This window comes from Mauremys reevesii, linkage group 17 (assembly GCF_016161935.1).
Source record: "Mauremys reevesii isolate NIE-2019 linkage group 17, ASM1616193v1, whole genome shotgun sequence".
Lineage (NCBI taxonomy): Eukaryota > Metazoa > Chordata > Testudines > Geoemydidae > Mauremys > Mauremys reevesii.
In genome coordinates this window covers 11,800,679-11,856,923 of record NC_052639.1, presented here as the reverse complement: position 1 = coordinate 11,856,923, position 56,245 = coordinate 11,800,679, and the positions used below count along the sequence as shown (strand labels likewise).

Here is a 56,245-nt window from a genome sequence, read left to right as displayed (position 1 = left end):
CCTTTCTCTCATCAGCTTCAGGCCCCAAGGTTACAAATGCACAAACCAGTTGGGAGTCTCCCCTGAGCTCAGGGGATGGGGCTACTCTGAGGGGATGGACTTGCACACTTGGGATACTAGTGCAAAGATACAATTTCAATTTCTCATAGAGAAAACTGAGGGCAAATTATATTTGGTAAAAATCTTATTTAGTGAAAGGAAAGCTGCAGTGACAGCCTGGTTACTGGGATGCAAAACACTTTCCTCCTGGGAGAAACAAGAAGTTAGAATTAGACATTTACATTGTTTGTTCCAGTGTTGGCAAAGGTTTAATTTTGCTTCTGTGTAGGTTTGTTTCAGGCTGTGACCGTTTTGGTTTATTGGGTTGTTTTGTCTTTTTTAGTTGGAATGGAGCTTTTAATTGACATTTGCTGGCTTCGAATGGCTGACCTGCAACACCAGTTTTGACATAATTCTACATATTTTATACAGATTTGGCCAGTATTCAAGGATTCAATTCCTTTATAGGAGGCTTTAGTGGTCAGGCTTATTTATTTTATGTTATTTTCTCATCCTGCAGTAGCACACCTTTTTGATAAAATGTTGAAATTATTAATTTATGGCATTTGTTAGTTTTTGTTTTTAAAAACAAAGTTTTTTCTTAATGTTTGGGTTTTAAATTAAACATTGTTTATTTCAATTTTTCATTTAGGTTTTGATTATTGATGGGATCTTTAAGAACTTTGGATTTAATACTAAAATTAGGACAGATTTAGATTATTTAAAGTAAACCCTGTTTACTATTTTATTTTAATAAAGGTTGTATTGCTCTAAACCCTGGCCGAGGGGAGGGAGTGGACAGCTGGAGTAGTTCATGGGAGGGCTGGTGGAGCGGAGCAGAGCTGTTCATGGTGACGGCTGCAGCAGATCTCCATGGAGAGGCAGGGCAGTTAGCCTCAGCCCACATAAAATGCCCCTTTACACCCTGTGTGCCCCCCCCCCATTTCCACCCAGGCTGGGGGGGGTAAAACTGCAAATGAACTTTTGAACTCTAGGGTGGCACTGACCAGGGACAGAGACTTTTGGGGTTGTTGGACTTTGGGGTGATTTGGACTTAAGACCCTGAGGGGAAAAGGACATTGCCAAATGTACTTGGAGATGGGTCTTTTGCTCATGATTTGTGTTATAATCCTGTTTGTGGTGTTTCCCCCACATGATGCCACATTGTTTCCCTCCTTTATTAAAAGGATTTTGCTACACTCAGACTCTGTGCTTGCGAGTGGGGAAGTATTGCCTCCTAGAGGCGCCCGGGGGGGGGGGTAGATAATTGTCCCAGGTCACTGGGTGGGGGCTCGAGCCGGTTTTGCATTGTTATTGAAACGGAACCCCTGGATACTGAACCCGGCGCTTGTTGCTGCCAACTCGGAGGGGCAGAAGGGTTCCACCAGCAAACTATTAGCAGACATTTAACAGCTATTTTCTTCACCAGTTTAGCCTTTTTTTCTGCTTTGTTTCTACATCAAATACATTACTCACAAAACCCCATGCTTACAATGCTTAGGGTATGGCTACACTTACGGTTTGCAGCGCTGGTAGTTTGCAGCGCTGGTCATCCAGCTGTGTAGGAGCAGCGCTGGTGTGTGGCCACACTCACAGCTACCAGCGCTGATGTGTGGCCACATTTGGAGCATTTGCAGCGCTGTTGGGAGTGCTGCATTATGGGCAGCTATCCCAGCATTCAAGTGCACCAAAGTGCTTTTCAAAAGAGGGGGGTGGAGGGTGGTGTACTGTGACAGGGAGCGGGGAAGATAGAGAGTGGATTTTTGGAGCCAACACTGTGTGTTAGCTTCCTGGATTGGAAAAATCACAAAATGTTCATGAGCCCTTAGTCTTAACTCTAATTGCAAACAGCCTGCCTCCAACACGGACTCCCCCCTGTTTCACTCACTCCCTGTGGTGTACTGTGACAGGGAGCGGGGAAGAGAGAGACTGGAAAAATCACAAAATGTTTGCGAACCCTAACAGCCTGCATCCAACACTGTTTCCCCTGCCTCTCATTTGATCGTTCACAGCCAGGTACAGATAGCTCCTGTTTGCTGTGATCAGTGTTTGTTTTTATAGATAAGCAGTTCAAACGGAGCTCTCCGATCAGCTCCGTTCTGTTTCATTCACTCTGCCTGCCTGCCTCTCATTTGATTGTTTACAGCCAGGTACAGAACGGAGCTCCGATCGGAGCTCGTTCACAACAAAACAAAGAGAGGCTGCATAACAAAACAAAAGAGAGTAATTTATAAAAGCATTCTGGGATACACCTTATTCCCTGGAGGCCAATCACAGCGCTGGTGTGTGGCCACACTTGATGACCAGTGCTGCAGCACCAGCGCTGGAATCCTTATTCCCCACGCTGAGTGAGGTGTACGGCCAGCGCTGCAGCCAGGGAGTTGCAGCGCTGGAAGTGCCCTGCAGGTGTGGCCACTTACTAATTGCAGCGCTGGTGGAGGCTTTCCAGCGCTGCAAATCGCCAGTGTAGCCATAGCCTTAGATATCTTGCTGTTCTTTAGCTGTTCTAAACCTCCTCCATGTTCCTGAATGTATTTTCTGGCAAGGTTTTCTAAAGCCATGCTATGGGCAATTCCAACGGACTCTACTCTTGCCCTTACTCCACTCACCTTAACCCAACATAGAACTCATTTGAATTCTAACACTTCACTAGCTTATGTAATAAACTAGAATGAACGTTCTGTTGCTTTATTCTGTAACTGAAGGCATCCTTTCACAGAAGGAGGAAACAATACCCCAAACTGGTTTTCTACCTAGTTCAATAAGTCCCAAGTAAAAGATGGGGGGGGGGGCATGTTCCCCTCTCTTCCCTTGATGGCTCATAGCTGATTGAAAGGTCTTTTCCCCTCTGTCGGGACCTGCCAAACAACTGGGGATACTGAGGCAGATGGATCAGAGGTGCACCCTGGGAGAGTTGTGGGGACTGAAGAACTATACAAGTTCTGAGTTATTGCAGTCTCTTGGTGGCAATTAATAAATCCATGTATTAACTGCCCCACCACCACTCAGTGTGGGTCAGCGGGCCCGGTGCTACTGCTTATATTTTTAATCGGTACCATTCGTTACAACTTCAACCTCCAGCAAAGCCCCTTAAACACATTTAACAACATCACTACTACTTTATCTTGCAAGATAAGGTTCAAAACTGATACATCAAAACTAAGTTAAACCACAAAACAATGGAAATACTGGTCTTGCTGCCAAACTGCAGCCACAGGAAATCAGGTTCCTGTGTTCTTAACAGTGAGTTAGCAAGACACACAACTCTTGCTCTCTAACTCCTTGTAACTTTAACTCTTTACTTATGTCTCAGGTGAGATTTTCAGGGGGTCTAAGGATGCCTGGAATCCCTGTCACACACTCCTTGAGACTCCTGGCTGGCTCACCAGCCTGTAGCCGGATTTAAGGTGTACTAATATATAGTTGGATAATATGGGAATTTAGTTTATTAATGTAATTTTATTTGATCTTAATAATTAAGTATGGGTGTAGGCTCACCAATCTGTTTGATCAGAAGATCAAAGTTTTGTCCTGAATCAGTCTGCACAGAATTTATAAAGGACCCTCAGGGGTATGACAGGAAACTCACACTGAGACAGATATAGCTTTAAAGACTTTTTATTAAAATCAATATTAGTAAGTAAATGGTAAAATACTCAAAAGTTACAAAGTTACAATTGCATTACTGCTATTTAAAAAGTTACATATGAGAATATAGTATTATATGCAACAAAGTTTTGGTTAATGTACTCACACCCTTCCTTGATAACCTGGTGGTTAGAGACACAGGACCAGCCTTGCAGTTCAGGTTTCTCAATTCTTAAGTGAGGGATGCAGTGCTTAGAAAATGCTAAGAGCTGTTAAAGCTGACTAGGGTTTTACTTGGCTAACTTAAATCAAAACCTAATACACAAAATAAGAATAAAACTTAAGGAAACCAAGTTTAGCCTAATTCCCTTGAAACTTAAAGTTTAAGATTTCATTCCTCACCCACAGAAATATTAGAGTACAGTTAATCCATAGGTGCACGTGTGTGCACACACTGATGACAGGTATGTACGCATATCACTCTCTTGTGGTGTAATTAATCTGTGGGAAGACCCCTATGCCATTCGTTATTGTGCATCAGGCTACATAAAAGTTCGTAGACATAGGTGTGGGACACACACACACATACCCCTCTAATAAAGTGCAATCGTGTTCACCTTCCCATCCCTGTGCACATGTTCAAGGATTTAGAATGCCTAAAATGCCCAGAAACAATTTATATAGCAGCTCAAATGGAGTTTTCTTCAACTGCTTCGATGCTAAGAAATAGCTGTTGTCAGCAGGGGCGGCTTTAGACATTTTGCCACCCCAAGCACAGCGGCATGCCTGCGGGAGGTCCACTGAAGCCGCGGGACCCACGGACCCTCTGCCGGCACGCCTGTAGGAGGTCCATGGGAGCCGCGGGACCAGCGGCAGAGTGCCCCCCACACCCGCTTGGTGTGCTGGGGCCTGGAGCCGCCCCTGGGTGTCAGATGCCACCAGTGTGGTACTCTGCTCTGTTCAATGTTCAGATCAGTTGGCTGCATGCATGTTCCCTCTGTGTGCTACCCTGGCTCTGCAGAGAGCTGACAGCAGACCCTGAGAGAACTTCCAAGGACCGCAGATTCTAATAAGGCACCCGGCCAGGTTTATTGTCAAACGAAGCACAGTAATAGTTTCCAGCAGACTCTACAGGACATACTACAAATATGTGCCCCAACAATGGACCGGCTCAGTCAGTGGCAGGACACTCCACTGCCCCAGGGATGCATTCTTATCCCCAGGTACAAACAAGTTATACATCAGTCCTGACGTATTGAGGTACAACCCCTCTGCGTAGCAAGGTGCCGCCTCTCACCTTGTACACATGTTGGTATGAACAAAACAACTCTATCCATCATATTACCCCTTTGCCCATCTTCAGGATGGGTCAGCCTCTTCCTTGTTATCTGTGTGGAATGGGCAAGTATTGGAACGGTCTGATACCTGGTGTCCAGGACCTTTTAGGTCTGTATCTTGCTCTTTCCTTGCCAGCTTCTGTGAGCAGGGCCTGCCTCTGGCTCACAGCTTAACTTTGCTTTACATTAGTAAAGTCTTGACCATTACTTTAGTCCAGGCTTTGGGCTTCATACTGGGCCTCTAATACAAGGCTTTGTTTCAGGGCCTCCTCTTATTACAATAGCCAGCTGTGGAAGGTTGCTTCCTGTGCATTTAATCCACCTCCTCAAGGTCCAGATGAGGCCCCTCCAGATCGGGCAGCTCCAACCACCAGGGAATGCAACAGGCATGCCACCAGGCATCCCTCCTGCACTCTGCTACAGCTTGGTGATGATGGGGTTGCAGACCTTCGCCAGCTCCTTCTGTTGATGTTCAAACTCTTCTCTCTCAGCAGCCTGGAACATATAGAGAACAATTTGTACACTCACTGCAAGTGCGCCCCTGGAAAGCCAGCTCAAGAACCAACCTACTGCTTATATTTTCCCATTTACCTTGGGTCAGGGTTAAGATGGCAGCTTAAGCCACAGTGTACTTTATGCAAACCCCATGTGGGGTGGGGGAGGCTTGCACTATTAGTCAATTTCCGCTTGCCTGGGTGACAAGGATAGGTGGGGGAGAGTAGTATGCCAAGCTAGGCATTTGACAAGCTACATAGAGGAATTCAGAATCTAGAACAAAGTGTAAATATGGACAAAAAATTAAGCAGGAAAGCTACAGATTAACAGTAACCACTGCTAAAGAGCTTGGAACCTATGTAATCTACAGCGTTAACATCTTATAGGCCAGTCAAAGAGACAGTCAGAGCAGTTTTGGCAAGGAATTGCTTTTTAATTCAATTCATGAGTGCAAGATGTCCACTCAGGAAAGGAAATATTCAGGAATCCCTTTCTTTTAGCTGAGTTGGTAACTAGAATCTGATCTGACATTGTATCTTGTACCACCAGGAGAAATCCATTTATTAAGGCAAGTCTTTTAGAAAGATTTTATGGTCACTCAGACATCCAAGAAAGGTACTTTAAGCCAACACAAGTCTTTCGACTGCTGGTGGAAACTACGAATGGCTTTGGTGTCACTCTCGTCATAGCGACCATTAGCTATCTCCTGTCACTCAATCTAGGCCAATAGCTACAGCCTGCCCATAGAAACTAGGATCCCACCTTGGATTTTGGTACTGCTGCCTTCTGTAAGCCATTACAATACAAAAAGACACTAGTTAAGATTACAATGGCAGGAGACTTGCCCATCTGTTGCTGCACACTTCGATAAGTGTGTTCCTTGTCAGGTTAAAATGAGTCAGGAAGCTTTGTTGGAGCTTTTAATTCCAGTTTTTGGATGATGAAAATTCTTCTCATGGAGCTATAATTTTCACATACCTGATTGTTATCCACCCAGTTGATAATTTCATTGCATTTGTCTAGGATTTTCTGTTTGTCCTCATCACTGATCTTGCCCTGGAGCTTCTCATCTTCAACAGTGGCCTTCATATTGAAAGCATAGGATTCTAGAGAATTCTTGGAAGACACCTTATCAAGCTGTTTCTTATCTTCTGCTTTGTATTTCTCTGCTTCCTGGACCATGCGTTCAATGTCTTTCTTGCTTAAGCGACCTGTAAGATACGGTAAGTCAGTTGGATTAAGTTTGTAGGCCACATTACTATAAGAAATATTGTACTCATGGAATGAGATTTTTAGGCTTCAAACTATCTACATCAACCCATACTTCCTTTTTGGAGTGTACAGTATGGAGAACCACTGTATCCCTGAAGATGAGAGGAACAAATACAAAACAAAAAACAAGCCAATGTTAAGGTTTTATCAGACTGTAATGCCTGTGTAATTTGCAACATGGTTTTAACATTCCTCATCAGCATGAATGGGTGACCAGGCAGCTGCTTTAGCTTGGGGTACACCCCAGCAAGGTGGTGGTTGTTCTGGGAAAGGAGCTGGAGTTGGTGGTTCCAGTACCCCTAGAGCAATAAGATTGGCCTTCCATTCTACGAATCACTGGTATATGCACTCACCCACCCACTTCAGGTGACATTATGCAGTCCTACAAACTACTGCAGCCCTCTTGCATCCCCTCCCCCACCCCACCTGGACTATGCACTGCCTACCTTTGTCATTGGTAATTGTGATCTTGTTCTCCTTGCCAGTACTCTTGTCCACAGCAGACACATTAAGGAGGCCATTGGCATCAATATCAAATGTTACTTCAAGTTGAGGTACACCCCTTGGAGCTGGACGGATGCCAGTCAGCTCAAGCTTGCCCAGCAAGTTGTTGTCTTTTGTCATGGTTCTCTCCCCTTCATAGACCTGGCCGGGGGTGGGGGCAGGGCGGAGAAGAAACAAGGGCCAGCAAGATGAGTGTAAGTATTTTGCTATATGAAGTTTAATCTGTGTTACTTGCAAACTAGTATTTTCCTGAGGATCAGGAAGTCAAGTGAAGTATGTGTTATGGTCGCTCAGACATCCAAGGAAGGTACTTTGAGCCAACATGGGTTTTTCAACCTCTAGTAGAAGCTACAAATGATTTTTGGAATGTTATCATAGCAGCCGTAAGTTACTCCTTCACAAATCAACTCTCAAACAGGGAAGGGATTCTTCAAAACCTACCATGCCTTAAGAGAGAGTCTACTCACCGAGATTGACCTGCGCACTCATCAGCAGATAACTTCCATTACAAGTACAGTACTTCCTTACAAGAGGAGTTTGAAGTTTAAACTGGAGGTTCTCAGTACCTGAGACCAGATTATGCTAGTTTTGTTGCAGTACAGAGACTGAAGGGAATTGAGTAGCAGCCCTTAACCATTTGAAGAATATTACTCCAGCCCAGATACATACTTGAATCAGAAAACTAGGCTGGTTGTCAGAGTAAGTGGAGAATGTCTGAGTCTGCTCGATGGGGATTCTAGTGTTTCGCTTGATCAGGACCGTCATGACACGTCCAGCTGTTTCGATACCAAGAGACAGAGGAGTGACATCCACCAGCAGCAGGTCTGCTACATTCTCAGACTTGTCGCCACACAAGATGGCAGCCTGAACAGCTGGAAAAAAAAAAAAGAAGCTGTGTGAAGACACTACAAAGTAAAATACTGTCACTGGAAAGACAGGTTTCTTTTAACTCGCTCGGACATTCACGGAAGATTTTAACTATCAGTCCACTTCTGGTGGAAAGTATGGATGAATTTGGAACCAAATTCATCAACGCAAGTGAACTGGAAAGATGCTATCCAATAGGATTTAAGAAATATGCACAGTATTCAACTAAGTGTAAGTGATTTCTCACTGATGCCATTGTGATCCACAGGTCACCAACATTTAAGTGTAAACCTGGGAGACGATCGCTTACTAGCCATGGCTTGAGTGCTGTGTTAGTCTTTTGCAGACTTTACATACATCTATACCCATGATCAAACCTGGCATTACAAGCCAAAAAAGTTATTGGGGGAATGAGTTACCTGCACCGTAAGCCACAGCTTCATCAGGATTGATGCTCTTGTTCAACTCTTTGCCACTGAAGAAATCCTGGAGCAGTTGCTGAATCTTGGGGACTTGGGTGGACCCACCAACCAGTACAATATCATGGATCTGTGATTTGTCTAGTCTGGCATCCTGCAGGGCCTTCTCCACAGGATCCAGAGTGCCACGGAACAGATCAGCATTTAACTCTTCAAAACGAGCTCTGGTAATCGAGGTGTAAAAATCAATGTCCTCATAGAGAGTGTCAATCTCAATACTAGCCCGAGTGCTAGAGGAGAGGGTACGCTTTGCATGTTCACAAGCTGTGCGGAGACGGCGAACTGCTCTCTTGTTCTCGGTAATATCCTTCTTGTGCTTGTGCTTGAATTCAGCAATGAAATGATTGACCATGCGGTTATCAAAGTCCTCCCCACCCAAGTGGTTATTACCTGCAGTTGACTTTACTTCAAAGAGGCCATCCTCAATAGTGAGGATTGAAACATTAAAAGTGCCACCACCAAGATCAAAGATCAGGACATTCCTTTCAGCTCCAACCTGTAAGGAATAGAGAGTTTTGTTACTGATGTTACATCTCACCAATATTGAACTGATTAACAACAATCTACTATGCTGTTTAGCTGTGTTATAGTACAGCTTGTTCACCTTCTTGTCCAAAGCATAAGCAATAGCAGCAGCTGTCGGTTCATTGATGATCCGGAGCACAATGAGACCTGCAATGGTTCCAGCATCTTTGTGTGGCCTGGCGCTGGGAGTCATTAAAGCTGGCTGGTACTGTGACCACAGCATTGGTAACAGTCTATGGGCAGGAGAAAGAAGTCAGAATCATCTGAGACTTTCATCTACATGGTAGATGAAATCAAGCTCAAGCTAGGTTTGAAACTATTAACCCCTTAAATTCTAGGAGAGTTAGCTGAGTAAACTCAGCTCTTAATCTCACCTTCCCAAGGTATGCTTCTGCAATCTCCTTCATCTTAGTCAATACCATGGAAGATATTTCCTCTGGGTAGAAGCTTTTGGTCTTCCCTTTGTAGTTGACCTGGACTTTTGGCCTGCCAGCATCATTCACAACAGTGAAAGGCCAATGTTTCATGTCAGACTGGACAACAGCATCATCAAATCTACGACCAATCAGCCGCTTTGCACCTGAAAAGGGTTAACTATTATCAGTAACAACTCCAATTCATCATTCTACAAACACATGCTGTCATTAGCATTTCAGTTATGTCCTGTGTCTAAGTTAACATGAGGCAACTCCCACAATAACTCCGCTCCCCAAATATCTAGCTATTTTGGTCACTGGAATTATGGAGACTTAACTCCTGCCATGGTATGAGCACATTTAAGCCATCCTATCTACTAGTATCAGGACAACAGCAAAAATCTCCACTTTATAGGGTAAACGGAGGTTGCATGATTTAGAGCAGTAGTTTTCAACCTTGGATGTGCAGACTGCTCTGGATATCTTAGGCAGTCTGCAGATTACAGGTTGAAAACCACTGATTTAAAGTCCAACTGTATACTAATTAAAATGGAACAGCTGAACTCAATGAAAGCTGAAAATAATAATTAACTAGGATCATTTTAGCTTAAGGACTATGAATCAAACTTGGAGTCTAAATAACTTATGCCTCATGCCAATTTGAGCACCAACCTGCACAACAGGATGTGCTGTAAAAAAGATGGCATTTGTTCCTCCATTCCCAGAATGTGTTCATCGAAAGCAAATACACTGCTACCTAAACTGATGCCAAAATGGAAACAATGGAGAAGCGAGGCCTCTAACTTCCATCTACATCCAAATTAGAGAGCCCAATTCTGCATGATGCTATACCCTGTAACATGCTGAAGAGCTATACACTTTATGCTAGCTAAGCAATGATACAGCAACTTTATTCAGTTTAATGGTTACACGATTGAAGTACTCTGATCTCAGTTTTAAAGTCTCATTTCATTTTTCTTACCAAAGACTGTGTTAGTAGGATTCCTTGAAGCTTGGTTTTTTGCAGCATCGCCAATCAGCCTCTCTGTATCTGTGAAGGCAACATAACTTGGCGTGGTCCTGTTACCCTGATCATTGGTAAGGATTTCCACCTTGCCATGTTGGAAGACACCAAGACAGGAATACGTGGTGCCAAGATCAATTCCAACTGCTGGCCCCTTAGACATTTTGCCTGTAATAAGAAGCTTGTTTACTACACATGCAAACACTTCAGTTTGTTAGCCCATGTTTAAAAATGACCTACATCAGGTACAAGATAGAAGTTAGTGGAACTAATGTTTTCCTTTTTAAAAAAAACTAAAAACATTAGCAACAGTAGCAAGATTTAAACTTCATGAGTTTAGTAGCTCATGTTTCTATTTGCTTACGTGCAAAGTATCAATAATTAACGTGGAGTTGAGTTGCAGAGTAGCTACTAGAACAAAGGCACACAACATGCACAGGATACCATGTGGCCTCAGAGGGAACCAAAAAAGCTTATCTGATAGGACAAAGTCCCTTACAAGTTTTTTTTTTTTTTTGGGGATGTGGCGCTGCAGGAGGGGGAAGGAGGGGGGATGAAGGGGAGGGGGGTCTATGCTCTGGGAGGAGGCAGGATGTCACATTGCCAGTAGCTAAATGACTCATGAAGTCTACATTTACAGCTCAACCTTAAGGTCACATGGCCTTTTAGTCCGGTAGACAAGCCACAGTCCATGCCTAGGGTACAGAATCCTGTATTACATGTTGTAATTTGAGCCATTTGGCCAACAAAAGATGACGGGATGGAAAAAACGTAGCTGGAATTGAATCCTGCTCTGCAGAGCGAACCTCCCGGCAGGCAGCAGCAGGTCATTCCAGCCCCATGGGATAAGGGGGCACAGTGCATGCTGGGAAGCGAAGTCTCCATACTGCCCCAAAGCAGCAGCCAGGAATCAAAGCGGGGGTGTGAAGACCCCAGCATGCATCACTTCACACAGACCACAGGTGGGCCAGGCCCTTGGACTACATGTCCCAGCATCCCCCACCGCATCACATGGCAGGGAAGCCCGGCGCTCTAGCGCTTGCGCTCTCGCCACCCCCTGCGTCGGGCCCCGCTCCCGCCCCAGGTGGTGCCCCCCCCCCGGGCAGCACTGACCCGCGACCGCCCCCCCCCGAGAGCCCGGCCGGGCCGCGGCCGCTCGCGGGTACCCGCCAGACAAGGCCCCGCTCCTACCCGGCCAGCGCCAGCGGCTCCGGCAGGCGGAGAAAGCGAAAGCGAAGCTGCAGCCTAGAGAGCGGCCCCCGGCCCCGCCTCACTTTATATACCACGCCCCTTCCCGCCCGCCGGCCAATCCTGCCGCGCCTCCCCCGGCAGGAGCCAATCGCGGCGAGCGGAGCACGCCCCCTCAGTGACGCACACAGGAAGGAGGCGGGCCGGCCGGCCGCGTTCCCCAACCTTCATGCCGGGGCCCGGCGGCCGGACGGGGTGGAGCGGAGGGAGGGCGGGCTCCAATCAGAGCTCCAGGATGCCGCTGTATTTGCATAAAGGGAACTTGACGCCGGCGGGTGGGCCGGTAATTTAACCAATCGTATCACAGCGTGGCTGTATTTGCATATTCCGAACCGGGGAGGGAGGGAGGGAGGCGAGAGTCCGACCCGATCGCGGAGCTGGCCGCGCTCGTTGCCTAGGCGGGAGCCGCGGCCGCGGGGGGAGCGCGGGGCAGGGAAACAAAACGGCGGCTTAGCTGTGGGCGGGGCCGGGAGTCCAAGGGGCCCAATGAGAGACGCGCGGCCCAGGCCGGGGCTTCAGGACCCCAGTGGCGCTACAGCCACGCCCCGGAGCCCTCCGCCCGTCCCGTGGTGCCCCTCTCCCTGCCCCCTCCCCGCTGCCTGGGGCTGATGCCAAGGCCCTGCTCCCCCTCACCCCCCAGTCCCTGCAGCGTGTCGCTGGGCGCCGGTGGTGTAGACGCTGCGGCGGCCAGAGGGGTCCTTCAGTCGCTGTAGTCAGCCATCCTCACCCATAGGTGCTGGAACTGCGGGGGGGGGGGGCTGCAGCACCCTGACTTGCAGTGGTTCCATTATAGACGGGATTTACAGTTTGGTTCAGTGGCTCTCAGCACCCCACCATAAACATTGTTCCGCACCCCATAACCCCACCCCAGGCAGGCAGCTGGGAAGAATTCTTCAATCACAGAGCCCTGTCTACACCAGGGCATAGGTTGGCATAGCCACGGCATGGGGGGAAGAGGGACCAAACGTCTCACTTCCCTGAGTGATGTAGCTAGGTCGGCCTGAGTTTATTGTATATAAGAGCTATGTATTATTAATTATTAAAGGCAAAAAAAAAAGCCCCTCTCCCACTGCCTGCTCGTCCGTACTCTTCAAGGTCAAGTGTTCTCGGTCAACCTTTGAAAACAAGTACAGGCACAGATTAAATATATTACCATTGGTTTGTTTTTGTTTGTTTATTTTACTTTTCAATAGTAAATGTCTGGGGAATAGTCACAAAACAATTTCGCGTTGAATAAGGAGTTGCTAATGTGAAGAGATTGAGTAACACTGCTTCCCAGAAAAGTGTAATGCACCCCACCTCTCCATCATCACATACTTCACCCACCATGCCAGACTAGAAGTACTGACAGTGGATCAGCCACTGACGCATCTAACCTAGTATCCTGTCTTCACCAGTGGCCAGGACACAGCTGTTTAATTCCTATGTATCCTACTGTGCAATATCATACCATAGGCTTCTCCATAAAGGGATAAATCAGTTGTTTAAGTAGTGTGGGTTCATTTCCAACAATGGCTAATACATGATATTTTAATGGCGATCATGCACTGTTTGCATCTCACTGTGTAATACCAAACCATACGGGAGGCAGTGTGGTTAGTGGTTAGAGCACTAGACTGGGACTCAGAAGACCTGGTTTGTCTCACGGGCCTACCATGGTGACCGCGGACAAGTCACGGCATCTCATGCCTCAGTTCCCCTATCTATAAAATGGGGAAAATGATACTGACCTCTTCTGTAAAGCACTCAGCAATCTAATGAAAAGCACTGTAGATAATCTACCAATCATTATTACCACTGTTAGACAAAAGGGCCAGATATATGCTTAAGCCAAATAAGGCCAGATATATGCTTAAGCCAAATAAGGCCAGATATATGCTTAAGCCAAATATATCCTCAGGCATTTGTCATTTTCCCCGCTTGTTTTTCCATTTGCTACCCCCGTCCAAAATTACATGGACACAAGATATATATGTATTGTATACCAAAAATGGGAATGAGTTAAACAAATGTGCCTGCCCATGGGAGAGGATGTTAAGAAAGGGGGGAGGCGAACAGGTGGTCCCTAATTTCTACCAAGACACAAATGTAAAGAATGCATGGGTTAGCAGAATTTGACATGCTAAGTCGTTTGTTCGTAGGTATAAAAGAACATGCTTCGTGCCTGTATAGTGTGCTCCTTCTCAGGCACGAGCCGAGAAAGACACCCGCTCAGCTGACCGAATAAAGAATCTGGTAACCGTCCCCCTGTCTCTCCGTGCCTCCTTGGGGTAATTGGGAACGCTCCAGGGGGAACGAGCCTATTTGGCTAACAATGGCGACCACGAAGGGACTTCTCTCCCTGTAGGGGGCGCTTGACCGGCGGCTGAGGACGACCTAGGAGAGTGGCCACCTCGGGCTGTGGTTTGCTCGAGCTCCAGGTCGCCTCAATCGGCCGGGACGGCTGCGCCCCCTCTATAGAGAACTCCACAGGTCACGGAAGCAGGGCGGACGAAGCAGAGGGGAGTCCAACTGCCGGACGCGGCCACTCCAGGCGGTAAGTGCGTTTGCCTGTCGGGTTTGAGGTATAATACCTAACAGGAGCGCCCCTGCAGTGTAGGTTGGACACGGGAACCCTCTAGGTAGCACGTGCATGGGATAGTGGACTGCAGTATGCTATGTTGTTATATCAAATGTGTAATGTTCCTTGTTAAATGATTACTTGCCAATGACTAACTCCACCAGTTCGTGGGCTGTTCTGGGCAATTACTGGGACTTGGAACAACCCCAGGGATTGATCCTGTTTTTGACAACAGTTTTCTTGTTCTTTCTATTAATGTTTTGTTGGAAACCGAAATTATAATCATTTGAGTAGGCAGTTAGGGAACCTGTGTGTGTATGAAAGGAGTGAATGCCGCTGACCAGGTCTGGGACTTAAGCTGATCCTAGCCGCCCCAAGATTTCTGCGAGAGGAAACTCGATGACCAGAAAATCTTGATCGCAAGGGGGGTCAGCCGAACCTCGTGACCCAGTGGAACCCTGAATGAATGATACTCCTCTTCTTCTTTCCCTCTAATAGATCAGGTCAAAATATAATGGGGTCCTCTCAAAGCACCTTTCTTGGGACACCCCTAGGGTGTATGTTGAATAATTGGAAAGCGTTTAGACGCCAGGCTGATTATGGCATTGTATTATGTAAGGACAATCTTATAAAGTTCTGTACTCTGGAATGGGCATCACTCGGGGTGGAATGGCCCGAGGGGGGAACACTCAAACCAGAGATCGTACAAGCTGTGCATAGCACTGTGACCCGGAATGGCAATTGGGATCAATATCCTTATATAGATATTTGGCAGGATCTCGTGGCCAACCCTCCCCCATGGTTGCAAAAATGTAGAACACAAAATCTTAAAACTCTGATGGCCCGTGCCCCCGTTAAAAAGCCCGGTCCCCCCGTTAAGAAATCTTGTCCGCCAACTATAATTCCTTCTGCCCCTGATTATATGCCTCCTCCCCCTTTGTATCCTGGCCTCCCGGTCATAGCAGACAGCCCACCCCCTGCGAGTAATTCCCTAGACACAGGAGAGGATACCAACTCTGATCAGGACTTTTCCGATCAGGAGCCCTCCCCAATTGCCAGCCGCCTTAGGAACAAGCCTAAGAGTGGAGCTGACTCTGGAGAAATCCAGGTGAAGAGGGACGGGAGCTCAGCTCCCGATTGTAACCCTGAAAACAAGGTGACGGTTTACCCTGGTCCCACAATGACCCCCAAAAAGAGGGTGCGGAAAATGGCACCCAATTATACACCTGGGGACACTCAAGTAACCCTTACTCGCTCGTACACGATGCCCTTAAGGGAGACTTTGACCTCAAACGGTCAACTTACTATGCTTTATGTCCCCTTCACTAGCAGTGATTTATATAATTGGAAGCACCAGAATCCCCCGTTTTCGGAGGATCCAGCCCCGCTAACAACAGTATTCGAGACCTTGATCTCAGCCCATAATCCTACCTGGGGCGATATGAGTAGCTCTAAATACCCTACTCACTGCCGAGGAAAGGCGTTTAGTCTTCTTAAAAGCCCGTGAACAGCTAGAAGAGACAGAAAAAAACGCAGCCAAGCTGGCAGAACTATTGCCAGAAAGCCCTCCTGATTGGGGGCATGGTAGCAGTGACTTAGATAAGCACCGCAACTATGCCGCCGCTGTAGTACAGGGCATGAAGCGCTGTATTAGAAAAACACCAAATTGGGCTAAGCTGTATAATGTTCGACAGGAAAAGAGTGAGAATCCAGCTGCCTTTTATGAACGTCTGTGTAACACTTGTAAGAAATACACAGACATTGATCCGGACAGTGCTAATGGAAAGCAGGTGTTGATTCCCCTCTTCATTGGACAATCTTATGAGGACCTCAGGAAAAAGTTGCAAAAATTGGAGGGCATCGGGTAAAAATATAAGGGAGCTTTTAGAGATTGCAATAAAGGTTTATGATCGCAGAGACGATGAGGAACGAAAGAAAGGGGCCCGCGTTTTGGCACTGGCCCTAAGGGAGGGAAATGAGGAGAAGGGGGGCAAGGCTAAAGGACGACCGGGGCCACCGAGTAAGAGTAGGGGAAAGGGTCCCCGTTTAGGGCGAAATCAATGTGCTATCTGTAAGGAGGAGGGACATTGGAAAAACGAATGCCCCCGGCGACATGCCAAAGGAAAAGAGTACACGGACAGGGTTTTTCCCTCCCCCGTTTACTACAACGGTACAGAACTTTCAGGAGAGAGATCTTCCCCATAGGGGGGCCGGGGGACCCAGCGGCCCCTCCTGGCAGCACAAGCTGCCAGCTTGGATCCCACGGTAAAAATTAAAGTGGAGGGGGGCCGCCCAATTGAAGCCCTAATCGATACTGGGGCTACCCTTAGTCTACTCCCCCTCAATAAGGCTCCCCGGGGTAGAACACAGGGAAGTGCAATTGTTCAAGGGATTGAGGGGCAGATCACAGTTTTGGAAAAAACTCTCCCTCTCCTAGTAAAAGTCGGGGATCAACAAATCTCTCACCAGTTTGTTTGCAGTCCCTCTTGCCCCATAGCATTGCTCGGACGAGACATCCTCACTAAATTACAGGCGGAGATCTCGTTCGAGAACGGGAAAATGGAAGTTAGAATCCCGAAGCAACAAACCTCTAACTACCAGATGGCTCTCATAAGTGCTGGAAATCACTCCTCGGAATGTCAGGAGAGTGGCGAGAGCCAGCTGCCGGGGGTTAACTCTGAGGTTTGGGCGGAGGAGGGAGGGACTGCCCGAGCTAAGAATGCTGCACCAGTGCGAATCTCCCTTAAGGCGGGAAGTAGCCCGGCCCGAATTCGACAATACCCCCTTAAGTTAACCATTCGAATCGGGCTGAAACCTCTGATTCAAAAATTCCTGCAGTGTGGATGGCTAAGAGAAGGCACATCCCCATACAACAGTCCGATAATGGGAGTGCCTAAGCCTAATGGACAGTATCGATTGGTCCAGGACCTGAGACAGATTAACAAACTAATAGAAGCCCCCTACCCAGTTGTCCCAAATCCCCATACGATTTTAGGCCAAGTACCTAAAGACCACGGCTGGTTCTCGGTAATAGATTTAAAAGACGCCTTCTTTTCCATTCCCCTTGATTTAGAATCTCAAAAGTTGTTTGCTTTTGAATGGGAGGATCCGGACACCCACTACAAGGCCCAATATCTCTGGACCGTTGTCCCACAGGGGCTTACCTGTGGCCTGAGATTTTTGGCAGCCAGCTAAAAAGGGACCTGGCCCCATTCCTAGCTAACCACCCTGCATGTAACATAGTTCAATATTGTGATGATCTACTCTTAAGTACTGAAACAGAGGCAGCATGTAAAGAACACACAATAGAGCTCCTTAATTACCTTGGGGAACAAGGATATAAAGTTTCACGGGAGAAAGCTCAATTAGTTAAGCAACAGGTCACCTTCCTCGGGTATCACCTCTGCCAAGGGAGTCGCAGTTTGGGGAAAGAAAGAATTCAGGTTATACTCGACAGCCCTCAGCCCCGGAACCCCCGAGAATTAAGAGCATTTCTGGGACTGACCGGCTTTTGTCGACTCTGGATTCCTGACTATGGGGGAAAAGCTAAACCATTATATGAGTCCCTAACTAAGGAAGGTTTGCTTCACTGGGTATGGACCAAGGAAATGGAAAAAGCATTTCGAGAGCTTAAAGAAGCCTTGGTTCAGCCTCCTGCTCTGGCTCTCCCAGATTCCCGAAAGCCATTCACCCTATACGTTCATGAAAGGAGAGGGGTGGCAGCTGGAGTCCTGTGCCAGAGGTCAGGGCCAACCTGGCGACCCATTGGGTACTATTCAAAAGTCTTGGACCCCGTCGCCAAGGGATGGCCTGCCTGTTTACGGGCCGTAGCGGCAACCGCCCTCCTCGTACAGGAAGCCGAAAAATTAACCCTGGGTGGAGATACTGAAGTTGTGGTCCCCCACGGGGTGCCTCAGATACTGGGAACTGGTGCTGGGGAAAAGCATCTAAACCCCAGTCGACATACTAGATATGAAGTGGGGCTCCTGTTGGCCCCCAAACTGACCTTTAAGACAGTCAGTTCCCTTAACCCGGCCACTCTACTGCCCGACCCTCAGGCCTCCTCTGAGGCCGGTCCTATTCATGACTGTATTGAAGTCTTACAACAAGAGACCAAACCCCGATCTGATCTCTCAGACCTGCCCTGGCCCAACCCCGATGTTGAGGGATATGTTGACGGGTCTAGTTATGTGGTAAATGGCAAGCGATTTACTGGGGCGGCAGTAGTGATTAAGGATAAAGGGATACACAAATTTAAACTCAGCCCCAACTTATCTGCTCAGGCAGCAGAACTAGTGGCTCTCATTGAAGATCTCCGCTTGGGAGCCGGGAAAACCCTTAACTTGTATACTGACAGTCGGTATGCCTATATGGTAGTGCATGCACATGGGACCCTGTGGAGAGAAAGAGGATTCATTACGGCCTCAGGCCAAAAGATTGCACATGGGAGCCTCATTAAAATGTTGCTCGAGGCCCTAATGCTCCCTCTCCAGGTTGCCGTGATACATGTGCGTGCCCATGGGAAAGCCCCAGAGGCCGAACAACGGAGGTATAACCAGCTAGCTGATCAGGCCGCGAAGGAGGCCGCCCGAGACGGGGCCTTATGGCTTCTCATGGTTCAGGATACCGAGGCTAAAACCCCTCCTCCCCAATACACGGCCGAGGAGATAGGTCAAGCCCAGGCTGCGGGAGGCCGGCAGGTTTCCTCTGGATGGTGGAGACTGCCTGGGGGAGAGGTTTTTGTCCCCAGGCCAGTACTCCAGGAAATCTTCCGGCTCTTGCATAAAGAGGGACATTTGGGGTCTGGGGCAATGGTTGATTTAGCCGCCAGATCCCTCAAGGGGCTGGGTATGCACATGGAGGCCCAGAGAATTGTTAATAACTGTGCCGTCTGTCAGCAAACAAACCAGAAGGGATGTGGCCCTCCTGCCCCGATGGGAGGCCGACCATGGGCTATGTTCCCTTTTCAAAGGTGGCAAGTTGACTTCGCTGAGGTGCCCCTTGCAGGGGCTATAAATACCTGCTTGTATTTGTTGATCAACTTACCGGATGGGTGGAATGTTACCCCACCCGGCATTGTCAGGCCCGGCTGTCACCAAGGCCCTGGTACAAGAAATACTTCCTCGTTTCCATCTCCCCGAAGTAATTGAGTCTGATAGGGGAAGCCACTTTGTTTCACAAGTGGTCCAGCAGGTGTCCCAGGCTCTCGGCATACAGTGGAAACTACATACACCCTGGAGGCCGCAGAGCTCGGGTCAAGTGGAAAGGATGAATAGAACTCTCAAAGATACTCTTACTAAAATATGCACAGAATCTAACTTAAAGTGGCTCGATGCTTTGCCACTCGCCCTCACCCGCATTCGGAGGGCCCCGCGAAAGGGTCTTAAACTTTCACCCTTTGAGCTGGTCTTTGGGTTTCCTCCCCGAGTACTCATCCCAGGGTTCCGGGAGGACGTAACCTGGGAAGTGGGAAATGACTTACTATGGAAACAGGTTTCCGGGTTGCAATCTGTTTTGTTACAGCTGCATCGATACGCGGCGCCTTTCCAGGCCCTTCCCTTGGACCAGACCGTGCATCCATTCCGGATCGGTGACCAGGTCCTTATCAAAAAGTGGAAGCGTGACCCTCTCACGCCGAGGTGGGACGGTCCACACACTGTTTCGCTCATCAGCCAAGCCGCGGTTAAAGTCCTCGGGAGCGACAAATGGACACACCACACACGGGTTAAGCGGTTCCTGAACCCAAACCTGGAAACCGACTCAACAGAAGAGGACATCAGCCCTCTGTCCGCCCCGGCTCCGGAGGCCCGGGGTGGCACGGGCGAAGACACCGTCTGGGAATATCAAGGACTAGATGGACTAAAAGGATTGTTTAAGAGAAAACGAGAATGCATTTACTATTGATACTATTGTTTGTATATTCGCACTGTTACTCTGATTGGGAAAATAGGTTTGTGCAACTAGGGGAGACAATAGCTAATTCCTTTAATCTTAGCAGCTGCTGGGTTTGTGGGGGTCCAGGGGATTGGAATGAGTGGCCTTGGGTAGCCCAGCCGGTACAAGCTAAATGGTGGATCAGTAACTTGAGTATAGTCCATGATGGAATGGGACATTGGACTGAGGATAGCAGTCCTTGGCGCCTCTATTCTTCTGGAACAGGGATCCTCTGTCTCAATCGTACTCGACAAGAGGGAGTGTATGTGGGAGAAAGCCAATGTGACTGGACCTTATCTCTAGGGTTTGACTGCCACGATCACCCTAGTTGCCACACGTATGACTGTTCTAAATATCAAGGGCGATGGAACGACACCCACGTACAACTCACTAATCATAGCTGGGTACAATGTTCCTACCAACAGCATACTGGCGAGGGTTGTAAGGCCGTAGGACTGGATGGGTTCTTTGATGCCCTCTTTATAAGTTGCCAGCGCGACAACACCATCAGTAAGGACCATGTGGTACGCTGGTACCAGTGGGCATGGCAACACTCTAATGGAACTCGGGTAACCCATTTTAACCATTTCTGGTCTACAACCAATAGCCCTAAATTCGGTTGTAATTGTGGTTGGAGGGAAGGGGCTGGGGCGTGGAAATGTGAATATTGCAATCCCGAAGGTACGTCCATCGTACTAGGGGGTCCCCTAGAGATGGGTAACTCTTTATACTATGAAGAGCCGGGCCCCGAGGACTACCCCGAGACTTGGGAGGGCCCCTTTGCAAAAGGAAATTGGGCCCTAAAGGGTCACTATTGGATATGTGGGCAATACGCTTATCGAAGACTGCCCCCAAATTGGTCAGGAATATGTTACGTCGGCTACATTAGGCCCTTGTTCTTCCTGCTACCCCAGGTACAGGGAGGCAAATTGGGAGTCAAGGTGTACGATGATCTGATTAGGGAGAGGCGGTCTGTGGATTCCTCATTGACCGTTGGAAGCTCCCAAACGTGGGGAGCTCAGGAATGGCCCCCTGAGAGAATTATAAAACATTATGGGCCAGCTACATGGAATCCAAATGAATGGATCGCAGGGGCAAGAGAGCCCATTTACAACTTAAATCGGATAATCAGGCTGCAAGCTATCTTGGAAATAATAACTAATCAGACGGCTGAGGCTCTTGATCTCTTAGCCGATCAGTCCACTCAGATGAGAAATGTGATCTATCAGCATCATCTAGCTCTTGATTATTTGTTGGCAGAGGAAGGAGGAATCTGTGCAAAGTTAAACGAGTCTAACTGCTGCTTACAAATAGATGACAATGGAAAAGCAGTAAAACAAATAACAAAGGAATTGAGGAAGTTAGCCCACGTCCCGGTCCAAACCTGGGGTGGGTGGAATACAGATTGGTTTACATCCTGGTTGCCGCAACTAGGATGGCTCCGAGAAGGTTTTTCTCTTTGTATTCTTTATTACAACCCTATTAACCCTAGCTTGCTTCGCTCCCTGTGTAGTTACCTTGGTCCGACGAGTGGTGAATCGAATGATACATCAACGGATGATGGCAATGTATCAGCCAGTAAAAGCTGAAGACTGGGGGCCGTAAGGCTCTCAAATTGCTTTTTAGGGGGGAATTGTTAGACAAAAGGGCCAGATATATGCTTAAGCCAAATAAGGCCAGATATATGCTTAAGCCAAATAAGGCCAGATATATGCTTAAGCCAAATATATCCTCAGGCATTTGTCATTTTCCCCGCTTGTTTTTCCATTTGCTACCCCCGTCCAAAATTACATGGACACAAGATATATATGTATTGTATACCAAAAATGGGAATGAGTTAAACAAATGTGCCTGCCCATGGGAGAGGATGTTAAGAAAGGGGGGAGGCGAACAGGTGGTCCCTAATTTCTACCAAGACACAAATGTAAAGAATGCATGGGTTAGCAGAATTTGACATGCTAAGTCGTTTGTTCGTAGGTATAAAAGAACATGCTTCGTGCCTGTATAGTGTGCTCCTTCTCAGGCACGAGCCGAGAAAGACACCCGCTCAGCTGACCGAATAAAGAATCTGGTAACCGTCCCCCTGTCTCTCCGTGCCTCCTTGGGGTAATTGGGAACGCTCCAGGGGGAACGAGCCTATTTGGCTAACACCACTACCATGCGGTGGAATAGATGAATAGTCCATTTTGTCTGCTGTCCTATCTCCAATAGTGTCTAATGCTGAATGCTTCAGAGGGAGGCAAAACAAATGTGTCTACTTCTTCAATCTTCTATTATAGAACATTACAGTATGCCACACCAGAACTTTCTGAGGTCTATTTTAGCTGATATTCTGCCTCAGACAGTGGCCAATTCTGGATGCTTTGGTGAAAGGTGTAATCCTGTTCCCCTGCATAATGTACTTCACTATCTAATATACCATAGGATTTTCCATAGCAAAATAGGTCAGTGGGCCTATAAGGTATCCTATCACCAACAGTGGCCAGTGCTACATGATTCAGAGGAAGAATAAAAACCTTCACAAGTTCCCATCTCCCCCCCCCCCAACCATCTTGCACAGCAGGAGGGGGCTGAGCAGGAAGTTCTGATGGGGTAAGAACTGCAAATCCTGGAAGGAGCCTGTGCCAGGAACCAGGTGATGCAGAAACCACAGCCCCCCTCCCCACCTCTAAGCCCCCCTTGGCTGGCACTGGATCGTGCCTCCTGTGGCCTCACTCTGCCACCTACACAAGCCCTGGAGGGCAGGGAATAGCCACGGTGCTGGGCCCCCCATCCAATTGAAGTGGTCAGTGTCACAGTGAGTGACCCAAGGTGTGTGTACAGAATGGGGATGGTGTGTGTGTGTGTGTCTATTTCTGTGTGTTTTTGTGTATGTCTGGTTTTCTGCAGTGGTTGTGTGGGGGAGTTATTGCAGCTGTGGGGTTATTGTGGCTGTGCAGGTGTGTGTTCATGTGGCTGGATTTGTGTGTGTGTTTGCATCTGTTAGTAGTTGTGTTGGTGTTGGCTGGACTTATGCGGGTGTTTGTGTATATTAGCAAGTGTGTGTGTGTGTGTGGCTGGATTCATGCATGTGTTTGTGTATGTTTGCAATTGTGTGTGTGTGTGTATGTGTGTGCGAATGCTCTGCTGCCCTCTGCCGGCGCAACAACCGTTTCTCCATATGTCACAGCCCCCATACCGTCGACCCCCGGTGGTGATTTCCCCATGTTACAAGGGCTGGCTGGCCTGACCCTTCTCCCCTCTGCGCAGTGTGGCGGGGGCTGCAGCTCACCCCCTGGGGGCAGGAGGGCCCAGGTGCAGGGCACTGGGCTCCAATGCACCTGGAGAGTAGCTCAGGTGAGGCAGGGCAGGGCGTGTGGTGTCCGTTCTGTGTTGCCTGGTGCTGGGCCATTGCACAATCCCCAGCCACGCTGCACAGCGCCCCCCGAGAGGGGGCAGGGGGCCAAGCAGACGAGCCAGCATGAGGGGGTGAGGATGTGTGGCTGGGGGGAGGAAAACCTTGGGCTGCACACATCATAGTTATGCCCATGGTGGCTGCAAAATCTTTTTATGTACTTCTTCTTATCAGCAGTGTATTGTTTTCTCTGGTGATTAGAACTTGACCAAGAAATTTGTACCTTGATAAAATAATCGACTGCCCCTGGTGAAGACAATGGACTTGACACCCATTGGGGTGTCCCTACACAGGTACAAGTACTAACAACAGTGGCTGCCTTTTAGGCATAGTTTTTAATCAGGCCAATAAATGAAACAACCCCTTTTAAAATCATTTCTCAGCCTGAGTCCTTCACCCACATTCAAACACCCATATATGAAGTAATTGTAGCTGAGTGTTTAAGGCAATGGACTAGAAATCCATTGGGGTTGCCCTGTGTGGGTTCAAATCCTGCTAACTACAGAAACACTGAATTGTTGTTATTATTATTATTACTGTAGTCTTAGTACCTGAGCATCCACAGTGCAAACTGGAGCCAGATCTAGTTTCACTCTGTCTACACTTAAAACGCTGCTGTGGCACTGCTATAGCACTTTGGAGTAGACAGTGACTAGAGGGGTTTTCCCATCCCTGTAATAGCTGCATTGACAGAACAATTCTAACCAGGGCTTAGGTCACCTTAACTCTATGGGTCTGGGGTGGGGATTTTTCACACCCTGAGAGACGTCGCTCTGCCAGTTCAGTGCCCAGCGTACACCAGCCCTTAGATCCCTCTGGGTATTTCAATGCAGGCACTGACCTGTGAGAGGAAAACATCAGCTCACAAACACAGAGACTGAATTCCCCACATTCAATCTCTCTGCACTTTCCAGAAAGTCACGAAATTCAATTCATTCTGGCTAGGACAGAGAAAAAATAAGTGACACTAAGTTTTTGGCTTGATTAAATAAAATTAAGTGTTTAATTAATATAGTAAAAATATGTCCTGATTCTTCTAACTAACACCACAACGTGAAGACAGAGACAATACTTGTCAGTGACGATTCATTTCACAAATGATCTTCCCATTATTAATTTCCACGCCGCCCCCGTTGGTGGTCTGGGCACCTCCAGTGTCACTGATCTGCATTCACCTTCCCCTTAGAATTGTTCTCGGACATTCCCAAATTTGGAAAATTGTGCAGTTCAGAATGTGAATAGTGACCCCGGCTCCTTCCTGCACCTGCTCAACATTGCTCCACAGCAGCTTCTCCCCCTGCAGAGTCACCCCAGCACTGCAGTGCAGCCGCCCAGGGTTCAGCAGGGCCCCCTGGCAAGGACAGTGGGTGCAGCTAACAGCCCGGTGTGCCTGGCACAAAGCAATACCCCCTACACACAAGTACAGAGACTGAATTCCAACTTTAACATCATGACACTCTGTAGAAAGCCACACGTGTCAGTTGTATTTTGACAGGAGATGCAAAAATCAGGTGACATTATCTGATTAAAATATGAGCATATAGATCATTATTGCAACCACTGTTATATATTTGCTACAAATCTGGTACAAAATGTGGCATGTAAGATGTGTATGAAAAGATTATGATTTGCTGAATATGATGATGCTATTTGTATGCATGTATAATTTTTGTACTTGAAGTTGTGAGCACTGGCTCCATACTTGTATTTCAAATACGTTTGCTCCTGGGGTAACGCCCACAAGGTAGTTAGCCAGTGAGTGGCCCATCAAAAGGACACAACTCACAGTGGACCATGGCAGACACCCATCTACACTGAACAGACTTTTCTGTGAACGTTCCATCTGACGTATCCTGCAAAGTATCCATCCTGCAATAACTGAGCAAAATCAAGCATGGATGTGGACTTGCCCATGTGACTCCAAGCTCCCATCTTTCACCTGTGATTTTCCACTAGCTGTGCTGAGGACTTTGAAACAACGGCTTTCCCTCCACATGGCAGAAGTTATGTGAGGCCCTGGAAACATCTCCACTGTGCCTCTTTCCTGCTCAACACTATGGACTTATAGGGGGGAGGAATAGCTCAGTGCTTTGCACATTGGCCTACTAAACCCAGGGTTATGAGTTCAATCCTTGAGGAGGCCACTTAGAGATCTGGGGCAAAAATTGGTCCTGCTAGTGAAGGTAGGGGGCTGGACTTGATGCCCATTTGAGGTCCTTTCCAGCTCTAGGAGATTGGTATATCTCCAATTATTATTACCTTGCCCAGCCTCACCTGAGCTGCTCTCCAGGTGCATTAGAGCCCAGCACCCTGCACCTTGGCACTTCTGCCCCACAGGGGGTGAGCTGCACCACACTCTGCAGAGGGGAGAAGGGTCAGGCCAGCCAGCCCTTGTAACATGGGGAAATCACCACCGGGATCGACGGTACGGGGGCTGTGACATACAGAGAAACAGTTGTCGCGCTGGCAGAGGGCAGCAGAGCACACACACACAATTGCAAACATACATGAACACCTGCACAAATCCAGCCAACACCAACATGAGCCAGGGGAGCAGAGCAGGCTGGGGCTGGGTCACTCCACTTACCGTGGGGGGGTGGAACTGGGAAGCCCCCCCTGCAGGAGCTCCCCACCCCAGCTCACCTCCGCTCCGCCTTCTCCCCTGAGCTCGCCAGCACAGCTCCACTTCTCCTGCCTCCCAGGCTTGCGGTGCCAATCAGCTGTTTAGTGCTGCAAGCCTGGGAGGGGAGGAGAATTAGACAGGGGGCAGCGTGCTCAGGGGAGAAGACGGAGCAGAGGTGAACTGGGACAGGGAGCGGTTCACCTGCACGCCCCCACCCCTGTTACTTGCTGCGGGCAGCCCTCCCCCCGCACCTCCCAGCCCCCTGCCCCAGCTCACCTCCACTCCACTGCCCACCCTGAGTGCGCTTTTTGGTGCCACCAACCACTTGGCACGCTGGGCAGCCGACTAGTTTGCCTAGTGGTTGCACCGGCCCTGGCCACTGCCTGTCAGCAGGATTCCTCCTCCTCCTCCCTCCTGTGCCTCAGTGCAACTAAATCTCTGCACCTAGACAGCCGGTCCGTCCGCTGCACCCCAATCCCCCATGCCTGAGCCTCCCTGCCAAACCCTGCACCTGGCTCCAGAGAATTAAGTCTCATATCTCACTGGGAACGCGACTTCTTGTGCCCAGGGAGTCTTGGCCCCCCTCAGTAGCTGACCTGAGAAACACAGTGTCTGCAAAAGCAGCAAAGAGTCGTGTGGCACCTTATAGACTAACAGACGTATTGGAGCATGAGCTTTCGTGGGTGAATCCCCACTTTGTTGGATGTGTCAGTGTCGCCTTTTCCAAAGAAGTGCCTGGAGGGCCTTTTTCTGTGTGACCACGTGGCCTAATGGATAAGGCGTCTGACTTTGAATCAGGCAATCGAGGGGTCGAGTCCCTTCGTGGTTGTGCTTGTGCAGTTTTACCTTTGTGCTGAACGTCCTGCTCCCTTCAGGGCTAGAACCTCTTCTTGGCCGCTCAGACCAATGCTCTGGCTTCAGCTAGAGCCCCGGGAAGGAGTTGGGGGTTGGGTGTCACAAAGGCTGGGGCATGAGCCCCAGGTGCTTCCAGTCTCGCCTTTGCCCTTCCTCACTTGCCAGAGAAAATGGGCGGCTGCCCGGGCTAGTGTGTGGAGCAGTTTCCCTCTTCCAAGTGTGCGCCTGTCCCTGTGCTGGAGGGTACTTGCTACATAGCACCTTGGGAGCCTGGGTGTTTCTCTGCTTCTCGCCAGCTGGGGTAAAATCTCCTGCCCCACTGCCAAAGTGAGCACAGAGAGTGGGAACGGTAAGAGGCGCCACCGGGGGGCTGGCCCTGCTTTCCTACCATCTTCGATAATGGCCACAGAGCATCAGCAGCCTCTCCACATGCTGGTCTGTGGGTGGCCTTCAGTGGGGTTTGGCATGGCAGGGAGCAGCCTGGCTGGGTGTTTTTGTGCCTGTCTGCTGGCCACACATAGGCATGGTCCTGCCCTCCTCTTGCCCTGCCCTCGGCTGCTCTGTGGCTTTTAAGCCTTCCCTTGGAGCCGTCAGTACCAGCCGCCTCTGCTCTAGGTGCCCAGAGGAGGAGAGGTCTGCTGGGCTCTGTGACGAAGTGGGGGATTTTCTTAGGGTTTTCTGTGTTTTCCAGTGGTTCGCATGCACAGGGAGCGGGACTCAGTGTCCCCGGGTGTTACTGGTTTAACGAGGTGAGGGGAGAGGGAGTTTGTTGTTACAGAGGATCGGAGAGGGACTTGGGACCCTGGCTGATGGCCTGGAGGATGGAGACCCCAGCGACTGGTGACCTGGTGACCCGGACACCCAGCTCAGGAGTCACAGCCAGTTCTGGCCAGTGAGAGGACAATGGGCTGTGGGAGAGGACCCCGTGACCAACCTGTTCCAGCCAGAGGGGGGCAGAGAGGGGAGGAGGCCCAGGCAACCCTGTTTACCTGGAGAAAAGACAATGGACAGAGGTGGGGCCTGGGGCCCGGGATATCGGAGGCCCAGCTGGGAAGCAGGGGGGCTCTGGGCTGGCGAGGGGAAGCAGGCAGAGCCCACCTGGCTGCAAGGGGACTGGGATGTGCTGTTACTGTGAGAGGCCAGGCCTGAGGCCCTGAGAGTTTCCTGTGCTGTGTTCAACTCTCAATAAACCCTCCTGTTTTATGCTGGCTGAGGGTCACTCCGGGCTAGAGAACAGGGGGCATCATCCCCTTCGGGGGTGAGGAGGCCCAGGGGGTCCAGAGCGCGTGGACTCCCTGAGGGGGCCCACGGCGAGAGACAGACGTGCTAAGGCTCAGAGAGGTGCGGCTCCAGGAGGTGGGGGGCCTGACCCCGAGAGAGAGTGGACCCCCGTGAAGGGCTGTCGCACTGAAAGGGGCACCCCCCACGGACCGCACGGGGCCAAGAGTGGGCAGGATCTGTGAGTCTGTGACAGGCAGTGACATCACAAAGGCCTTTTGCAGGACCTCAGACTATTGGTCAAAGGTGGTGGGGAGGTGGTGACCTCACAGACAGATGCTGACATCAGCCAGGCAGGACAGGGGCGAGGGGCCAGGGAAACCTCAGAGACCCTGTGGCTTTGCTTCAGCAAGTCTCCTTCTCCAGGTCTCTCTTTGAGGACTGAGAGAGTATTCGGGTTCACGGACATGAGTGCCAGGAGGAACCTCTTTCGAGTTTTCTCCTTCCCTTTTCCTGATTTTACTAGAAAACAGCCGTCCCTGTTTAGAAGGTAAGAGCCTACTCTAGGGAAGGGGTGTCCTGGGGGTGTCACAGTTCGGATGCCGGTGCCCCCCCCCATGTAAGGAAGTTCCCGCTACCCTGCTCTGTGTTCGCAGTGTGGGAGAGAGCAGCATCCACGGCAGTGATTTGCTCCTGGCTGCTGGAGCAGAGCAGCAGGCTCAGCTGTCAGAACTTCCCGGAGTGATGAAAGGGGAGGGCCCCATGGCTCTGTAGCAGGAATGCAGGGCAGGCGAGTTCACAGAGGGCATAGTGGGATACTGGAGGAGGCCAGTTATGGTGATATAATGAACAGCAGCGTCTACACTGACACTCTGTCACTTTAAGTTTGCTGCAAAAAGCTCATCGAAGTGGTTTTATTTGGTCACCAAAACAGGGCAGTTTTGTCACCAGATGTGGCATTGCAGTGCCAACCGAGGGAGCATAGTGTGTTTTTCACACACCTGAGCAATATAATTCTGCTGAAATAACTTTGTAGTGCAGACCTGGCCAAAGATTCATACACACACAGAGCTTGCAAGAAAAACCTCACCTGCTGCTCTGCTTTGTGGGGCCCAGGTGGGGATGCAGGGAGTCAGGTGTGAGCAGACACTCTACTTTAGCCACAGGCAGGCACCATGGTTTAGCTGGTTAAAGTACCTGTTTTGTAAACAAGAGATCCTGGGTTCAACTCCCAGTGGTGCCTTGTTGAGATGCTTTTAGAGCACCTGGTATTAGCTACTGTCAGAAGACAAAATACAGAGCTAGATGGACCTTTGGTCTAGCCCAGTGTGGTTTTTCTTATGGTTTAAATTACACTCACTGGCACTGATAATAGAGTTACTGAAAGTTTGGGAGTTAAGAGCTGATAGGTCAGTGGTCCAAGCCCCTTGCAGGTGGTCCCCTCCCTCTGGGACAGGGGCAGGTCTGAGCTATCGCACCAAATGCTCATTGTGGCTGCCAGAATTTGTGGGCAGCTCATTTAGTTTACACCCAGGGTTGAGTCCTTGATTCACACATCAAGGATAACAACACTTTGTTTCTCCTGCCCCAATAACATGGAGACTGGGAATCCAACACCAGCCACCAGTGATCATTTCGGCAAGCAACCCAACCTATTTCCAACATACTGTGAAATCCACATGCAGACTCATACACGAAACCTTGCAAGAAAATCTTCCTGAGGGGGTCTGAAGCACCTGCTGCTGGAGGGAAGGAGGGAGCCGTGGGTTGGGATTGAGGAGCAGCATGAGGAGGGGGGTCTGTGGGTTGGGATTGAGGGGCACTGGGAATAGGAGGGGGCTGTGGGTTGGGATTGAGGGGCACTGGGAATAGGAGGGGGCTGTGGGTTGGGACAGAGGAGAAGGGTGAAGAGGAGCAGGCTCCAGTTGGGAGTGAGGAGCAGTGAGCATAGGAGGGACTGAGGGTTGGGTCTGAGGGGCACTGGGAAAAGAGGGGACATGGGTTTGGGCTGAAGGGCATCTTCATTTGGGGATCCAGCAGGACAGGGGAAGGCAGCAGGTGATTCTAATTCCTTAGGGATATTCTGTGTGTTTGTCTGTGTGTGTGTGTGTGCAGGGGAGGAACATGCTCTATGCCCAGAGGCCTTTATTCCTCCAGGCTGCAAGGACAGAGGGGATGTCAAGGAGTTGTTCCTTCAATCCCCCCCACACAAAGGCCCTTCTTGGGAAAGGAAAATCCTGAAGAGAAAGAGTAACACCAAAGAAGAATCCAGAAAGTCAGATTTTTACAATCATATTGAGAAGTTTATCACCTGACCAGGGACTTGAACCCTGGACCCTCAGATTAAAAGTCTGATGCTCTGCCAACTGAGCTAGCCAGGCTCATATAGGAAAAGTGCAAGTTGGTGCAGAGGTGAAGCTAGTCAAGAAAAATCAAGCAGGAAACTATTGGGGAAACCTGCTGCTCTCTCTCTCTTCCCAGCCCTGGCCTGGCCTGGTATTAGTGCTGGTTAAAAAGAGGGGAAAATATCGGCATCTACCAGCCTCTCATAGCTGTACAAGACTCAGGCACAATACAGAGGTGCCCATCTGCAAGTGCCGAATGGTTGGATTGGCTAATGCAACCTGTAGACGTCCAGGGCACACTGGGATATCGAGCCGAGTGTCCATCACCATCATCATTTCGAAGGGATAATGATAATGGTAGCAAGGTTCACAACTGACTCAGCAGTTGCATACAAAGGTGCATGTTTGGCAGTTACATTGGGAAATTCTGGCTCCTTCTCAGGCTCAGGTTGGCCACCCCGGTCTAGATGTAGAAGTTACAACATTTAAACTTGAAAGAGGGGCCAATTTCCCCATCATTTCCCACCTTTACATCCAAACACAATGACTTTCTGAATGAACCTTCCTCGTTCAGCCAGAAGATCTTGGGGTGGTTGTAGGAGTCACTGGATAAAATTCTCTGGACTCTGTTCTGAATCAGGTCAGAGCAGAGGTATCTAATGATCTAGTCTGCCTGTAAAATCTATATATCAACACCAAATATGGTGTGAAATTAATCCTCAGAAATGGCTGTTCCCCACCCAGACCCCAGCAAAGGGCTCTCCAAGGAAGGGGGCTGTTGAGGAAGGAAAGATGAAAGATGTCCTCTCCTGGAGGACTGGGCTCTGCGCTTTGGACAGAAAGGAGGGGAAGGAAATGGTCACACGATGGCAGCAGAACCTAAGAAATGAAACACAACAGGCTTCTGAGCACGTTGCTTCTGAACAGTGAATGTGTGTGTGTGTGTGTGCAGGGGAGGAACATGCTCTATGCCCAGAGGCCTTTATTCCTCCAGGCTGCAAGGACAGAGGGGATGTCAAGGAGTTGTTCCTTCAATCCCCCCCACACAAAGGCCCTTCTTAGGAAAGGAAAATCCTGAAGAGAAAGAGTAACACCAAAGAAGAATCCAGAAAGTCAGATTTTTACAATCATACTGAGAAGTTTATCACCTGACCAGGGACTTGAACCCTGGACCCTCAGATTAAAAGTCTGATGCTCTGCCAACTGAGCTAGCCAGGCTCACATAGGAAAAGTGCAAGTTGGTGCAGAGGTGAAGCTAGTCAAGAAAAATCAAGCAGGAAACTATTGGGGAAACCTGCTGCTCTCTCTCTCTTCCCAGCCCTGGCCTGGCCTGGTATTAGTGCTGGTTAAAAAGAGGGGAAAATATCGGCATCTACCAGCCTCTCATAGCTGTACAAGACTCAGGCACAATACAGAGGTGCCCATCTGCAAGTGCCGAATGGTTGGATTGGCTAATGCAACCTGTAGACGTCCAGGGCACACTGGGATATCGAGCCGAGTGTCCATCACCATCATCATTTCGAAGGGATAATGATAATGGTAGCAAGGTTCACAACTGACTCAGCAGTTGCACTACAAAGGTGCATGTTTGGCAGTTACATTGGGAAATTCTGGCTCCTTCTCAGGCTCAGGTTGGCCACCCCAGGTCTAGATGTAGAAGTTACAACATTTACAACATTAAATAACCCTTCAATCATAGTTCCCACCTTTACATCCAAACACAATGACTTTCTGAATGAACCTTCCTCGTTCAGCCAGAAGATCTTGGGGTGGTTGTTCAGGAGTCACTGGATAAAATTCTCTGGACTCTGTTCTGAATCAGGTCAGAGCAGAGGTCCCTAGTGATCTAGTCTGCCTGTAAAATCTATATATCAACACCAAATATGGTGTGAAATTAATCCTCAGAAATGGCTGCCAGCCCCCCAGCAAAGGCTCTCCAAGGAAGGGGCTGTTGAGGAAGGAAAGATGAAAGATGTCCTCTCCTGGAGGGACTGGGCTCTGCGCTTTGGACAGAAAGGAGGGGAAGGAAATGGTCACACGATGGCAGCAGAACCTGGACATAAACACTCCCTGGTATCTGAAGAGATGTTTAGTTTTACCCTGTAAACTACAAGACTAAAGGGAAAGGCAGTGAAAAGCAAATATATAAGAGTGAAACACGAACAATCGTCATAGTTATGCCCATAGTGACTGCAAAATTTTCTATACTACTCTTATTATTTTCTCTGGTATCTGAGCATCCACAGAGCCAAACTGGGGCCAGATCTAGGGTACGTCTACACTATGGGATTATTCCGAATTTGCATAAACCGGTTTTGAAACAGAATTTATAAAATCGCGGAGCGCCATACTAAGCACATTAAATCGGTGGTGTGCGTCCATGGTCCGTGGCTAGCGTCGATTTCTGAGCATTGCACTGTGGGTAGCTATTCCTAGCTATCCCATAGCCCCGCAGGCCTCCTCGCCTCTTGAAACTTCCGGGGTTGAGATCCCAGTGCCTGATGGGGCAAAAATCATTGTCGCTGGTGGTTCTGCAAATGTCGCCAGTCACCTGTCTGGGAAAGCAACGCAGACAAGCACGGTGCCTTTTCCCTGGATTGCCCTGGCAGATGCCATACGGCAATCATGGAGCTTGTTTTGCCGTTTGTACTTCACCGTGAGGTGTACTAGATGCCGCCACAGAGGCGATTCAGCAGCGCTAACACAGAAGCATGCTTTTTGCTTTTGCATGACAGCAGAGAGGTTACTAGCTATATTGCACTCATCCAAACCCTTCCATAAATTGAACTGAGGATGACTGTATACCAGTCCTTTGTACTATTTGCTGCTAGTGCCCCCTGGTCGATCAGCCAGCTTAAAAGCCAAGATTGGTTACTAGCCATATTGCACCTTTCATCGCTTTGTACCATTAGCTGTTGTTTAAGTGCCCTGGCCGACAGCCAGGGGCTAAAGCAAAAATTGGGAACACTCCCTGAGTCAATCCTCCTTTTTGGCATCTAAAAATAGTAATCAGTGCTGCCTAATATGCAAAATGAGAACCACCGTATCATAGAACCAGAGAGCACAGCTGCTCTGGTGTCAGAGCCTGCAGAAATTGGCTCGTCAGTAGTTATGCCCATAGTGACTGCAAAATTTTTCTATATACTTTATTATTTTCTGGTATCTAGACATTGACTAGACCTTGACCAAGAAATTTGGCTCTTGATAAAATAATCAATCATCCCTGGTTAATGGAATGGACGAGAAATCCTTGTGGTCTCTCCACGCAGGTTCAAATCCTGCCAGCTACAGCTGCAGTATATTGTCATTACTGTTGTCTTAGTGCCTGAGCATCCACAGAGCCAAACTGGGGCCAGATCTAGGTACGTCTATACACTACGGGATTATTCCGAATTTGCATAAACCGGTTTTGTAAAACAGAATTTATAAAATCGTGTGGAGCGCGCCATACTAAGCACATTAAATCGGTGAAAGTGCGTCCATGGTCCGTGGCTAGCGCCGATTTCTGAGCGTTGCACTGTGGGTAGCTATTCTAGCTATCCCATAGTTCCCGCAGCCTCCCGCCCCTTGGAACTTCCGGTTGAGATCCCAGTGCCTGATGGGGCAAAAATCATTGTCGCTGGTGGTTCTGGGTAAAATGTCGTCGCCAGTCACTCCTTCTGGCCTGGGAAAGCAACGGCAGACAAGCATTTTGTGCCTTTTTTCTGGATTGCCCTGGCAGATGCCATAGCATGGCAATCATGGAGCTTGTTTTGCCGTTTGTGACTCTCACCGATGTGTACTAGATGTCGCCACAGAGGCGATTCAGCAGCGCTACACAGAAGCATGCTTTTGCTTTTGCATGACAGCAGAGATGGTTACTCAGCCATATTGCACCATCCAAACCCTTCCATAAATTGGAACTGAGGATGATCATGGCTACCAGTCCTTTTGTACCATTTGCTGAGTGCCCTGGCCGATCAGCCAGGGCGTAAAAGCCAAGATTGGTTACTAGCCATTGCACCTTCCATCGTTTTGTACCATTAGCTGCACTGTCATAAGTGCCCTGGCCGATCAGCCAGGGCGCAAAAGCAAAATTGGGAATGACTCCTGAGTCAATCCCTCCTTTTATTATCTAAAAATAGAATCAGTGCTGCCTAATAGAGGCAAGTGTACTAGAGAACCACTGTATCATAGAACCAGAGAGCACAGCTGCTCTGTGTCAGAGCCTGCAGAAATTATGATCTGTATGCTATTCACAGGTGCTCCTGTAACAACCCCACCTGTTGATTCCGTTCTTCCCCAGCCTTTCTTGGCTACCGTAGCATTGTCCCCACTTGTGTGATGAATTAATATAGAATGCAGGAATAAGACACACTGACTTGTTAGTGAGAAATGAGTGGAAGGCAGCCTCCAGCTGCTATGATAGTCCAGACAGGACATTAAGCAGTGTATAGGAGAGAAGCCCAGCATCCCACTGCTAGTCCAGGGGCACCTGAATCTTTTCTTTACATGAAGGGTGGGGGCTGATGGAGCTCAGCCCTGTTGCTATGATGAGGATGGTTACCAGCCATATTGCACCATCCATCCACCAGAAAAAATTAGCCAATAGGCTGATGATGAGGATGGATTTCAGCTTTTGCACGATCAGCTGATGCTGATGATGAGGATGGATTTCCATCTTTGTACCATCAGCCGCCCATGGTGGGGGGGGGGGAGCAAGGATGCTGGTGTTGAGTGCTGCACTATCGCGTCTATCTGCAGCATTCAGTAAAGATAGGGTGACATGTAAAAGAGTCAGAGGATTGTTTTACCTTTCGCTTCTGGGGTGGGTGGGGGTGGGTGAGTAGATTGCCAAGCTATGCCCTGACCATGGACACTGTGTTTGACCCTAGAAGCATTTGGAGCTCAGCCAAGAATGCAAATACTTTTCGGAGGCTGCAGGAACTGTGGGATAGCTTCAGTCCTCCAGTCCATGAGCATCCATTTGATTCTTTGGCTTTCCGTTACGCTTGTCACGCTGCAGTGCGCTGAGTCCCTGCTATGGCGTCTGTCTGGAGATTTTTAAAAAAGGATTCTGAATTTCATCTTCTGTAACGGAGCGCTGATAGAACGGATTTGCCTGCCCTTACAGCGATCACATCCGCATGGTCCATGCGGGAGCTCTTTTTTTATTTTGATTTCGGACTGCATCACCACCCGTGCTGATCGGAGCTCCACGCTGGGCAAACAGGAAATATTCAAAAGTTCGCGGGGCTTTTCCTGTTTACCTGACCACTGCATCCGAGTTCAGATTGCGGTCCAGAGCGGTCACTGGTGCACTGTGGGATAGCTCCGGAGGCCAATACCGTCGATCAGCGTCCACACTAACCCTAATCCGATATGTTAATACCGATACTAGCGTTACTCCTCTCGTTAGGGAGGAGTACAGAAACTCGGTTTAAAGGGCCATTAAAATCGATATAAGGTGCCTCCTAGTGTGGGCGGTTTTGGCGTTAAATCGGTTTACGCTCCTAAAACCGATTTAAACGCCTAGTGTAGACCAGGCCCTAGTCTCACTCTGAGGCTGGCTACACTTAAAATACTGCTGTAGCACTTTGGAGAAGACAGTTGCTACAGTGAGGGGAGTGGTTTTGCATCCCTGTAATAGCTACATTGACAGAACAATCTTTCCTTTCATTTAGCACTATCTAACCACGGCTTAGGTCAGCTTAATTATACTGGTTCTGGGGTTTTCACACCCTGAAAGACGTACTTGTTAGAGGGTTTATCCCAACACCCTCCCATTCCCTGGTCCTTCTTGCGTGACCAGAGAGCAGCAATACACGAAGTTCAAAGGTGCAAACAATTCAATGTTTATTGGGGTAAACTTCCAATGAGTAATGATTCCAATTTCCTTCCTCAGTGTCCCCCTTCCCAGCTCTGACACCCCAGAGCCGTGCCTGTGTCCCTGTTCCCTTCCTGTTCCTATTCCCCTTAGCAAAACATAATTCCAATTCCCTACCCCCCATTCCCATTCCCCCCCTTACTTCCTGATTGACTGCAGACTATATAGTAAAACTGGAGTTCTGCTTAGCTATACCTTAACCAAGCATTTTACTGAAATGTAACTAACCAATCCTAACATAGTGTAACATGATTATCTAACCAATTATACCCCACCACCTTAATTGGTTTACACTCAACAAATTAATTATACAGCAGACAGAAAGAATCACAGCACCAGACAGAGATTATACAGACAAGCAATAGGAAAATGGGGACTACAGTGATAGAACAACACAGAAATGAGGATTTCACACCCCAGCTATTGATCAGTGAGTTGTTCCCAGACAGGATGCTATCATGGTAGAGGTTGTGGGTGCTGGTTGCTTAACTGTCTGGCCCCCAGGGCAGGATTTTGAGGTTCACCATTACTGTCTCAGAATGCCAGCACCCATCTTTTGTTCACTTAAAACATGAGCGGGGAGATTACAACACCGCAGAACTCATGGAACTCCAGGAAACGTGTAACTTTAGGTCTGGGTGAGTGGGTCTAAAATTCAGCTGTGCTGTAGAAGGTCTCCAGGAGTTCCTATTTGGTATGATGGGATGTTAGAGAAATAATTCCATTGAAGCATTCTGATTGCATCATAGCCAAGGAGAACAAAGGGGGTGGGGGGGGGAGTGTGTGTGTGAGAGAGAAAGACCATGTATCTATTGGGTTTCCAGGAAACGGGGCGGGCAAAGCCCGCCCCATGCTAACGGATCCCCCCCCCATCCTAAGGGGAGGTTCCACAGGGCCTCAGAAACCCACTAATTGCGGGGGACAACTAATAAAAGAACAGGGACAGGAGTGCGGTCAAAGGGTCATAAGAAGGGAGCCTGATGGGGACACCGAGCAGAGAACCCCGGACAGCGCCCACCGCTCCTCAAAGGCGTCAAGGGAGCCAGCGGACGCCGCCCAGAGGAACTCCGCCCAGAGACGTGAATGGACTAAGGATCAAAAACAAGCCCCACAGTCGCAGGAGTCTCCATTGGCCAACCGCCTCTCCCTGGTCACGTAGATGGCCATTTTTGAAAGAGATGTGCCAACTCGACCGCCCTAAAGAGTTCATCAATTATTAACAAAAACTAGAGTTCATAAGTCAGAGTCTTTGTAGCAGCAGGATGGTGGACTGGTCGAAAGTGCTAGTTTCAAGACACTTTTTTCCTATCTCTTGGGTGTTCTGGTCTCTGCATAGAGACGTGGTTTCAAATCCCACTGCTGACATGACCATCTGGAGAAAATGGCCTCACTTCAATCTCCTGTGCAACAATAGAACCCCATTTGCTTAGCTTTGCTATTCCAGTAGTTGTGAGAGAAGCTCCAAACCAGGGGGAAACAGGGCCTGTTCTCTCGACCCATCAATTATTGACTTCCTTCATTCCAAGCAATTATATCAGATACATCTGTATTTCCCACACTATTTTGTTTAATGTTCTTTGCTTTTATGAAACTTTAGAGTCATCATTTAATTGCCACACAACTGTACTTATGAAGTGAAGTGAAACACAATATTTTTTGGATATTCTTGCAGAAGAGTTTTGCTTTCTGACCTGGAATTGAACAGGGCCTACCCGAGGGGGACAATGCTGCTCCCTTTTCTTGGCTCATCCAAAAAACATAAGTTCTTGGTGCCCTTTGTTTCCCTGTTCTTCAAAGGCAAATCAACTGGTGTAGCAGCTACTGAGAAAGCCTTAGAAAAGGGCCCCAAAATTGACAGCAGCTGGTTTCTGTAGTCTAGTGGTTATCACATTTGCCTAACTTGCAAAAGATCCCTGGTTTAAAACCAGGCAGAAACATTGATACTTTCCTTCCTTTGGTCCTTTATCTCTCCAGCTCCTTTCTTAACTACATCCATAGCATCTATGCTTTCTTCCTCATTATTTTTTTCCTTTCATGGAGCTTTAAATTGAAAAGGAGAGGCTTAGCCGGCATTTTGAGGGAAGGAACAGACCATCATTTGGGAGACTGCCAGCTCCATAACAAATCTGAGCGGAGAAGAATCCCAACCCTTTGTCCTGCATATTCAGCTCCCAGCCAGCAGTTTTTCCCTTGCCTTTTTTTTTTTTTTTGAGCTAAGCTTGAGTCCAGGGCGCGCACACTCTCTCCGCCCACACATCGAATCTGGCCCTGCTGCAAAGTGACCCTAAGTACCAGCAACCTGCACGAGAGCATGACTGGGGGGAAAGGGTTTCCCGTGAAGCTTATAAGCCACTGGATGCGTTGGAAAGAGGCAGGCTCTGAGTGTAACAGTCAGCAAAGAAGGCCTGTTTGGGGATGTGGCTCAGTGGTACAGTGCCTGATTCACATGTATAAGGCCCTGGGTTCACTCCCCACGTTTGCCTTTCACCCCTGCTGCTTTGCTCATGCCCAGCTGGCATATGGCCCAGCCAGTCTCCCTGCACAGGTTACAGTCCTGAGCAGTGATGGCAAAGTGCCAATTGCATGGAAGCTCTGTGGGGGTTTCTGCTCCTAAAGCACCAGGGTGACTCTAAGATTCCCATCCACTGAGCTGCTTGAGGAGCAGGGGCGGCTCTAGACATTTAGCTGCCCCAAGCACGGCGACATGACGCGGGGAGCTCTGCCGGTTGCGGTCCCGTGGCTCTGGTGGACCTCCGCGATACATGCCTGCGGAGGGTCCGCTGGTCCAGCAGCTCCACCGAAGCCGCGCGGGACCAGCGGACCCGCCGCAGGCACGCCTGTGGGAGGTCCACCGGAGCCGCCTGTCGCCGTCCTGGCGACCGGCAGAGCGCCCCCCGCGGCATGCCGCCCCAAGCACATGCTTGGCGTCCTGGGGTCTGGAGCCGCCCCTGGTAATCGGGGTACAGTTGTGTAAAAAGAGTAATCACAGTGCAAGGGATGTTAGACCAAATAGAATTGTGTGCGCACAGGAAAAGGGGAGCAATGATTGGCACACTGAGCCTTGGGGTGGCTCTGGGGGATCTGACTGTCACTTTGGGGGTGCATGAAAACTCTGTGGGCATGGGGAGGCAGTCACAGCTTGTGTAAAATTAATATGGCTGATATAATGGAGGTTAAATGATTTCCCAGGACATGTGCAGTGTATATTGGAGAAGGGGTAAAAGAAATGCAAACAAAACATGGTACTTCATTAAAATCCTGTTAGGGCTCCAACAGGAGCCAGAATAGATTGTGCTTTCTTTTTCAGATCTCTGTGTGTTTCGGAGCAGGAGATGAAAGTGAAAAGTAATCGGAACTCTGGAGGAAGTGGAACCTGTCCCTTTTAAAACAGTCTCTGAGCTGCTGATAGCATTGGATCCAGAGGCAAGCCAAGAAAGCCTCTGTGTGAATGCAAATTACCTAGCTGATGGGGGAGGGAAGGAGGAAACTGCCCATAAGTAGCAGCACAAAGAACCTGCAAATAATAAATACATCTGGTCAGCAAACAAGCTACTAGAATACTGAGATTTTGGCCCTCCAGAAAAGGGCCCTGACATCCCCCTCAACCCCCCAACATGCCCTGTCCCTGGGTCCCTTCAAGCCCCCCATCCCCCCCCGCCCCCAGCCCTGCCCTGCCCGGCCCCCTGGGAACCCTCAGTCCTGCTACCCAAACTCCCCGTAGTTCACCCCCAGCCTCCCCCTCATCCCCAGCGCACCCTCCCCCACCCTGTCTTCTCTCTGTGGCCTTTTCCTTTGCCCTGTCAATGTGCTGCCTCCCCGAGTGTCGTCCTCCCACCCCGCCCCCATCAACTCCAACCCATTTCTCCAGGGTTGGGTCCCATGTCCCTGTCACCCCACGGCCCCCTCCATCCCCAGTGTGTGAGTCCCTCATCTCCACTCTCTGCTCCCCCCAACCTGCCAGGGTCCCCTTTTCAGCCCCCGTGGGGCCCTTCAACCCACCCCACCCATCCTCTCTGGGGGCTCTAACTCCCCATTCGCACAGTGCACCTTGGTAACCCTACCCTCCTCTACCCCTAATCCCCCTAGTCCCTTCCCTTGGGTCCTCCTGGACTCCCAACCCCACACTCCGGCCCCCCTCATATATACCAGTCACTCATTCACACACTGAGCCAGGCCCTCGGGGCCCCACTACCCACCAAACTTCTCCATCCGTGAGCCCAGGGAAGCGGGGGCAAGCTCCCAGTTTGGCTGGGCTTGGTGTGGGTGTGTGTGCTGGGCTCACAAAGGCATTTTGCTCCCTTGGAGTGGGGTGTGGTTTTTGGCCAAAGGTGACACGGTTTGGTAGCCCTGTGGATGCCATGTGGTGTCTGGAATGGGGCGTGTGTGTTCCCACGATGCCCCTTCCCCTCTGCCTGCAGAGCTGAGGACAGACAGTGTTATATCCTTGGGGCAGCCGGTGTAGGAAGCAATCACTTGAGGCCAGAGAGCAGGCAGCTAACCAAAACCTCCATTTTATTTACAGATATACAGAGAGCTCACTCAGCCGGTTGAAACCGGCTGAGCTATCCCTTAATAGTCTAACTCAGTTGCCATAGTAACAAAACCCATGACAACCAAATACACAACATATTCCTCCCCCCCTAATAAGAACATCCCCTAAATAAAACACACACTAAACTAGAGAAGGAAGGTAGACTGCCTCCATTCCCGGCTAAACCCTGGGGATTATTTTGCCCCATAACCGTGGGTTCGCCCTAACTAAAGATCCAGCCGATGAGGAGGCCTTCTGTCTCTAGGTGGATTACGGCGAACTTCTGGTGTTGTTGCACCCGAAAGTACTAGGGGCTCAGGGTCCGCAGCACGAATAGGTGAGGAGGTGGTATCAGCTCGTGCTGGGCAAAGGGGTATCTCAGCTGCAGGCAGTAATGGAGGAGAACAGTCAGGAACAGGTGACTCATGATTCGGTGTCTCACCAGGAGGGGTGAAGTCAGACCCCTCAACTGCAGATGGGTCCTGAAGACTGGCATGACCTGGCAACAGCTGATCTACATGTTGCCGCCAGGTAAGATTCTCTGCAGTCCAGACTGTATAGGAAACAGGTCCTGTTTGAGTGATGACTGTGGCCGGGACCCATTTAGCTCTGGAAGTATAATTCCGAAGGGTAGGCGACAGTATCGATAAAGCCCATTATGAGTCACAATAGTCAACAGCTCTTGGGACTTTTCATCGACGTGCATCTGTAAATATGCTTGACTCAGATCAATCTTACTGAACTTTTGTCCCCCAGCCAGGCCTGCGAAGAGGTCATCGATGCGGGGAAGCGGTATTGCTCTGCACACAACACTGGGTTGACAGTGACTTTAAAATCACCGCAAATCCGGAGAGAGCCATCTTTCTTCACTATTGGAACGATAGGAGTGGCCCATGAGCTATGGGTAACTGGTATTAGGACTCCATTGGTGACCAGGCGCTCCAGGTCTGCTTCAACTTTTGGCCTGATGGCATATGGCACAGTTCGGGCTTTCAGATATTTTGGTGGACTGCCAGGTTTAATGTTCAATGTCACAGTGATTCCCTTCATACTTCCCAAATCATCTCCAAAAACAGCAGCATGTTTCCTTAGTATAGGGTTAGACTGGTTTCTTCTTTAGTCATCCGGTGCACTTCTGCCCAGTTCAGCTGAATCTTCCCAAGCCAAGACCTACCCATTAAGGCTGGGTAGTCACCTCTCACCACAAACAGTGGCAATTTAGCCGCCTGTCCATTGAGCTCCACCTTAACATCAATAGTGCCCAACATGGGCACAGCTTGACCTGTATACGTCTTCAGAACAGTTTTTGTTGCCTTAAGCGGAAGATGCTGTAGCTTTTCCTTATACACAGTCTCAGGAACCAGCAAGACAGCTGCACCGGTGTCTAGTTCCATGCATATAGGTTTGCCCTCCAATAAGGGGGTTACCCAGTATTAATGTGAGCCCGCTGCCAAAGACAAAACATGCAGTGGCACTTCCTCTTGTGAGGAGGTGTCACCTTGATCATCCTGGGTCTGCTCTAGGGTATGCAAGGTTCCTCTTTTTGTCGGCCAGACCACAGGCCTCTTTTTCTTTTGTTTACAGGCATACTCAATGTGTCCCTTTTTGCCACAGTGTCGACACACCAGGTCCTTATACCAGCGTTCTGATGCCTGGTGACCCAGCTTACCACAGCGGTAACATTCTTGACTCTGCATCGTTTTGTGGGTCGGTTCTTGTGACACTTTTTGCACCCTAGGGGATACACCGATGTATTGTGCCTCCCTTGTAGCCAGTTCCATGGAGACAGCAATATCAACAGCCTTCTGTAATGTAAGCTGAGCCTCTGTCAGTAGGCGCTTCCGTATAGCTTCACTGCAGAGGCCACACACTAACCTGTCACGCAGGGCATCATTTAACATCTCTTTAAATTCACAGTGTTCTGCTAGCTTTTTAAAATGGCTACAAATTGTACAACTGTTTCATCTTCCTTTGGTCTCTTTTGTGGAACCTATATCTTTCAGCAATTACCAGTGGTTTTGGGGAGAAATGAGACCCCAGGATTTCCACAATGTCACTGTAAGATTTAGTCTCAGGCTTAACAGGGTGTAGTAAGCTGCGTAGCAGAGAGTAGGTTTTAGCTCCTACAACAGTTAAGAATATTGGCACCTTCTTCGCTTCTGTAATGTCATTTGCAATACCAAAAAGCTCAAAACGCTCAGTATACACATGCCACTGCTCTGTATTCTCATCAAAAGGCTCCAGGGGCCTGGTCAGAGTAGCCATGATTTTTAGTTTCACTTTCACAGTCAGTGCAAACAAGCAGCTTTGTTGTTTGTTTGTTCTTTACCTTAACTTCTACTTCCTTCTGTTACTGGAGCAGCACCGGAATCCCATCCTCGTCGCCAGTGTTATATCCTTGGGGCAGCCGGTGTAGGAAGCAATCACCTGAGGCCAGAGAGCAGGCCGCTAACCAAAACCTCCATTTTATTTACAGATATACAGAGAGCTCACTCAGCCGGTTGAAACAGGCTGAGCTATCCCTTAATAGTCTAACTCAGTTGCCATAGTAACAAAACCCATGACAACCAAATACACAACAGACAGGTCTGAGGAGCAGAGCCGGAGTTCTGGGAAGGAGAAGAGCAATATGAAGATGGAGTCTAAGATGAGACCAGGTGACTTGGACTAACAGAGACTTGGTGGGATAACTCACATGTCTGGCGTACTGTCATGGATGGATATAAACTGTTCAGGAAGGACAGGCAGGGCAGAAAAGATGGGGGAGTTGCATTGTATGTAAGAGAGCAGTATGACTGCTCAGAGCTCCAGTATGAAACTGCAGAAAAACCTGAGAGTCTCTGGATTAAGTTTAGAAGTGTGAGCAACAAGGGTGATGTCGTGGTGGTAGTCTGCTATAGACCACCAGACCAGGGGGATGAGGTGGACAAGGCTTTCTTCCGGCAACTAGCAGAAGTTACTAGATCGCAGGCCCTTGTTCTCATGGTAGACTTTAATCACCCTGATATCTGCTGGGAGAGCAATACAGCAGTGCACAGACAATCCAGGAAGTTTCTGGAAAGTGTAGGGACAAGTTCCTGGTGCAAGTGCTGGAGGAACCAACTAGGGGCAAAGCTGTTCTTGACCTGCTGCTCATAAACAGAGAAGAGTTAGTAGGGGAAGCAAAAGTGGATGGGAACCTGGGATGCAGTGACCATGACATGGTCGAGTTCAGGATCCTGACACAAGGAAAAAAGGAGAGCAGCAGAATACAGACCCTGGACTTCAGAAAAGCAGACTTTGACTCCTCAGGAAGCTGATGGGCAGGATCCTGGGAGAATAACATGAGGGGAGAGGAGTCCAGGAGAGCTGGCTGTATTTTAAAGAATCCTTATTGAGATTGCAGGAAAAACCATCCTGATCTGTAGAAAGAATAGTAAATATGGCAGGCAACCAGCTTGGCTTAACAGTGAAATCCTTGCTGATCTTAAACGCAAAAAGAAGCTTAAAAAGTGGAAGATTGGACAATTGACCAGGAGGACTATAAAAATATTGCTCAGGCATGTAGGAGTGAAATCAGGAAGTCCAAATCACACTTGGAGTTGCAACTAGCAAGGGATGTTAAGAGTAATAAGAAGGATTTCTTCAGGTATGTTAGCAACAAGAAGAAAGTCAAGGAAAGTGTGGGCTCCTTCCTGAATGAGGGAGGCAACCTAGTGACAGAGGATGTGGAAAAAGCTAATGTACTGAATGATTTTTGCCTCTGTCTCCACAAACAAGGTCAACTCCCAGACTGCTGCACTGGGCAGCACAGTATGGAGAGAAGGTGACCAGCCCTCTGTGGAGAAAGAAGTGGTTCGGGACTTTTTAGAAAAATTGGAAGAGCACAAGTCCATGGGGCTGGATGCGCTGCATCCAAGGGTGCTAAAGGAGTTGCTGGATGTGATTGCAGAGCCATTGGCCATTATCTTTGAAAACTCATGGTGAATGGGGGAGGTCCTGGATGACTGGAAAAAGGCTACTATAGTGCCCATCTTTAAAAAAGGGAAGGAGGAGGATCCAGGGAACTACAGGCCAGTCAGCCTCACCTCAGTCCCTGGAAAAATCATGGAGCAGGTCCTCAAGGAATCAATTCTGAAGCACTTAGAGGCGAGGAAAGTGATCAGGAACAGCCAGCATGGATTCACCAAGGGCAAGTCATGCCTGACTAACCTAATTGCCTTCTATGAGGAGATAACTGGGTCTGTGGGTGAGGGGAAAGCAGTGGATGTGTTATTCCTTGACTCTAGCAAAACTTTTGATATGGTCTCCCACAGTATTCTTGCCAGCAAGTTAAAGAACTGTGGGCTGGATGATTGGACTATAAGGTGGATAGAAATCTGGCTAGATCGTCAGGCTCAACAGGTAGTGATCAACGGCTCCATGTCTAGTTGGCAGCCCGTTTCAAGTGGAGTGCCCCAAGAGTCGGTGCTGGGGCCGGTTTTGTTCAATATCTTCATTAACGATCTGGAGGATGGCATGGACTGCACTCTCAGCAAGTTTGCTGATGACACTAAACTTGGAGGAGTGGTAGATACAGTGGAGGGTAGGGATAGGATACAGAGGGACCTAGATAAAGAAACCTGATGAGGTTCAACAAGGAGAAGTGCAGAGTCCTGCACTTAGGACGTAAGAATCCCATTCACTGTTACAGACTAGAGACCGAATGGCTAGGAAGCAGTTCTGCAGAAAAGGACCTAGGAGTTACAGTGGACGAGAAGTTGGATATGAGTCGACAGTGTGGCCTTGTTGCCAAGAAGGCTAATGGCACTTTGGGCTGTATAAATAGGGGCATAGCCAGCAGATCGAGGATGTGATCATTCCCTCTATTTGACATTGGTGAGGCCTCATCTGGAGTACTGTGTCCAGTTTTGGGCCCCACAGTACAAGAAGGATGTGAAAATTGGAAAGAGTCCAGCAGAGAGCAACAAAAATGATTAGGGGGCTGGAGCACATGACTTATGAGGAGAGGCTGAGGAAACTGGGATTGTTTAGTCTGCAGAAGAGATGAATGAGCAGGGGATTTGATAGCTGCTTTCAACTACCTGAAAGGGGGTTCCAGAGAGGATGGATCTAGACTGTTCTCAGTGGTACCCAATGACAGAACAAGGAGTAATGGTCTCAAGTTGCAGTGTGGGAGGTTTAGGTTGGATATCAGGAAAAACTTTTCACTCACAGAGTGGTGAAGCACTGGAATGGGTTCCTAGGGAGGTGGTGGAATCTCCTTCCTTAGAGGTTTTTAAGGTCAGGCTTGACAAAGCCCTGGCTGGGATGCTTTAGTTGGGAATTGGTCCTGATTTGAGCAGGGGGTTGGGCTAGATACCTCCTGAGGTCCCTTCCAACCATGATATTCTATGATTCTATGACTTCTGCGGGGGGAGGCATGCTGGACAGCGCCAAGGATTGGGGAGACAACCAGGTGTGAGCCCAGGGTGCAGAGAGAGCTGGGGGAGGGTCTGTGTGTCTGTAACACTTCCTGTCCACTCCCACAGATGGAGTCCAAGAGAGATAGGAAGGAGAGGACGAGAACCCCAGTACTAAAGAAAAATAAGGTGCATCCTAGCTGGACCTGGGGCTCTGTGGGGTTAATACCAGTGGAAGGGACAAGAGTCTCTTGTGCAGCGTGACTATGCTGGGTGCAGGAGCAGTGGGGTGCTTTCCAATTGTAGCTGTGACAACATCATGCAAAGGGGGTTCAGGGTAAGCCCTGGGGTGTGGGTGATGCGAGAAGGAGAGCCTAGCCATCACGGCAGATTGTGATGATAACTTTGTTTGTCCCTCTTGTGTTGTGTTTGGCACCAAGGGGAAAGAAATGTGGGGGTGGAGAGGGAGGGGAAGAGGGGAAAGAGTCCAGCCCAGTGGTGAGATGGAAAACGAGTGAGAGCAGAAGCGTTGTTGATGCCAGGCAAGACAATCACCAACGAAATCATGCTGCCCGAGCATGGTGAGATTTTCCCAGGGCCCCCCGAGTTGCCCGAGGCCCCTGGGCATGGGCCCCCTGTGCGTTAAGCCGCCACTGCAATGGCTGCAGGGCTCAGGATACCGCTTCCCAGCATGCCTGGAATGCCGGGCGGAGACGGAACATGCGGGGAGCTACTACCAGAGCCAATCAGAAGTTAGCGCTCGGAGACAAAGGGGTCAGTTTACATTTGGTTATTGGCTGTTGGGGGAGTGGAGCAGAGGGAGCCAATCAGAAGCCAGTGCTCGGAGACAAAGGGGTTGGTTTCCATTCGGTTGTTGGCTGTTGGTGGAGTGGAGCAGAGGGAGCCAATCAGAAGCCAGCGCTCGGAGACAAAGGGGTTGGTTTCCATTCGGTTGTTGGCGGAGTGGAGCTGAGGGAGACGCGTCACAGCCTGGGAGGTGCCCATTGACACTCAGACCGAAGACCCGGTAAGAATCCCTTTTGCTTGTTTTCCTTGTGAATTTCAAGCCGGCCAAGGAGCACAGGGCAGCATCAGCCCCTAGAGAACTGATACTCAACTCCCATTCTGCTGCGCAGGGGCTGGGAGGGAGCTGGTTGGGGCGGGTTGGGCCCCTTGTCAATGCTGTGATTGTTGATGGGTTACTAGTCTAGTTGCTCCTGTTCTTTCCTTAACCCCAGGCCTTTCTTCCCTCTGCCCAATAAGCTCCCTCACTTGTTGTGTTGTTACTGGGAGATTGTGATAGATTTGTACCCTTGTGCCTGGATGACAATCCTAGTCTGTTATTGGGCACCAAACACTTCCCAGGGCACAGCAGCCCTTGTGACTCAGGCACTAGGAGGGGCCCCTGGGGTGGAGTCAGCAGGGGCCAAGAGAGTCCTGCACTGGACGGAAGAATCCCATGCACCGTTACAGGCTGGGAACCGCCTGGCTAAGCAGCAGTTCTGCAAAAAAGGACCTGGGGATTACAGTGGACAAGAAACTAGATATGAGTCAGCAGTGTGCTCTTGTTGCCAAGAAGGCTAATGGCATTTTGGGCTGTATAAGTAGACGCATTGCCAGCAGATCAAGGGACGTGATCATTCCCCTCTATTCGACATTGGTGAGGCCTCATGTGGAGTACTGTGTTCAGTTTTGGGCCCCGCACTACAAGAAGGATGTGGAGAAATTGGAAAGAGTCCAGCGGAGGGCAACAAAAATGATTAGGGGGCTGGAGCACATGACTTATGAGGAGAGGCTGAGGGAACTGGGATTGTTTAGTCTGCAGAAGAGAAAAGTGAGGGGGGATTTGATAGCAGCTTTCAATTACCTGAAGGGGGGTTCCAAAGAGGATGGAGCTCAGCTGTTCTCAGTGGTGGCAGATGACAGAACAAGGAGCAATGGTCTCAAGTTGCAGTGGGGGAGGTCTAGGTTGGATGTTAGGAAACACTATTTCACTAGGAGGATGGTGAAGCACTGGAATGGGTTCCCTAGGTGGAATCTCCATCCTCAGAGGTTTTTAGGGCCCGGCTTGACAAAGCCCTGGCCGGGATGATTAAGTTGGGGTTGGTCCTGCTTTGAGCAGGGGGTTGGACTAGATACCTCCTGAGGTCCCTTCCAACCCTGAGATTCTATGATTCTAAGGACCCAGGTTCCATCCCCCCTGAGGCAAGACAGGCCCATTGCTGAGAGGCTTTGTTGCCCCAGACTCACGGCTGCTCCCTGCTCAGTTCCAGGATGGACGTGCTGAGAAGGTATCTCAGGAGGAAGGTGGCCCCGGAGCCAGAGGGGACCAGCTGCCAGCGTCCCCAGACAGAGAGCTGCCCCTCCATCCGCATGGCATGGGAAGCAGGCCCCGGCCACCCCAGGAGATGGTCCTGCTCGGCCTTGCTCACTGGGAGGAAACCAGCCCCCAGGGCTGGTGCTGAGCAGAGAGAGACAACATCCAGGCCGAGATGGAGGTGGCCTAAGTTCAATCTGGGCAGGCAGGACTCAGCCCATGGCAGGAGCCAGGCAACGCAGCTCTGGGTTTGCTTCTGCTGGAAGGCCTGCCCTCATCCCAGCTGCGTGGGCCAGCAGGAGGCATTCCCAGGGCAGGAGCTGGGGGATCGCTGCCTCAGCTGCTTAACTGTTGCCGGAGAGGAGAGCAGCTACTCTCTGGAGGTTCTCTGCAACACGGAGGCTGAGTGGTCCTCCACTGCAGGTGAGGAGACCCCCTGGGCATGGGGAGGAGCAAGGGCCATTAACACCCAGTCTCTCTGCAATGGGTCCTGGGGCTGAGGGGTGTGTGAGAGGGACACTGTGGGGATCTCTCTGCCTTTCGATGCTTACATGGGAGGGAGAAACATTAAATCTGCTCTCCCCATCCCTTCTCACCCCTGTCCTTCCTCTTCCCCCCTCCCCAGCAAGAGTCACCCTCTGCCCTTGTCTCTCTGATGCAGAGACCCCCACAGACCAGTCAGAGAAGGACTTTGGCCCTGAGGAAAAGACAGAGGAGGATGAAGACCCTGACACAGAAAGAGAGGAAGAGGAGGAAGATCTAAAGACAGAGGAGGAGGAGAAACAGGAAGAGCAAGTCCTGATTAGTGAAAAAGAGGAGGAGGTGGAGGAGCTAGTGATGAAAGAGGAGAACATTACCACTGAGGAGGAGGAAGACCTGGACACAGAGGAGAAGGGGGAGGAGGAAATATCTATAGAAGAGAACAAGGAGGAGGATGAGAACCTGTTTGCAGAAAAGGAAGAAGAGGAGGAGGAGGAAGAGGAAGAGGAGAATGTGTCTGCAGAAAAGGAAGAAGAGGAGGAGGAGGGGGGGATGTGTCTGAAGAGAAGGAAGAGGAGAATCTGACTACAGAAGAGGAAAAGTAGGAGGAGAACTTGTTTGCAGAAGAGGAAGAAGAGGAGGAGGAGGAGGAAGAGAACGTGTCTGCAGCAGAGGAAAGGAGGAGGAGGAGAATGTGTCTGCAGCAGAGGAAAGGGGGAGGAGGAGAATGTGTCTGCAGCAGAGGAGAGGAGGAGGAGGAGAATGTGTCTGCAGCAGAGGAGAGGAGGAGGAGGAGAATGTGTCTGCAGCAGAGGAGAGGAGGAGGAAGAGAACTTGTCAGCAGAAGAGGAGGAGGAGGACCTCTGCACAGAAGAGGAAGAGGACTTGATCACTGAGGAGGAGGAGGAAGAAGGTAAAGGAACACCTGATCATGGAGCAAAAGGAAGAAGAGAAGGACCTGGCCATGGAGCAGGAAGAGGAGCACCTGCCTGTGGAGGAAGAGGAAGAGGACCTGGCCACAGGAGTGGAGCACCTGGCCATGGAGCAGGAGGAAGAGGAGGAGGACCTGGCTCCAGAGGAGAAAGAGGAAGACCTGGCCATGGAGAAGGACCAGGCCACAGAGGAGGACAAGGAGGATCTGGGTCAGGAGGAGGAGAAGGGAGAGGACCTGGCAATGGAGGAGGATGAGGATGTGCCGATGCAGGGGGAAGAAGAAGAGAAGGAGGTGGACCTGGCAATGGAAGAGTAGGAGCAAGAGGACCTGGCCAGAGAGGAAGATGAGAAGGAGGAGAACCTGGCCACGGAGAAGGAGCAGGAGGAAGAGGACCTGACCAGAGAAGAGGACGAGGAGGAAAAGGAGGAGGAGAACCTGGCCACAGAGGAGAGGGAGGATCTGGCCAGAGAGGAGGAAGTGGAGGAGGGGGAGGACCTGGCCATGGGAATGGAGCACGTGGTCATGGAGAAGAAAGCAGAAGAGGACGACTTGGATGAGGAGGAGGATAAGGAGGGCAAAGCCAAGTCCTCCTCCACCTCCATGGCCAATTCCTCCTTGCCCAGATGCATAATCCATTCCCATTGCCAGACTCTTGCCCAGTGGTGAATGACAAGGAAGGAGAGGAGAAACTGGGCTGCTACAGTCGGGTGTGGGGGGTCTGTCTGAGCCATTGACAGTGTGTTGTTGTGTGTGCCATTTTCCTTCTCTGACCAGGGGTTCTCTGCTCCCAGAATCTCAGCCAGGGAGGCCACCCTGCAGAATATGGCCCCGCAGTTTGGTGATGGGCTGCAGGAGTCACCACGTAGCTGTGCAGCAGCCATAGCACCTGCATTGACCAGGGACCAAAACCTGCAGCCCTCACAGCCCAGGCTGCCCCCACGGATGGCAATGGGAGTGTAGCCTGGGCAACTAGCTGCTGGGCCAGGGCATATAGAGAGGACTCAGAGATGCAGCAAACCAGTGGGCAGAGAAGTGAAGGAAGTAAGGGAAAGAGGAGAGCGAGGAGATCGGGAGCTGCTGCAGTCAAGGGACCCCAGCCAGAAGAGAGAAGCTGGGTGGGTTAGACACACAAAGTCCTGCATCTTGGCAGGGGTTAGACTAGATGAACCTTGCGCCGAGTTATATGGGGCTGTGGTGCCCCAGGCCAGGGGGGGGGGCCGGGGGCCGGCTCCACCAATTCAGGCTCAGGGTTTCTCCCCAGCCTGCCACCCAGCCTCCCCTGCACCCCCCGTGCCTCCCCGGCCTGCCCCTGCCCCCCACCCCCCCTGCCCCCTCTCCTGCCTGCCCTGTGCCTCCACCTCCTGCTCTCCACTGGGCCGCTGCTGCTGCTACAGGAGCGGTGCTGGGGGCAGGGCAGGGCGGCGCTGCTGCGCTTGTGGAGAGGCGGCGGGCGCAGCCCCCCCCCCCCCCCACAGGTTCCAAGTCGAATCTGAGGGGAGGGGCCAGGCGGCGGGCGGCTATGGGCCTGTGTGTGGGCATGGCCCTGTGGGGGGGGGGCAGGGAGGGCCGGGCCACTGGCAGGCAGGGTTTCTCCTCAGCCCCCCCCGCCCCCCCCCCCCACCACCCCCCCCCCCCCCCCCCCCCCCCCCCCGGCACCCCCCCCCCCCCACCCCCCCCCCCCGCCTGCTGCCCCCCCCTCTCTCCACTGTGTGCTCCCACTGCCACTGCCACTGCAGGGCTGCGGGGGGGGGCTGGGCAGGGCTGGGGGGGGCTGCTGCCAGGCGGTAGGAGGGCGCATGGCAGCCCCCCCCCCCCCCCCCAGGTGTGACCAAGTCGAATCTGGGGAGGGGCTTATCCCGGTTGGACCTCCTGAGCAGCAGCCTGGTGGGGCCTGGGTGAGTGTCTTGTCCTGGGGGAATCCTCCTCTGCCCCCACCCCAGCCCCAGGGCAGCCTTCCTGCTGCACCCCAAACTCCTCATCCCTGGCCCAGACCCACACCCTGCACCCCTCCTGCACCCCAACGCCCTGTCCCAGCCCAGAGCCTGCACCCAACACTCAAACCCCTCTCACACCCAGCCCCAAACCCTCCTGCACCCCAAACCCCTGTCCCATCCCAGACTCTGCACCCAGCCCCCAAGCCCCTCCTGCACCCCAACCCCTGTCCCAGCCCAGACCCTGCACCTAGCACCCAAACCTCCTAGAGCTTGTGCCCCTTCTGCTCCCAAACCCCAACCCCCTGTCCCAGCCCAGACCCTGCACCCAGCACCCAAACTCCCTCGTTTGTACCCTTTTCTGCTCCCAAACCCCAACCCCCTGTCCCAGCCCAGACCCTGCACCCAGCACCCAAACTCCCTCGTTTGAACCCTTTCTGCTCCCAAACCCCAACCCCTGTCCCAGCCCAGACCCTGCACCTAGCACCCAAACCCCTCCTAGAGCTTGTGCCCTTCTGCTCCCAAACCCCAACCCCTGTCCCAGCCCAGACCCTGCACCCAGCACCCAACCCTCGTTTGTACCCTTCTGCTCCCAAACCCCAACCCCTGTCCCAGCCCAGACCCTGCACCCAGCACCCAAACTCCCTCGTTTGTACCCTTTTCTGCTCCCAAACCCCAACCCCCTGTCCCAGCCCAGACCCTGCACCTAGCACCCAATCCGCCTCCGGCACCCCAATCCCCTGTCCCAGCCCAGACCCTGCACCTAGCACCCAAACCCCTCCTGCACCCCAACCCCTGTCCCAGCCCAGACCCTGCACCTAGCACCCAAACCCCTCCTAGAGCTTGTACCCCCTTCTGCTCCCAAACCCCAAACCCCTGTCCCAGCCCAGACCCTGCACCCAGAACCCAAACTCCCTCCTAGAGCTTGTACCCCCTTCTGCTCCCAAACCCCAAACCCCAGTCCCAGCCCAGACCCTGCCCCCAGCCCCAAGCCCCTCCTGCACCCCAACCCCTGTCCCAGCCCAGACCCTGCACCTAGCACCCAAACCCCTCCTGCACCCCAACCCCTGTCCCAGCCCAGACCCTGCACCTAGCACCCAAACCCCTCCTGCACCCCAACCGCCTGTCCCAGCCCAGACCCTGCACCTAGCACCCAAACCCCCTCCTGCACCCCAACCGCCTGTCCCAGCCCAGACCCTGCACCCAGCACCCAAACCCCCTCCTGCACCCCAACCGCCTGTCCCAGCCCAGACCCTGCACCCAGCACCCAAACTCCCTCGTTTGTACCCCTTTCTGCTCCCAAACCCCAACCCCCTGTCCCAGCCCAGACCCTGCACCTAGCACCCAAACCCCCTCCTGCACCCCAACCGCCTGTCCCAGCCCAGACCCTGCACCTAGCACCCAAACTCCCTCCTAGAGCTTGTGCCCCCTCCTGCACCGCAACCCCCAACCCCCTGTCCCAGCCCAGACCCTGCACCTAGCACCCAAACCCCCTCCTGCACCCCAACCCCCTGTCCCAGCCCAGACCCTGCACCTAGCACCCAAACCCCCTCCTAGAGCTTGTACCCCCTTCTGCACCCAACCCCCAACCCCCGTCCCAGCCCAGACCCTGCACCTAGCACCCAAACCCCTCCTAGCTTGTACCCCTTCTGCTCCCAAACCCCAACCCCTGTCCCAGCCCAGACCCTGCACCCAGAACCCAAACCCCCTCCTAGAGCGTGTCCCCCCTTCTGCTCCCAAACCCCAACCCCTGTCCCAGCCCAGACCCTGCACCCAGCCCCCAAGCCCCTCCTGCACCCCAACCCCTGTCCCAGCCCAGACCCTGCACCTAGCACCCAAACCCCTCCTGCACCCCAACCGCCTGTCCCAGCCCAGACCCTGCACCTAGCACCCAAACTCCTCCTAGAGCTTGTGCCCCTCCTGCACCGCAACCCCAACCCCTGTCCCAGCCCAGACCCTGCACCTAGCACCCAAACCCCTCCTGCACCCCAACCCCTGTCCCAGCCCAGACCCTGCACCTAGCACCCAAACCCCTCCTAGAGCTTGTACCCCTTCTGCACCCAACCCCAACCCCTGTCCCAGCCCAGACCCTGCACCTAGCACCCAAACCCCTCCTAGAGCTTGTACCCCTTCTGCTCCCAAACCCCAACCCCTGTCCCAGCCCAGACCCTGCACCCAGCCCCCAAGCCCCTCCTGCACCCCAACCCCTGTCCCAGCCCAGACCCTGCACCTAGCACCCTAACACCCTCCTAGAGATTGTACCCCCTTCTGCACCCAACCCCCAACCCCCGTCCCAGCCCAGACCCTGCACCTAGCACCCAAACCCCCTCCTAGAGCTTGTACCCCCTTCTGCTCCCAAACCCCAACCCCCTGTCCCAGCCCAGACCCTGCACCCAGAACCCAAACCCCCTCCAAGAGCGTGTACCCTTTTATGCACCCAAACCCCAACCCCTGTCCCAGCCCAGACCCTGCACCCAGCCCCCAAGCCCCCTCCTGCACCCCAAACCCCTGTCCCAGCCCAGACCCTGCACCCCGAACCCCAACGCCCTCCCCGAGCCTACACCCCCAACCCCCTTCTTCACCCAAACACCCTCCCTGGACCTTGCAGTGCCTTCTAACCTGATGGGTCTATAATTCTTTGATTCTAGCATCTGTCACCTAAAAAGAAGGGCTGGCGTGTCTGGATTTCCTCCGCATCCTCTGCAGTGAAGACAGAAGCAAGGAACTTTTTTAGCTTCGCCGCAGTGGCCTGGTCTTCCTGGAGTGCTCCTTTAGCACCGATTGCCTAGTGGCTTTGCTGACCGTTTGGCAGACTTCCTGCATCCCATGGACCCCCTCCGAGCGTCACACCGCCCAAGGCCCCGCCCCCGAGCGTCACCCAAGCCCCGCCCCCGAGCGGCGCCCCGCCCAGTCCCCACCCTGAGCATTGCCCCGCCCAAGTCCCCGCCCCTCGAGCATCATGCTGCCCTAGACCCCGCCCCCTAGCGTCACCCAAGCCCCTGAGCGGCGCCCCACCCAGTCCCCACCCTGAGCGGCGCCCCACCCACATCCCCGCCCCCCGAGCCGCACGTCGCCCAAGTCCCCACCCCAGCCGAGCACCACCCAAGTCCCCGCCCCCCAACACGGCACCCCGCCTCCTAAGACCCGCCTCCCCAGCGCCGCCTGGCCAAACAAAAACAATAAACCCAACCCCCGAGTGCCCCCCTCCCAAGGTGCCGCCCCAGCCCGTGCTTGGTAGGCTGGTGCCTGGAGCCGGCCCTGATCCCATGTACTTAACAACCCTTTGCTGTTAGTTGTTGTGCCTTGGCTAGTTGCTCTTCACGTTCATTTTGGCCTCTGCCCTATACTTTTCATTGGACTTGCCAGAGTTTACGCTTCTTTGTCTTTTCCTCACTAGGATTTGACTTGCCAATTGTGAAAGGTGCCTTTTAATGATCTTAGAAAGGCTCTAGCGGCTGCACCAGCGCGAGCCTCTCCTAAACAAGGCCTGCCATTTTACTTGCACCTGGCAACTACTCCAGCAAGCACTGGAGCTGTTTTGCTGCAAAACAAATTGGCCAGGTGAGACCGATGGCCTATGGTTCCAAAACTCTCAGTGAGGTGGAGGCGAGGTTTTCAGCTTGCGAACGTGAGGTATTCGCCCTGGTATGGTCCCTAACACATTGGGAATATTTAAGTGGCACAGCTCTCATTGTGGTGAGGACATGCCATACTCCAGTAAAATATGTCATCTCTGGAAGAATTAATGAGGGAAGGGTATCCTCTCCCCGGCTGGCGGGATGGACTCTAAGTCTGGTCAATCGGGATATTCGTACTGAGAAGATCCCCCCCATACGAGAATCCTTCCCTATGCTCCGATTACCGCAGGAGATGAGCACGAATGTCCGTTGCCAGATCCTGATTTAGACTTACTATCTCCATTCTTCTTAGCAACATCCTGGGAAGAAGTACAAGGAAAAGGGTTAACACTCTGGGCAGTTGATGGGAGTGCTTGTCACCACGAAGGGCATCCTGTTGCAGGGTTTGCTGCAATCCAGGAGGGGACACAGCAAGCGGTGCAGGGTACGGTGAGGCCGCCGTCA

The 56,245-nt window shown here is 50.8% G+C and overlaps 1 long non-coding RNA gene, 2 other non-coding genes and 1 pseudogene across 3 annotated transcripts in view; all 4 read right to left on the bottom strand.

Moving 5' to 3' along the window:
• Positions 1-4,851: 4,851 nt before the first annotated feature.
• Positions 4,852-11,808, bottom strand: LOC120385129 (annotated as a pseudogene).
• An 18,878-nt stretch (positions 11,809-30,686) lies between these two features.
• TRNAK-UUU lies at positions 30,687-30,759 on the bottom strand. The gene has a single exon. It is a non-coding gene; the product is annotated as a tRNA-Lys (tRNA).
• Positions 30,760-31,868: 1,109 nt separating this feature from the next.
• Positions 31,869-31,941, bottom strand: TRNAK-UUU. Its single transcript has one exon. It is a non-coding gene; the product is annotated as a tRNA-Lys (tRNA).
• Positions 31,942-56,220: 24,279 nt separating this feature from the next.
• Positions 56,221-56,245, bottom strand: part of LOC120385137 — a 2,966-nt gene continuing 2,941 nt past the window's right edge. The window contains exon 3 of the long non-coding RNA XR_005589289.1: positions 56,221-56,245. This exon is cut by the window's right edge and continues 110 nt beyond it. This is a non-coding gene — a long non-coding RNA (uncharacterized LOC120385137).